The sequence below is a fragment of the Nicotiana sylvestris genome, chromosome 2 (genome assembly GCF_000393655.2).
Source record: "Nicotiana sylvestris chromosome 2, ASM39365v2, whole genome shotgun sequence".
NCBI classification, from domain to species: domain Eukaryota; kingdom Viridiplantae; phylum Streptophyta; class Magnoliopsida; order Solanales; family Solanaceae; genus Nicotiana; species Nicotiana sylvestris.
The window spans coordinates 215,526,858-215,598,041 of NC_091058.1; the positions used below are offsets into that span (position 1 = coordinate 215,526,858).

Here is a 71,184-nt window from a genome sequence, read left to right on the forward strand (position 1 = left end):
TTATTGGGACAAAGGTATTGCCCATTGGCACTTTTTGTTTGTGTTGATGCCATCAATAGATATTATGTATGATTTCTTTATCTTCAATTGCATGTTTGTACTTGACATTTTTAAAGTTTGGTATGACGAATGCATTTTATTCTGCTACCTAAACACTTTCATCTTTTGCTACCCCTTTTGAGCCCTAATTTATTTTATTTCAAATCCCTCTTTTGGAATTAGAGATAGAGTCAGGAATTAGAAAAAAGAGGAAAAGAAGAAAAAAGAAAGGAAAAGAGAAAACAAAAAAAAAAGAAAGAAAAAAAAGGAAAAAAGAAGACAAGAAAGAAGAAAAAAAATACAACAACAACTTTGTTTGAACTACGTTCGGCCTGATTCTTGTCACCTCAAGATACGTAGGCAGCCTTACGGTTCGGTCACACCAAATAAAATATTTCATAATCCCTCTAAGTCAAGAGTGAGGCAGTCTTTCTTAGAAATTCCCATCAAAGCAAAAATCCAAAAAAAAAGTAGTTCCTCAGACCCCAGGAAACTGGGGTAGAAGTTTTAATTTTGCCAAAAGGCCTAATTCCAAAAGTTATAATTTTGAACTATTTCATCTTAAATTATTTTGAGCGTTCATGCCACTCTTTCTTTCCAACCCTGTCCAAAAGCCTACATTATGGTCCAAAGAAAGACCTTCCGACCAATATTTGAGGATGTCAAATCAAATGTGTGGTGAAAGTATGATATTCTTGCATCATGGTTAATACTTTGTTCTTCAGCACAAAGAGAGAAAATGGTAAAATGAGAGAGTCTTATCGGTGAAAACCCTAATGGGCACCGTAAGGCAACGTGAGTTGAGAAAAGAACAAAATGAGAGAGGCTTGATGGTGAAAACCTTCAGGGCACTATAAGTCGATTGAGAATTATGGATCAGATGAGACAATTGAAGCGTTGAAACCCAGTTTCACAGCGAAGAGGTACAACAAGAGTTGAATATTAGACTTGATTGAGAGATTAGGCCACTTAATCCAAATGTGCATGTCATGGTCATTAGAGTTGGTATCCACATTTGATAAGTTTCTACTTTGTAATTTTCTTGTTAGGTATCATCTCTTTTTATTGTCCCTTATTTTGTTCCTCTTGTTTTGTTTGAGTCCCTTCTTGAACCTATTTGGTCAGAACAAGTGAGAAATGACTTCAAAATTTGCTACCAGCTTTCCAATTGCACAAAATGGATTTGGCTAGCACATCAAAGTGGCATAAGTCAGGGAAAAGTCGTATGCACACTGAGTTGGTAACAATCAATATGCTTTGGGATTCATGTGAAATGCAAAGGTTCGGTAAATGTCAATTCATGAGCAAATGCAACAGATAGAGGATATTGTGATCGAATGGAGCCGAGGTGTTTTTTGTGATAAGGGTTGAAACAAAAAGGGTAGTCGATAACAGACAGGGTCTTCCAAGTTGAAATCAAAGTTATCTTGGCAAGTGCAGAAGCAACCGCCTTCAAGGTCAAGGCCACAAACTAACCACCACATTTAAACTCACAAGTTTTCTTTGTTTGAAATAGGAACAAAGCAGTGCAAGCAAGTTGGTTCAAAAATAAGAAAAAAAAGAAAGAAAAGAAAAGAAAAGAAAGAAAAAGGAAAATAAGAAGAAGAGAAGAGTCGACAAAGGGAAATTTCTCAAATCTTTTCCCTTACCTATCTTGCTAGTGTGCATAAAATGTTGTCATTGCTCTTCACATTTTTCCTCTTAGGATAAAAGTCCTAGTCTGATGGATATTCCTCCTAATCAAATCTTAGTCTGATGAACTCCTAAGATAGAAAACCTAGTCCGATGAATTTTCTCCTAGGATCAACGTCTTAGTCTGATAAATTTTTCTCCTAAGATAGAAGACCTAGTCTAATGAACTTTTTCCTAGGATCAAAATCTTAGTAAGATGAATCTTTCTTCTAAGATAGAAGACCTAGTCCGATGAACTCTCTCCTAGGATCAAAATCTTAGTCTGACGAATCTTTCTCCTAAGATAAGAGACCTAGTCTGATGAACTTTCTTCTAGGATCAAAATCTTAGTCTGATGAATTTTTCTCCTAAAATAGAAGACCTAGTTTGATGAACTTTCTCCTAGGATCAAAATCTTAGTCTGATGAATCTTTCTCCTAAGATAGAAGACCTAGTCTGATGAACTTTCTCCTAGGATCAAAATCTTAGTCTGATGAATTTTTCTCCTAAGATAGAAGACCTAGTCTGATGAACTTTCTCCTAGGATAGAAATCTTAGTTGGATGAATCTTTCTCCTAAGATAACAAAAGGGACCTAGTCGATGAACTTTCTCCTAGGATCAATCTTTAGTTTTCTTAAGTTATTAATCTTTAGTTTTCTTGAAATTAGGGGTCCCGCCTGAAGAATAGGGTCAGTTTTTACTTTAGTCAAGCTTAGTTTATAGTTTTCCTCAAGCTCAATCTTAAATCTAGGAGACGCACTTCCTAGTCTGGGTCATTCAGGTTTTATTCTTAGCAGACACACTTGCTAGTCAAATATTCTTGATTTTATTCACAGGAGACGCACATTCCAGTCAAGTCTTTAGTGTTACTCTCATCATTGCATCAATAACATAGGTGATTTATAGTTTTGCGAGCAACTCACAAATTTTTCTAGTGCAAACTGGGGCAGAAAATTTTATTTGTTTTGTTGTTTTGATTGCAGGCACCCACCTGGAGAATGAGGGAATTCGTTTTGGAATTATTTCGAGTTTTGGCAATCAGGCACCCACCTGGAGAAAAAGGGAATACAGTTCAAGTTTTAGCAATCAGGCGCCCACTTGGAGAACAAGGGAATACAATTCAAGTTTTGGCAATCAGGCGCCCACCTGGAGAACAAGGGAACACAGTTCAAGTTTTTGCAATCAGGCGTCCACCTGGAGAACAAGGGAATACAGTTCAAGTTTTAGAAATCAGGCGCCCACCTGGAGAACAAAGGAAGTCATTTCAGAATCCAATTCAAGTTAGAAGTAGTAGAAGCTCACATCAAGAATGCGAGTCAACAGTCTGAGATGATCAACAGAAGTAATCTCAATCCAGAATAAAAAAACAAAAAGAAAAGAAAAAAAGGGAAGTGAATCCAAAATGCAGAAGCTGAGACAAGAGGTGGATTGCTTAAGACATGACTAAAGTCACAAGCATGGTGTGTCCCGTTTTGATCCGAAAAGCTGAAGAAGAACAAACTTGCACCTGCAACTAGCAAGCGTCAAGGTTCAAATCTAAAGTCTGCATGAATAACCATTCAAGACTCAAGATCAAGCTTCAGAAGACTTATAGATAGGAACCTTGTAACTCATAGTTGACAGGCTTAGGTAGTCTTTTTTATTTTTTGATTTTGATGTAATAACAGGATCGCGGACCGGAACCTCGATAGAACGGCACCTCGACTGTCTCTCCACCTCAGTATACTTCATCACATCATTCACTTCTAAACTACACGTGGCTTGATTCCTTTATTGTCAAGGATATGTAGGCAGCTCAGATACCAGGGCTCAGTCACATTCTCTTCCTTTCTTTTAGTTTTTGGTCTCTTTAAATAACGGTCGGGTCAAAAAACCTGTCTTGTCGTTCTTTGTCTGAAAACTCTACGTGTTTTCAGTCAAAGAGGGGCAGCTGTAGACATGTAATTTTTGACCCTCCCCAAGATTTTACATATTTTAACATTTAAATACTTAGTTTAGGTCTAATATACTTATTTCAACTAATTTTGACTCTCTTACTTTATTTTTATCACAAAAATAAAAATTACAAAAGAAACATAGTTTCATTAATATTTTGTAGTCATACTATTTTACTAGAATTTTTATTTTTACATAATCTTGAAAAATACCAAAATAGTTTCATAATATAATATTGTTTGTTTTAATTAATTAGGATTAGTTTTATATTTTTATTTTATAAATTTTAATTTTTAGAAGGAAGAGTGAGTTTTTGGGTTAGTTTATCACATTTTTAATGAAAGAGGTCCATTTTTAGTCATTTGGCCTAATTTTTAAGCCCAATAAGACCTAACTCATTATCCCTTCTTCTTTAACCTTTCTTCTTAACCAAGCCCTAAACCAAGAAAACCCTAGACTTAAGGGCACCTTCCAGCCGTCACCCAAAACAACACCCATGAGATCCTTTTCTTCTTCAACCTAGAACACAAGAGACCTTCAGCCGCCCACCACACCAGCAGGCCCCATCGCTAGACACCCTTCTTCTTCTTCCTAATCTCAAAACACCTAGCTGAACCCTAATTGAAAGACACCCAAAAAGACTCATAGTCGTCCCCTTCTTCTTCACATCTAACCGAGCCGCCCACCCCATCTTTGGACTTCCAACGCCACCAACAAGAGCAACTACACCATCCTCCACACCTCTAGTAACCACTACTCCGCCTCTCACCCTCGTTCTCTCTCTCCCCCTCGTTTCTCTCACTCTTTTTCTTAGTTGCTGTTGTGCGCCATACCAACCACAATAACCCGCCAAAAACCTCCCTTCACCTGTCCCTCCACCACCACCCTAAACACCTCACCACACACACATACAAGAGTAGAAAAACGGTCAGAAAGAAAACAAAAAATAAAAGCTGAAAACAGTAAAGAATCCAAAGCTCGTTTAGGATCTTTTTCCGGTGAGTTTCGAGTTTTCCAATTGAATTTCGATGACTGTTTCTATTGGTTCCTTGTTGAAATCTGTTCGAGGTTTCATTTGAGGTGGCTTGAATCCATCGTCGCTGGCTGTCCGAGGTTCTGTTCTAGTTCTAGCCAGTCCGTCGCTTATCAAGGTCCTATCCGTTTGATTCGAATTCACGAAATTGAGGTCAAACTTTCCCAGTTTTGTTCCTTTAAAGCTTATGTGTGGTTATATGATTCTGCAAATTCATTGATGTTTGACTATTGAATAGAACATTTGCCTTAATGTGAAACTGATTTTAGTTATGTAAGTTGAATGGCTAATCTGTTGTTTGACCTCAATTTCGTGGAGAAGAAATTGATATTGAATAGAAATAGAAATAGAAACATTTGCTATTATATAGAAATTGAACAGGGAGAAAAAATTGGACCTTAAACATCTAACTACTTTATTTAATCATTTTTTTTAAGATCGCTAGTATCATGTTTAGGCCGGCCACACTTGGGTAGGCAAGCCTTAAGATTTTCGTTAGTTTCGAGGCGAGAGGTTGTTCCATTAGTTAAATTTATTCGGGGAATACCCTGAAGGATTTGTAGATATTTTATTCCGGGGAATGCCCCCGAAGAACTTTGTAAATATTTTGGAGGTCTTGATGAGCATTGTGGAGAAATCATAGAATAGGCTAGTTTAGGATTTTTCTTTTCTTTTTTCGTTATACTTTCTTTTATTAGGTGGGGATGACCTCGAGCCTCTTTGATTGTTTATTTTCTTTTTTGTGTATTTTTACCTCAATTTGAATGTTTTAAAATCCAAATAGTTCGAGTACGCAACCGTGACCTTCACGGAACTTGGGGAGTGACTAACACCTTCTCCCCGGGTCAAATGAACCCCCTTACTCGAGTTTCTGGTGCAGACTTAGTTTTGAAGTCCATGTGTTTTGAAAGGACAAAATTGCTTTTGAACGGTGTCCTGGCACACCGGAACCTAATGTTAGGTGGCGACTCTAGAAAATCCTTTTTAACACAATCATTTTGTCACTTTCTAATTGGAAAACCCTTTTGAGCTTCAAAAATCACTTTTATTATTTTAAGAGGGGTTAATGAGGTTTAAAAAAAGGGCGTGATAGTGATTGCTTTAGGGAAGCGTATTCCTAAATGACCTTTAAAGGTTATTCTTCTATTGTCCATTCTATTATTGCCGGAATGTGATATCTAAAATTCTCACGATGTCGACTATTATCAAATCTTCCGATCCCTAATTCATGTTTAGTGTATCTTGTTCACTAGCCTATACCGATTTCTATTACTCCGGGGTCTACCTTTTCCTTCTGGTAATCACGTTGGAGTTGCCAACTTATTTCTTGAAATGAAGATATGACTTTATGGCTTATATCTTTTATTGTTTCAACGCATGTCTCCTCTTGTCTTTCCCTTCACTTGACTGTAGACTCTGTCGTCCTGCCATAATTTGATTTACCATTATCACCCTTTTATCGCATTTTACTCCTAATGCTTCATTTATACTCTTTTTATTCTCCGGCTAATATTTCTGTCTATCACGTTATTATGAAAGCTTCAACAAAACATTCTTTCATTTTTTAGCTCCCATTGCTTCATATCACTGGCTCTTCGGGATGCCTAACTTTTTCTCTTTACTAGGAACGGGAGCCATACAAAAGTAAATATTTATCTCTTCTAGCATTCCAGTGCCAATCTTCTAAATTTTTCTTATCTAAATGCACTATTCTAGATTACACCATCGGGATGTCTCGCAAGGAGAACTATTACCACATTTGCAATATCCTTCGAAAATTTCATCTAATGCTAACAATCATTCCACCATTTTGGGTTACTCTAACCCCATCTTGATCCTGATATCCTATATTCCCTTAAACTATATTTGTTAGCTCCCATAGGGCATAACTGAGATGGGTGTGGCTAGTTGGATATATCTCTATTACTATTGAAAGTTATTTAGAATGCTTATATTTCTCTGCCTGAATGGTAAATACCGATAATATTCACTAGTTGGGTACCTCGTATCCATCTTACCTTGCTTCTTTTACTTGTTAAAACTTGTATCTACCTTCTGATTCTCTCCTTGCTTTTTACCATATGGGTAGATTGATATTCATTCCTTAGGGCTCCTTATCAAGAAGCTTATACGTCTTAGTACATACATGATCTACTGAAGACTTTACATTTACTCATCGTAAGCATGATGCAAAATCGAGTTCCTCTGACTCAACTCTTCCATAGTCACATTCAATCTCTTATAAATCGTCTTTCTGGATGTAGATATCATTTTATTACGAATAAAATACAATTTAGGAGTTTGAATTCTTATAACTGAGCTTTACAACACGGTCTAAAGTAAGAAGAAAGAATGACAGTCCTAAATGCCCTGTAGCCTCCTACTTATAAGTATGGTGCATAACACACCCATAAACAAGACTCTACTAGACACGGCTTGTAGACTCCCTTAGATAGAACTGCTCTGATACCACTTCTGTCACGACCCAAATTGGAGGGCCACAACGGGCACCCATTGCCTTACCTAACCGAGTACCAACGTAATGTATCTTTCTTATCATACCATCATGGGTAAATGGGCTGGAAGGGCCGTCATGATATAAGCAGAATAAAACATAAGGGCATACTTGACATAGGACAACCCAACATGTAATACAAACTTATACATGTGACATACGGCCCTATAAGACCAAAATGAACACTCGTACACTGAACATTGGCCGACAAGGCCATACAATCTTTCATATATATGACATCTGTCTACAAGTCTCTAAGAGTACATACACATCATAAAGGTTGGGACAGGGCCCCACCATACCAATCAATACATGTCCAAATCATACTGACCAAATAGGCAACTCCGGAGCAAGTGGAGTGCACCAACACCTTCCGCTGAGCTGATAGCCTACTAGGAGGAATGTCAACCTATCTATCGGGACCTGCGGACATGAAATGCATTGTCCCCAGGCAAAAGGGACGTCAGTACGAATATAGTATCGAGTATGTAAGGCAGGAAAACATAAACAAGAATAGTAATGTAAAAAGAGATAGGGGAGATATAACCTGTAACATCTGAGTGCCTCTGGAGGCTACTGACATGAAATGCATAATACATATATATACATAAACCTTTTTTTAAAAACATACGCCTTTGTGGGCATCATCATCATTATATAGTACGCGGCCTCAAAGAAGACTCGGTAAAAATGTACCCGGCCATCATAAGGCTCAGTAGAATCGTACCCGACCACGTGGAGCTCGGTAAAACCCAACTGATCAATGGTTGCACAATAGGTTTCGTACCCGGCCGACTATAGCGCGGCTCGGTAGAGTAAAATAGATACTATATATAATGCATGCTAGACTCATGGAATCACATTCTAAACCTTTCGGAGTGACTTAAGGTCGTTGCACCTTCGATTAACATTATGGACATCCATACCCTCAATATGAACCTCAGTAGGATTCAAGGATCATACACACTTGCTTAAAATAATTTTATAAGGAAAGAACAACATGGACAACCTTAGTTTCTAGGAGTAGATCCGTTATGAAATAGCATATTCATTTCACTTTAGATCATGCCAAAAGAAAGAAGGAAGTGCCTTAACATACCTTAACTCCTTTGAGTCCTTAATACATTCCAAGCTATTCTTCAAACAACTCAACTCAATCTACCATACCATACGGAGATTCAAAATCATTTTTGAGTAAAGTCTAAGTCTACAACTTAAACTAGTAGTTTGTTGATGTAAATCTGGACAGCATCTCCCCTGTAACAAGGGCCTCCTCCAATACAACAACCAGAGAAATCCAGCAACATATAAATATCAATAACAAGACACCATATAGCAACAACAAGTCACAACTACTTCACGACGAGCGGCAAGCTCCGATTGGAGTCCGTATACCCTATATCACCCCTTATAGACTTCTTAATTTTCCTTAACAGTATCATTAACATGATAATAAAGTCATTAATCAATGATTTCAGCCTTATACCATATATTTATAACAATGAAATTAATCCACAACCTCAACTATCCTCAATTAGCAACTTTATTCACTAGTTCATGTCTAGTCCATACATTTAACTTAATCAACATCAAGATAACCTTAGGCACATGCAAGAACACAATATATATACCTCCTACAGTAGCTTCAAGTTAAAATCCAAGTTTAATTTAGCTCACAACAACCCTCAATGGCAATACAACACCATAAAAGTGACTTAAGCTAATCCAAGTATTATCTTATAGTATCTTGCTCAAATAATGAAACCAACATACAAACAACTTCAAGATCATGTAGTAGAGTATTATACATGCCTAAACCAACATCAACCACGTGAAAATACAGCCAAACACCTCCCACAGCTATCCTCAAGGACAACACAGTCTCAAAGAGGTGTTGTTCTTCACTAGAACTAACTTTTGATGTTGAAATATGGTGTAATCCATTTGCAAGACTTGAAATAACCTAGGGTTGATATAAAAACCATGGGGGAGTATTTTAAAGAATTTAAACCACTTAAAACAACCTCCCACATGAGCTGGAACCACCCAAAAATCAGCAACAATAAGAAGAACAAGAAACTTACTAGCGCGACAGGATTCCCGATACTTGATTTGTGTTGTTTGCCCTTTGTTTGGGTCTTGGATGTGAGAGAACCTTGAGAGAGTGTTTTTAGGTGTCTAGGGTCTGAATATACTGTAAAAGAATGAGTTAAAATGGGGTTGAGGCTTCTTATATATATCCATATATCTAAACTGCCTATGTGGGTCCCATAGGGAGCTGCTTGGCGCAGTCTCACAAAAACGCGAATATATCTCTACTCCGATGTCGTATTGACAAACGGTTTAATGCGTTAGAAGCTAGACTCGTAGATATTCAATTTGGTAGGTAGATCACCCCATAATTTCAAGTATATTTGGAGAAAAACTCGACTACATTTGGCCTAATTTTCAGCACATTTATGAATGTAACTTGTGATGACCTTTGCTAACTTTTGTTCCACGGCTTGCTTGCCTTCAAAAAGTAGAAAATGACTATCATACGACTAAAATAACTCATAGTATAACCTACTTATCATGTTAATAACCCTAGTCTCACCCCAAAATACATGTTATAACATTCCAAACTTGTCGACTTTCGACGAAACTTATTTTCTTCAATTGGTTTAGCTTCTAAGTTTTTCAATCATCCTGGTACTCGCTATTTATGATCTTAAATATTTGTTACCTCCAAGGTAACATGATTAACTTAATTTATTTGCTTCCAAATATAATCTTATTTCTGAGCTTACATCAATTGACTTATGACGTACTCTCACGTACGAATACATGGGGTGTAATAGGAGGGTCGAACCACAAGGCAATTTTATTTTTTAAGACATTTGATTATAGATTAAGCTCCCGTTTGGACATAGATTTTGGCTACTTTTTTTCAAAAAAAAATAATTGAAACATTATTTGTTCATGAAAATTGATTAGTTTTTGAAACAAAATTGATTTCTTTTTTCAAGTTTCAAAAATTCTTTTACTCATAAAACTTTAATATCTTTTCAAGGAAAATTCATGTCCGAATACAACTTTAAACTTTTAAAAATTATTTTTCAACATAACCGTTAGGATTCTCTTTCCCCTAATTTCAACCAAATCTATATACTCTATAAATCTTCCAAGAATAACATTTCAATGTTACGTCACTTTATAAGGTTACCCATCATTGTAAAAAAACATAGTATCTTTTACACGGTACATTGAACTTAAACATAGATAAATGATGCTTGCTCAATTGGTAAAAGTACAACCACTCATGACCGTTAAATCTTATATTTGAGTCACATCGGAGGGAAAGTGTGAAAACACGATATATCTTTTGGAGAGGTTTAAAAAAAAGGATAATGCATAAAATCCTCCCCGACCTATGACCATATTACAAACTACACATTTTTTCTTTTCGGGGGTCCTATTACCCCTGAACTATTTTAAAGTGTAATAAACACCAACCTAAGTGCTGACGTGGCATAGAGAGTGTGCACACTCTCTTAAAGGCAAATGGAAGCTACAAAAATAATATTAAAATTGGGTAACAGGTACAAATGTCATCTTTTGAATGAACATTACATAATTAATTACATCTAATTAATTAGTCTCCTTCGTCTTCTAAACCTCTTCTTGCACGAACAAAGGGGACATCGTTTCAACGGCGAAATGCCGGAGCAAAAATCCAATACAACGCAAAATCAACACAGAAATCAAAAGCTGTTATGTTTAATAACAGAAACAGATCTACAACTAGAGGGAGCAACGATCATGACTTAGTAAGAACCTACGAACAGCCAAAACGGTCAACAACAATGGAGTTTCGCCGGAGCAAGAGTCTTTGTCGGAGTATCGTTCTCTAGCCAAATCTGACAATATCAAACAAGTATTATATAAAATCCATTAAAAACTCAGTTCACCGGAGAATAAAGATCTCGTCGTATACGGCAAGTCGTGATAAAAACAGAGATCGGTAGGGACATCTAGTGTCTAACAAGTTCTGTCCATTGAAATGAAAAATGATTGAGAAATTAGAAAAGAGAAAAAAGAATGCTTTAAGAAGTTTAATAGTGGAGCTCAGATGAGGCTTTTGCCTTTTTGTCGGATATGGTAATGAAAGTGTGCAAATAGAAAAATAAGGAAGAAGGAGAAAACGGTGAAAACAAGTTTTTAAGTAAGAAATACACATTTTAAGTGCGTGTATTTCATCACTTTGCACGCATCTGGCTGTAGTTTTTTAAGGGTTAAATAATTTTACTTTAAAATAGTTCAGGGGAGCAATAGGACCCCGAAAAGAAAAGGTGTGTAGTCGGTGGCGGATTCAGAATTTTAAAGTGACGAGTGCTCGCCGATAAAAAATCCGAAAGAAGAGGAAAAATAAGTTTAGTTATAGGTGCTCACTCTATATTTATCTAACTATTTTTATAATTGTCTATGCAAATTTACTAAATCCGATTAAAAATAATGGGTGCTTAAGCACCCATAAGTATCCATGTACATCTGTAGTTCGTAATATGGTTATATGTCAAGGAGGATTTTATGTATTATCCCAAAAAAAAAATAAAGTAGTCCATTTCTCATTTGCTGGGAGCTCAATAGTCAAAAGCCTTCTCTTTTGTTCTTCAATTCTAGCAATAACAAAAAAAAAAAAAAAAAAAAAAACACACACACACACACACCAAACATGGAGAAAATACAGCACAAGAATCTCAGTGTAAACGGCATAAATATGCACATAGCTGAAATTGGTGAAGGTCCAACAGCAATATTATTCCTCCATGGATTCCCTGAGCTCTGGTACACGTGGCGCCACCAATTGATTTCTCTCTCTTCCAGAGGTTACCGTGCAATAGCTCCTGACCTACGTGGCTATGGCGACACAGATGCGCCTCCTTCTCCTTCTAGTTATACGGTTTTCCATATCGTTGGTGACCTTATTGCCCTTCTTGATACTTTGGGTCTCGATCAGGTCAGAGCCGAATCTAGAATTTAAAGTATGGAGCCATTTAATATTGAGTTCAGCTTATATATGCTGACAGTATAAATAATTTTGCACTATCAGAGTATCAGCTAATTTATTTGCTATATTAAATTAGGATTATTATAGACAATTATATGTTCTTATAAGTCATCTTAACCTGATAGTGTAAAAAACTACTCATTGTTAGTGTGCAAAAGTTGAATTCTTTATTGTTACACATATAAAAATTGTTTGAATTTTCTTTATAAATATATATAGTTCATATTAACCTGTGTTAGAGGCGAATGTATAATTTAATGTATGCACCACTTAATATGTAGACAGTTATGCACTATTTAATACTCCATTGGATTTAACTTATATATATTGTCGGTATAAATAACTTTTGTACTATCAGTATTTAAATCGATATAACATTTGTTGCAGGTCGTCTTAACCTGATAGTTTAAAAAAATATTGTGCGTTGTCAGCGTACAAAAGTTAAATATTACATGTAAACATTTTGTTTAAATTTTCTGTATACATATAGATAGTTCAACTGGTGGCCAATCTAGAATCTGAAGATAGTGGTGCACAACTTATAATATATAGATTGGGGATGCATCAGTTAATGGTTCGAGTTTCAAGCAGTGAATGCAAGTGCATCATTGCATCTGCTACTTAAATGTTGAATTTACCTGTATGAATTTGTCCTTCTTCATAATTGTTGCCCTTTTTGGTACTTGGGTCTCGATCAGGCTAGCGACGTATCTAGAATTTAATATGGAGCACTTAATATCATACAAATAGAGCCTTCTTAGACTTTCTATGTACCTAATAGTAGTTCGAGTAATCAGACGCTAATCTAGGATCCAGAGATGATGGTGTCCAGCTAATATATAGACAGTGGATGCGCCACTTAATATATATACAGATTTACAAAGCTTTTTGTTTAGAATTTTGAATATACATATATATATTTCGAGTTAAAATACTGGAAGCACATTATTACTTACATGCTGGATTTGCTTATGATTATTCAGGTGTTCCTTGTTGGACATGACTGGGGTGCTATTATAGCTTGGTACTTATGCCTTCTTCGACCTGATAGGATCAAGGCACTGGTTAACATGAGCGTCGTCTTCCACCCTAGGCATCCGAAGAGAAAGCCTATTGAATCTATGCGTGCTGTTCTCGGGGATGATTACTATATTTGCAGATTTCAGGTTCACCTTCCTCTCCTATTTTGTTTTCTTTTAACTGTTATATGATCCTCCAATAGGTACAAATAATGTGGAAATGGATTGAGGTTTAGTTATTGTTCAATGATATTTTTAACTCTTCCCATGTGATGCTTCACAAAGTATATCTGGTTCCAAATTTGGATAGAAGAGGATGGTTTCCATAGATTGACAGCGAGCTTAAGAATAGTCCAACTTTAACGAATTCTCTGTATAGAATACAAATGATCTATATGGCTAACTCCAATTATTTTGGGATTTTGAGAAGTTGATTAATGTTGATTGTTGTATAATCTTCCTTGCTGCACTAGGGATAAAGTCAGGATTTTTGTGATACAATCACTTTCAATTTCTCTGTTTGAATGATTTTGCTGGACTTGGGTGTTCATATTGCATTGGTTGTGATCGAAATGAGTTTTGGGATTCAAGTCCCTGTATTTGGCGTTCGCTATCCAAGCTGGTGTATCATTTCTCTATTTAAATCGACTTACATTCCTTGGATTTTGTGACTGCTGTACTATTGCTTGGTTATTAGTCCAAAAGCAGTAAACTTTTGGGTGGATAGACCATGAGTAAGAAAATTTGTTAGAATGCACTCTGCGCAAAACTTAGTACGGTACTTGCCATGGCGTAAGCGAAGCTAGTGAATGTCATTATTTTATTCTGTTAAAAGAATTTGTTGGCAAATCACAGATCCTACTGGTTATTGGCAGAGTCTAATGTTGGTATGATGTCCGCAGACTCCCAGTTTTCACCATCCGGCTTTCTTATAAACATTTCTTATAGAGTTTCTTACTTACTAAATATTGTGACGGATGGTATTGTATTCATTGACATGTCGATTGCTTACTCCATATTCATTGTATTCCTATGTCGTGCACTTATGTTTGATATCAAAATAGAAAAACGGAAAAGATACATCTTGACCATGTCATTTTGTGGTTTGCATGCTAGAGCATTATCCGCTCTTACACTGGTTAGCATGTGCTTGGGTTCTTCCAATGTGAATTTATATCGCCGGGATTGCTCTTAGCCCTTCTTTTTTTTTTACACCATTAATATAGTTGTATTGCTCTTAGCCCTTCTGTTTTTTAATACCATTGATATAGTTGTATTGCTGTTGGCCCTTCTGTTTTTTTACACCATTGATATAGTTGTATTGCTCTTAGCGCTTCTGTTTTTTTTACACCATTGATATAGTTGTTCTTAGTTGTGATGATATTCGGCTTCTGGTTTTGTGAATACTGATGTTCATTTTGGTTACTTATTTTTTAGGATCCGCTTCATTATCTTTTTTATGGTTGGTTTGTTCTTTTGTTTTGTGATGCCCAACATCAGTGAAATCTGATGTTTCTCTTTTATTCTATTTATTATCTAACATCTCTTATTTCCCTTAAAGCCTGTTGGATAACAAATGAGATTGCTTCCCCTAGGAAAGAAATGATCTTAATATTTCTTTAGGCTGTTTCAGAATATTACTTAGTTACCCTCATCTCATTGACATGACAATTCTGATTTTTCAACATTGTAGCTACAGAGTTGTAGTTGGCTTTTATTGTGAATAGGGTTCTTATGCTAGAATTTAGTATTAGGCAAAAGATAGGCAAATTTGATGAAATTGCAGTGTTTATGAGGTGCTAATGTGAATCCTTTCTTCATGCTGAAGACGTCATTTAATCATTATTGGCTTATCAAAGAAGAAAAAATACATCATTTTATAATCGTTGCTGAAGACATAATTTTGAATTTTTTTGTTTTCTTAGGAATATGGACAGGTGGAAGAGGAGTTTGCTCGTGTTGATACTGCGAGACTAATCGCAAAGTTCTTAATATCTCGTAATCCAGCCCCCCTTCGTGTATCTAAAGAGAAAGGATTTGGGGGTTCAAGTCATACTCCAATCAAATTGCCATCTTGGTTGTCAGAAGAGGATATCGACTACTACGCAAATAAGTTCAGCCAGAAAGGTTTTACTGGTGGATTAAACTATTATCGCGCTATGGACCTGTGAGTTGCCTTGTCACTTTCTTCACCAAATGAGCTATTTCTCCATGAACACTTAGGTTATTTTGTTCTTATATATTGTGTAGAATTGGTGCTTACATGAACCAAGAATTGTGCTGCATATGTGATGCTGGTTCTTAACAGAGAGATGTTTAGAGATGGCACAAAAAAATGACATCCTTAATTAGTTGATTTATTGATCTGCTATCATTGATCAACTTAATTGTTATATGTCTGACACCAGTTCATAAGCAATGTTGCTTTAAGAGGCAGATGCAGCCTAATATAGTGACTTCAACTGAACCCAGTATTTTCAACAGACAACATAGAGATATATGCGTAGAACCACAAAATTTTCAAAAAATATTAATTTTGAACCCGCAATTTCAAAAGTACGTTGTGTTTGGTGCTGAGTACATTATAGGTTGAATATTCTGGATCCTCCTCTAGTTGCTTTGACTCTGAAACTCTTAAGTTTGCTGCAGATACGATTATATATGGTGTTAGCTGTTTGTGTGGCCATTTTATTAATGTTTTGCTTTTAATTGTTGCAGAAACTGGGAGCTGACCGCGCCATGGACAGGGATGCAAATAAAGGTCCCGGTTAAGTTTATCGTAGGGGATCTTGACCTAACTTACAATACACCTGGTGTAAAGGAATATATCCACAAAGGTGGCTTCCAAAAGATGGTGCCATTTTTGCAGGAAGTAGTTATCATGGAAGGAGTTGGACACTTCATCAATGAAGAAAGACCAGAAGAAATTAATGACCACATTTATGACTTTATCCAGAAGTTCTGATGTGCTTGTTTTATCACGGGTACCCTCGCAATCTTACTAAGTGTTTTTTAAGTTTGGAAATCAGAATAAAAGGCTACTCCTGGGGTTTGAAGATCATTTGCCTACTAGTAGCAAATATTATGTATCTTTAACTTCAAAGCTTATTCTAAAGAAATTCAGTTTTCTGGACTTTTCGTGACTACTGTTAATTGTCCGCTATGGAAGAATCAAATGGACTGAAATGGAGCACTTCTAAGAAATAAAAAGAACGGGAAGCCTGAATGAGATGATTATTCAATCAGTCAATCAACTATGTTTCAACCAGATACTAGTTGAGGTCTATTATATGAATCTTTCGTCTCTATTCTGCTCTAGTCAAGAGCGCGTGTTTAAGTGGTAACAAAATAGAGTACCCTGTTCTGGTCTACTTTGTGGTTCTTAGAAGGTGACAAACGACAATAGTATGTAGTTGAGCGTTTCCCTTTGTCTTCCTTAGTTCAATAGCATTAGTGTTAGTTTGGTATCCCCGTTACCCTTAGTTTGCTATTTCCGCATATCTTGTATTGTTAGTACTTGCCATCAATATCTCTTTAGTTTGATATCACTATATATCTTGCACTATTATTACTTGTGATCAGTACTTCTTTCATCTTCTCATTTGCTATCTTGGTTTTAGTTTTATAAATATCGTGTATTATTACTACTTGCTATCAGAGCATCTTCCATCTTTTCTTTAGCCGAGGGTCTTCCGGAAACAGTGACTTTGCCCTTCCAGGGTAAGGGTAAGGCTGCGTACATCCTACCTTCTTTAAATAGATCAGCAAAGGAAAAGAAAAAAGAATTCACATTTAACTATAAATTTTTAAGTTGTTCATTGAGAATTCTGTTTACAGTGCAGCTTATTAATTCAAATAATATCAATTAACTTCGCCTCGATACCAAATTAGTCAGAATCTAGGTAATTCTTACAAATATAAAGTAAAGAAAAAGACTAGGGGTTGAGGGAGGAATAAATTGATGCTGATCATGTTCATATAACGATCCCAATTTTTTTGGGACTGAGACATTGTTGTTGATCATGCTTCTAATAAACTATCAAAGTATGGCACTCCAGTCCGTGGCAACCAATCCTCTCCAAGTAGAAATTCAGAAACTGTGAAATTAGCGGCATCAGTAGCATCGATAACATGAAAACCAGGCCAAGTGACTCTATCACTAGTGTTAGAACCTGGTCCTGTGTTATTAAACTCTGCATAATAACTTGTATTAAGTGCAAAATCCCCTGACCATTCTTTCCAACCTAATGGATTAATAAATCCATCGATAAAATTTTGCGCATAAATAGTCCTCGAGTACTCCTTCCAAGGCCTACCAAGATATGTTTGTGTACTACTGTTGCTAAATCTCAAGTCATCTGCTGGATTTATGGTGCAATTTTGAATTGATATTCCTGTGTTTTGGTTTGGATCTGTTCTGCCTTGTGCTGTTATTGCATTGAACTGATTTTCTAAAGGGAGTTTTGGATATAAGTTACAGTTTTGAAAAACAGCAGCAGCGTTACCAAATATGAAATCTACTGTGCCATAAATGTCGCACTCTCTGTAAAATTGTCTGAGGGAGTGCACATATAGTGTGTCTTGGTACCCCTCGAAGCTGCAGCTGTAGAAAGCGGATAAATCTGCACTATTTCGGACTGCAACTGCTTGGTGGTTGATTGCTCCTGCTGTGTTTTGGAATGTAATGTTAACTGCTACAAATCCTTGGCCGTGCGCTGCTGCAGAAAAAAGGTTAGACATTGTAAGATAACCGTTTCTTTCTCGGGACTAGGTTCAGTCAAATAAATAGATGGATCTCCATTTCCTGTTCTGAAAGTTGATCTTGTTGCCCAAGTTGATATATCAATTTAAATTATGTGCACTGACAACATCAAGATATTTGCACGATCAGTAATTTAACATGTGATCGTAAGTTAGTCACGATTTTAATTGTCAGGTTTTATTTTAGTCGGGATTTTAATTATCAGGTTATGTCGGCTAATGCTTATCATAGGAACTTGACCATAGTTACCTTATGAGTGAACTAACTGTATAAATTTTTATACTATCATTGCACAAAACGTAAACATAAGATTTAGGTTATATACGCTGCTAGTGTAAAGAATTTTTTCACCATCAGTTTAAATTATCCTGATATAACAAGTTATTACTCTATCTTTTAACTTAATTAAATCCACTGATATTGTGGAGAATATTTACTATCAATGTATTTTGACATGTTGCAGCACATAATCTTCTCATTTTAAAGGTTACTAATCTCACTTTTTATGGATGGTTACATGAAATTATCCTTTAGGGGACCTGAAGTGTATAAATTCTTATACAGTGTTAGCATATAGAAGTTAAACTCATCACCTGCTATAACCGGTTCAATTGCACAACTACTATAAAGATTCTTTGCACTATCTGTGTATATTAATTAAGCTCAAAGTTTCTTATTGTTTCTAAAACAAGATAGGAGTAAAGGAGGTACTGACCAAATGTAGAAGAATTATATGTTGTGAAGTTATCAACACCATAGCTATGATTTCCTGTGATAATTGTTTGGTTGATACCATCACCAATCATCATCAAATACTTCTTGTTCTTGGAAATGTGAACATACTCCTCATACACACCAGCACCGATATATACGAGAAAGTAGCCTGTAGTACTATCAGTTTTGTTTGGAGCAACAGCCACAGCTTCATTTATGGTGCTAAAATTCCCACTTCCATCTTGGTTTACAATCACAATGTCACTCACCAAAACCTGGTCATCATCTTCCTGCTCCAAGTTCAAATAGAGAATTAGCTTCAGTGGCTACAACATTTTGTGTCAATTTGTAACTTTTACTATTGTTAAAGTAAATATATGGAAAGAACTTATGATTAGCTAGGAATTTTATTCATAAGCAATAATTTTTTTGCTATTTAGGAAATTATTTGACTATAGCATGAACGAGGAATCAGCTTCGCCAATTTATAATAGCCATGAAATCATTTGATTTACTATTGTTAGGTACTAACCACAATCTTCATATTTGTAGCTAAAGATTTGTAGATGTATATGCATAATGTTGTAGGATAGCTCTCCTTATCTAGTCTAGTATTGTGACGTGGAAAATAGATGTATAACCTACAATAACCGAACATATACTGATGGTATACAAAAAATTTATACTGTCATATATATATATATATAACTCACCAAAGCCTGATCATCATCTTGCTGCTGGAGCAGCTTTCTCCTGCTGATGCTCTCAAATATCTCCCTGTTTCTTGCAGACATTTTCAAAGGCAAATGGCCATTTCTGAAAGCTGACTGCTTTTGGCTAATTGGGTGAGATTTGGATCTTTTTTTCTTGTTGGGAACCCACCCTTTTATGAACAAAGCTAAAGAAACACTATAAAGCTTTTTGTCATCTATGAGAGGGGTTAAAATGCCATTTCTCAAACTCCAAGGAAAATCAGTTTCTTGGAGACCATCTAAACAAGTTTGTGTATTTGTCAAAATAGCACTTAGCAAAGTTTGCACATCCTCTGCTTCCAAGATTGGTAAAATCTTGCAAGTTTCATTAACAGTCTTGAAAGTGCTTGATAGATAGTCAATGTTTAGCTCAGCCAAAACTTGACAATCTTCTAAAGCGCGAGTGGCGGTAAGTGTTAAACTTTTGGATTTTCTAAGGTATTTGTGAATCAGGGAAAGGAACTTATGAGCTGAAGATAAGGATTTATGAACAGAAAATCGACCGTAGTCATAGACATTAGTATTGGATGTGACATTCTCAGTTGTTGGGAGCATGGATTTACAGAAATTAGGAAAGGGAGTGAACTTGCAAATGGTGTAAGGAGAGACAGGGTTGATAATTGGAAGAATATCAGCAGCAGAAGATTGAGAAAATGAAAACAGAACAAGTAGTATTAGAGTGAAAGAAAGGCTGTAATAAGCCATGAAAAGCTTAGAAATATTGTTATCCATGAGTTAGATCTCTAAACTAAATGGTGAATGTGAAATGTACTACTTGATACTAGTACTATATATAACAAAGTATTCAGAGGCAGCTTAAGTAATAGAGAAGAATAGCACTTAGTAAAATAATTGTTTATGGTACATTAATGGAGAGTCAACCAATTAATTTGCATGGTCATTTTCTGCAAAGTGCATTGATCTTGATTAGGATTTAACTTATATCGACTGATAATATAATTGATTTTTACACTATCAGTTCACTTTAGCTAGTTATAGCAGGTTTTTGCTTTTCGTCAGCCTTATTGTCGAGAGCTACATATTGATGTAGGTCATCTTAACTTGACGACGTAAAACTTTATACACTGTCAGTGCACAGAAGCTAAACGAAAATGACTATAGCACATTGATTATGAAGGCATTCATTAGACTCAAACAAGCTATAGCACATTATTATAGTATTTGTATGTGAAGTATACGCAACTTGCTGATCAGTTTGTTTGTGCATAGATTGTGAATACAGTAAGCACATGCAAACTGTGATTCTCACGTACCATGTGTATGAGATACGATAACCTTCCCTATTTGAGCTTGCTTACATTGTCAGTCTTAAGCCTAGATGAAGAAGTTGTAGGCAGATAGCCAATGTAAAACTAGTCAATTTCATGATGAATCCTCAGAGTATAATACGATCCCAACATTTTTGGAACTTGGTAGTTTTGTTGTTGTAATAACCTTCTAATATGAGAAAGGAGGAGGAGCACCATTAGGGCTATTCAAAACCGAACCGAAATCCTTAAGCGAACAAAATTGATGACTTATTGGCTTATTGGTATCGTTTATTGGGGTAATGAATAGTGAACGGATTGAGATTTTATAATTACCGGTTTAACGATTTTCTTATCAGGTAAACCGTTAACTCGTTAAGAATATTTATATTTATACTTTTATCCCTAAGTATATAAACTTGTTACTACATTGTTGCATAAGTAATTGTACATAGAATGATAGAATTGTCTATTGCTAATGGCAGTCGTCTCTGGCTTCTCATGAATTATGAGTGGACGTGAATTGAATTCCTCTCAGGCCATTTTACTTAAGTGAGATTTGTTTCATTACTTCACTTACAATAAGCATCTGAAGTTTGTCTATACGCGGGGTTTTCTATTTGTTTCGTGGATAACAATGCTAATGGTATTGATTGTTCAAAAACTAACAGAAATAGTTTGAACTATGCATTTGCCCATTTGGTAAAAAAATCTATTTGCTTTAACCGATAGACCGCCCGATAACCGCCTGATAATCGTTAATCCGATACCAATCTGCCGGTTATCTTATTGGATGGCTAGCGGATTATTACATTGATAATCCGATAATCGATAAGCCGAACCATTGAGCGTAATTATTCGCTCGATCCGCTCGATAAGCACCCCTAAGCACCATATAAGCGTTTGTTTTTATTTTGCTTAAACTGAAGAAACAAAACAGTGGCCACAAGCCAAAATAATATCATAAACAAACCGAAATTCTGGTTTGAATAACAAGCTGCCAAGTGTCACACAGGGGCGGCACGACGAATTTTGTGGCTAAAGCCAAACTTTACGAGGGCTTTAATTTTTTTAATTAATTATTTATTTAAATTCTATTTTTCTATTCTTAGATACAAAGCTATTAAAATTTTTCTTATAATCAATAACTCCTAGTAATAAGTATGGCTCAATTGACAATATAGTTAATCAATTTAACCTTTCTTAAGACATTGTTGGTTTTATTTTATCAATTAATTTTGAAAAGAACTCTTTGAATTCTGATGCCTAACGTCCCCTGATAACCTAGGATTAGTGGTGATAGGGCTAATGTGGTATCTCGGAACAGAGAGATGTTGTTCCCAAAATAAATAAATAAAATGAACCAATTAGATAAAACAGGAGGAAAACGCGAGAGTTGCCAAGATTTTTTACTTCTTTCCACTTAAGCAACGGTAACAAGAGTTATTTAACATTATTCCATAAGCAATATAGGCATTTGAAAAAGAATCAAATCTTTTTATTTGATTGAGTGTATCAATTAAACGGCTACCTTCTAATTGTACTATTTTCTTTAATACTTTCTATTCAGAAAATTAATCTAAACCATCAATATCAAATTGATTATTATGCTTTAAGGAACATTCAATATTAAGGCAATATTTTTTCAAATTTTCATCATCTAGTGATCTTGGTTTTTACTGCTAAATAGAAAACCAAAAATATTTTCATATACTTTGAATTGTTCAAATCTATTTTGAAGTGAAAAAATAGCCTTGTCTACTATGTATTAAAGTAATCAACATAGGAGACATCTCTATTTTTCCCCCGGGGAATCTTTAGAATTCCTACTTCTTAGCTTTCAATTTGCCTCTGACCATCAAATGAAATGTGAATAACTTGTCCTCTAAAGGACTCTTCGAAAGATTTTGAGATTTCATTATTAATATTCTCATCAAATTGTTACTTCCTATATATCACACGTTTCTTACGAAATTCGAGTTCGATATTCATTTGAAGTGCAATTTCCTTGGTAGAAATTATAGCAGTTGCAAATCCTTCTTCTCTATAGTTGTTAAACAAAGAAAATCAAATATTTTCACTTCAAATAACTTTTTTTTAAACTTATACACAACCTATTAGGTATAACAAAAAATGGCACCCGAAAAAATGTGGGGTCTAAAACAGTTACTTTATTTGCTTATGGAAGGGACACCAAACTGTCAAGAGGGTCATAACTCATATATACGTCTGAAATAAGTTATATATGCAGACAAGTGATGTTTTTCATGAGTTGAAGTTCATAGGAAACGAAACTCAATTTTTGTATATGATATTATAATAAGTGTGTGATCATGCCCAACTATGCCTTATAAAAAGGACTAAGCGGTCGTTGTAAATATAATCCGGTTTACAAGTCCAGAATCGAATCCCACAGGGAATTAATGTACTAATCGTAACTGCTAGTCTCGCAAGAAATCAAGTAATCAACTTCCAAAAATATTGAATAATGAGTTGAGTGTTTACTAAGTTACAACTGGGTAATTAAAAAGTTGTAATTTTACTACTAACAAAGCAAATGTTGTAGACAAGATTGGAAAGGTCTAGGGTTACGATTTTCCCTCTTATCGGAACCCTCCCTGTTACGTCTTCTATAAATTTGCCTAGATATTCTCTACCGTTCGTGAGCACTTTAGGTGTCGTAATTCTCTTCCGAGCAAATACAACAATTTACTGAACGTATTCTTCCGAACTATGCTAGCTTGCACTAGTTTACCGCTCACTAAGATCACACCAATATTTTGTTATTCCTAATCCCGCATTAAACCCTCCGTATTGATCCCTCATATACGTTAGGAGTGATGTTGTTCAACAACTACCAAAATATGTACTCTTTTCCAAGTAATACACACTAAATAGGCATAGCCGATTGAGGTCCCTTCAATCAACTACAATAATCACGTAGTTGAACAAGTAGAGAAAATCCAATGGCAAGTTTATATTAAACGCAACAAAAATTCATCCTCCAAGAGGTTCATCAAACCCTAGAATAAAGAGTTTAGCTACTCATAATTGTTTTCACAATTACAATATAAAAATTCATCACCAATAATAGAAAAAGGGAAGAAGAAGAAAGATAAAAACTTGTTTTCGAATCTTCCGTCTTGCTCTTTGCTTGTTCTTGCCTTCAAAATTCTCCTAAAATCCAAGATACCCTCTTTTTTGACGAGCTGGGCTTCATATAGGTCAATGGAAGTCGCCTCCGTAATTAAAATTTTAGCCCTAGAATATTATTTTCTCGAAGGGATGTGTGCGGCCGCGTACCTGGACAGGTGACCATGCATCTGGCCGCGCACTTTGGCCAGTTTCTGCTTGGCTTGCGCGGCCCAGTGCGCTGCCGCACACATGGGCAATCTTATGCACTATTCTTCATTCTTCTTTTTGAGTGTGCTAACTTCCTTTGATCATCGAACGAACTCTCAATTTACTCTATAAGCTTTTACTTGGCCTTCAACTCTCCATATTAGTTCAAAAATGCTCCCTAACCTCATTGTAGCCCGAAATTGCTCCTTCAAAGCATAAAGTACTCAGTCATAGCAATTTACTACCATTTTATACTCAAACATCAGTAAAGTGCAGCAAATTAGAGTGCAAATAGTGGCCAAAATACATAGTTATAGCCTACCATCAACACCATACACTTAAACCATTGTCGTCCTCGAGCAATCAAACCACACTTTACATAGCTCAACCTCTCTAAGCGACTTTCCTAACTCATCACACTAAGAATATTTAAAATAGACTAAGCACAATAGTGTAACATCTTCACCTCAAGAATTGACTCACAAGTACCATGCATTTTTCACAACCTACTCACTTACTCTAACACGGAGGTCAAAAATTACCTTTCCTTCATAAATCAAGTTCCCTCCCAAAACAAAAGAGAATAGTTCCACATTCAATAAAATTCAAGAATAATTAGAAAATCAAGATAGAAAGAATTCACTCACTCTCAGAAACGACATTCATGTGCCACAAAAGATGCACCATAGGCTTTCCCGTAGTGTACTACTCTACTAATTGAGCTCATTCAGTCAATGATCAAGTAGGACTTTTAACTGATTGTAATGTAGGCTGCGAGATGGGTAGGATATATTTGGATGTAAGATTGACTATACCTCTCTAAGCACTTTAATACATACATTTAGCAATTGAAACCCCACTTATGTCAAACCATAACTCCACCTTCACATCAATATACATTAACTCCCAACTATTTAAGCACCTTTACATCAAGAGTCATCACTATTTTCACAACAATACAACTCTCTTTATTCCAGTACAGGTGACTCTTACTTTTTTCAAAACATTGCACCCTTCTCTTTATTTCACTAGTTCCACTCAAAACCCAAACCAACCACCTCATACTTCAACTTTTACAAAGTTCATAATAATTTTAAGTGCTCATAGGAGGTAAATGATTCAAATAGATGGTTAAAGGCTTGTAATGTGGTTGCCAACAAAATAGGATTACAGGCTCAAAGAGGGTTTACTAAGATACATAATAATTAGGTAGTAAAAGCATATCACTGGCTCAATAAAAAAATGCCTATGTCATTTCCTAAATTGAACAAAATTACTAATTCGCTTTTCAAACACACGGGGCAAGTTCTAGACATCAAATGCAATGCACAGAATACAACAAACCTCACACGCACATGGTACATGACTCACTCAAGATTGGATCATCAAGACACTCTAGTCAAAACAGTTAAGCAAGTTAAGAACATACAATTTAAAGCACATATACAAGAGTCAAAAACTGAGCCTAAGCGTCATATTAAAGCACTCACTATTCTAAAGGCGTAACGAAGTCAAGAGAACTTGTTTTCATTTTAACCCATAACACAAGGTTTCCAACTTTCTCTAAAAAAATAAAACTAACTAAACCTGGTTCAAACGAAATGTTTGAAAAAGAACCGCGATCCAAAGAAAAACCAAGGGGGAATTGATACACTACCAACAAAAAAAAATATTTTTATCGTTTTCTTTCGACTTTAATCCCACAAGAAACCCATCGAATGATATCCATCGTCGAGAAAAGTCAAAATTTTTAAGTTTTCACATTTTTTATCTCTATTACTCAAACTAACAAAAGAAACTAAAACTAATATACATCACTACATATATACAACATAAATACAACATATCCCCCACCCCACACTTTAAGTGGTGGCATGTCTCTATGTCACACAAAGAAAAATGTAAGGTAAATGAAACTTCTCTGATAGAGTCAGTCCGGGTAGAAGACAGTGCCAGGGTATAGATGGCAAGCGCTGCCAAGCGCACGCAGCCATGCCATGGCCTTTCTCTCAGACTTGGCATTTTGGTTAGCAAGGGCATCCACTCGAGCTCCCAAGTCTGTGACAGAAGTACGCATCCCCGCCATTTGCTGCTCTAAGGCGCTCATTCTTGTGTCCCATCTGACAACTGAGGTTCCCTCAACAAAAAGCTTGTGTGGGATGAAGCAGCCACATCCTCAGCTTGCACTTCATTACCCTCTTCTAGTGCATCAGGCTCATCGCTATTTGCCTCAACAGGTCCAACAGGGTCCTTCCGAATTACCACTTTATCAGCCTCAAACTTTCGTTCCCTTTTTACTTTCCCATCCAAGTCCCTGTATTTCGGTACACGTGCCATACGGCATAACCGAGTGATTAAGGATGGAAAGAAGAACCCATACCTTTGCACAGGACAACAAATGAACATCTCGTCGTGAATAACCTTAGCCACATCAAAATCATGGCCATTGATAAAACACTAGATCAGTGCAGCCTGGGGACCATTCAGCTCAGTGGTATTGGAGGAAGGAAGCAGGCGGCTATTTATGACGTAGAGCCAACACTTCCCTTTAAAGGTAAGCGATGCTGAATGAAACTTCATCCACAGTGTAACCCACACTACCTCTTTGTTGGGCACACATTGTTCTAAAGAACAATTGCCACGAGGCTGGTTCTCTACTATATGTGTCATAGTAGTCCTCGTTTTAGGATCTTTCCCAAATACTGGAAAATGGTAGGCCCTCTGATAGGTTGCATGTACTTTGGTTATAAGTACTTTACTTTATGTTTTGATGATCTAACAGACTTACTATCCAGAACCAAATAAGGAACCTGTTACACATTTATAAAACCTTAAGTTCACAAGATTCCAGGTTGGGATTCAGCGTGGAATATGATTCAACTCCTCAGAGTGGAAGGAACAACTGAGGGACCAGGTCCCTACCAATTCCCGAGGAGGCTGTACGAAGTCAACTCTGCAGCTGGAAAGTTGCTGCATGCACACGCTGCTGTGCAGAACAGTGCTGCAGTCAACTTTCCAGGGAAGACTTTTTACTTACCTTGCTCGCATCATTGTAAGTGATGTCACACATGTATATATGCATTCAAGGGAGGTAAAACAAACTTACTTGAACACTTAGAGATCTTACACAAGTTCACTCATGTGACATTCAGCTAGCAAGTTTTAAGTGCCTCAAGAACAAAGCAACTATGGACCAGTTCCCACGTCGAGTTATTGCGTGTCCTTAGTTGAGTTGTAACTTGGTAATAGTTCTTCAAATTGTAATTTCTATCCAGCTTATTTAGAATCACTTTATAGGAACATCTTTGTAAACCTTAAACCTGCGTGTTTAAGTCTTGGCTAGAGTTAGTCAAGTTTTAAAGTGTTTGAAATATAGTTATTGCAAAGTGGCTTGTAATAGGTGTATTACAAGTTAGTGAGGGATTAAGAGTTTAATTCCTAGGTTGCATAGGTTGTAATCTGAAAGTTGCTCAGTAGTGAAGTTGAAATCCTACAAGGGTAGGTCATGGTTTTAATCCCGTTGAGCTGGGAATTTTCCACGTAAAATTCCTCTTGTCATTTAACTTTTGTTCTATGTGTGTATAACTGTCGAACCTGATAGAGAACCTGGTTCTTTATAGAAGTTGGTGGACCCATATATTCTATCACCCTCCGAATGGCCTCTATGGATGCGTCCACACTCTTCTTTCAAACCGTGCAGACACGGTTAACATGTTCCGAGCAATTCGCATAAAAATCCTGAACAACCATTAAATTGGCTTCGTCAGGTTCTTCAAAAAATATCCCCAGCCCTCGCCGGACCAATTCACGATTTATATTGGGGCAGTCATTTTGGAGGGACCCCATATCAATTCCCCTCTCCGGTATGGGTTACTTGGGTGCTTTATTACTGAAGCGTTCCTGGGATGCACTGGATACGAACTTGTTATTATCAAACTGATAAGCAATGGTAGAAAATCGCGGCCGGGACGATCCAGCGTGACCACTGGAGGAGGCACCTATGGTTATTCGTTTCTTTGATGGTATCATAATACCTGAGGGAACTTGTGAGGATTTGGGTTGGGGAGAAAAGAAAGGAAAGCAGAAAAGAAGAGATGAGAGAAGGGGGAGCTATGAAAGAGAAGAGATGAGAGAAGGGGGTAGGGCTGGATTTTGAAATTGGGGGTGTTTAGGAAGCGGGGTTCGAATTTAGGTTAAGTAGAAAGGGAAGGTTATCGGTATTTCTTAAAGAGAAAAAGAAGAAAGAAAAACAAAATACATAAATAAATAAATAACCTACAAAACAGGTGCCCAGTGCGCGGTCGGTGTGCGGCCGTGCATATGTGGCAGTGAGGGGCTGAAAAACGCGACCTTGTGCGCGACCACGCACGTTTTTTTTTCTTCTCAGCTTTTCAAATTTAGCCATTTTTGTCCTTTTTCATGATTTCTTCACCCCGAATCATTCCAATCCGCACAATTTCTTCCCTGCAACATTGATAAACATGTCAATACTTCCATAATTCAAAATCAAACACGAAAAATAAAAAAAAACATAAAAAATTAGGTTGCCTCCCAAGAAGCGCTTGATTTAACGTCGTGGCACGACAAATTACAACAAAACTATGGGTTGTCTCCCAAGAAGCGCCTGATTTAATGTCGCGGTACGAATCGAGCTATCCCTTATCAAGGATCTTTCAAGTACAAGGTTGAGATCACTTTATCTTCCTCAACCATGCCATGATAATGTTATAGTCTTTGCCCATTAACTTTGAACTTGCAGGGGCCATCTTCCGATGTAATCTCGACGGCTCCTGTTGAATGCATCTCTACCCCACGAAATGGTCCTGACCATCTTGACTTGCCCGGAAACAACCTCAATCTTGAATTGTATAGCAATATCATATCTCCAGGTTTAAAGCTCCGCTCATGAATATTTTTGTCATGCATCATCTTCATTCTCTCCTTGTATAGTCTTGTGCTCTCAAAAGCATCATAGAAAAACTCATCAAGCTCGTGTAACTCTGTGACTCTACTTGTACCCGCCCTTTCTATATCGAGATTCAACTGCCGAAATGCCCACAAAGCGCTATGCTCCAACTCTACTGGTAAGTGATACGGCTTCCCAAATACCAATTTACATGGTAACATGCCAATCAGAGTTTTGAAAGCGGTACGATTGGCCCAGAGTGCATCATCTAACTTTCTTGCCCAATCCATTCTTGTAGCATTCACGGTCTTTTTCAAAATGCTATTTATTTCTCTGTTCGAAACTTCCAGTTGTCCACTCGTTTGTGGGTGATATGGGGTGGAAACTTTTTGTGCACACCATATTTTTCTAACAACTTTGCGAAGGCTCGGTTGTAGAAGTGAGTGCCTCAAACACTGATTATTGCCCTTGGAGTGCCAAAGGGTGAATATATTCTTTCTAAAAAAATCCAATGACCCTCTTTGCATCATTTGTAGGAAGCGTTGCAGCCTCCACCCATTTTGACACATAGTCCATAGCTATGAGTATGTACTTGTTGCCATATGAGCTGACAAAAGGCCCTATGAAATTGATTCCAAATACATCAAGCACTTCTACCTCCTGAATTGGGTTCATAGGAATCTCATATCGGCGGGAAATATTCACGGTTCATTGGCATTCATCACAACTCTTCACCTAGAAATGTGCATCTTTGAACAATGTCGTCCAGTAAAAGCCTGACTCTAACACTTTAGCAGCTATCCTTACACCCCCGAAATGGTCACCATATGGGGATGAGTGACAAGCCTGCAAAATAGAAGATTGGTCAATCTCAGGGATACATCTCCGGATCATGTTATCAACACAAATCCTGAACAGATAAGGCTCATCCCAATAATACATACGATAGTCACGAAAGAACTTTTTCTTTTGGACAGAGAAAAGGTCATAGGGGACAATACCGCTTGCCAGGTAGTTTGCAATGTCTGTATACCATGGCGCTACCTCAAGGCTCGTGGCCAACAGTTGTTTATCCGGAAAAATCTCCACAATCTTTTCCACCTCAACCTTCTTCTCTATTCCTTCCAGCCTAGACAAGTGACCAGCCACTTGGTTCTCCGTTCTCTTTCAGTCACGGATTTCTAAGTCAAATTCTTGCAGCAGTAGCACCCATCGAATCAGGAGCGGCTTTGACTCCTTCTCAATTAGGTACCTAATAGCAACATGGTCAGTATAAACAATTACCTTAGAGCCTATCAGGTATGACCTGAATTTGTCAAATGCGAACACCACTGCTAGCATCTCCTTCTCGGTCACTGTGTAATTTAGTCGGGCACCACTCAAGGTTCTACTTGCATAGTAGATTGGATGCATGACTTTATCTTTTCGCTGCCCAAGAACTGCTCTCACAGCATAGTCGCTTGCATCACACATCAGCTCAAATGGTTGCTCACAATCGGGTGCAACTATGATAGGTGCAAACACCAGCCTCTTCTTTAATTCCTCAAAAGCTACCCTGCAGTCATTAGAAAACACAAAAGAGTGATCTTTTTCAAGCAATTTATACAAAGGGTTAGCATTTTTGAAAAAATCTTTTATAAACCGCCTGTAAAAACCGGCGTGGCCAAGGAAACTTCTTATGCTTTGACGGAAGTGGGTTGTGGCAACTTTTCTATTACATCAACCTTTGCGTGATCCACTTCAATGCCCTTACTCGACACTAGTTCCCCAAGATATACCTTCATGTACCATGAAATGACATTTTTCTCAGTATAATACCATATTAGTCTCCATATACCTCTTCAATACTCTTTTCAAGTTCATAAGGCAATCATCGAATGAGTTCCCCACCACTGAGAAGTCATCCATGAAAACCTCCATATTTTGCTCTACCATATCTGTAAAGATGGCCATCATGCACCTTTAGAATGTGGCGGGTGCATTGCATAGTCCAAACGGCATTCATCGAAAGGCATAGATACCATATGGACAGGTGAACGACGTTTTCTCTTTATCTTCTGAGGTAATAGAGATCTGATTATACCCCGAGTATCTATCCAAAAAGCAAAAGTGGGACCTCCATGCCAATCTATCTAGCATCTGATCAATGAATGGCAGTGGGAAATGGTCTTTCCGGGTGGCCTTATTCAACCTTCTGTAATCCATACAGATTCCCCTTCCTGTGACTGTTCTTGTTGAGATCAACTCGTTATTCTCATTTTGCACTATAGTCATTCCACCCTTCTTTGGCACACACTGAACTGGGCTAAGCCAATTATTGTCAGAGATGGGGAAGATGATTCCTACATCTAACCGCTTGATTACTTCTTTCTTCACCACTTCTTTCATGTTGGGGTTCAACCTTCTTTGATGTTCTCTGGAAGGTTTATGCTCATCTTCCACTAGAATCTTATGCATACAAAATGCCATGCTGATACCCTTAACATCTGCAATGGTCCAACCAATTGCAGTCTTGCACTCCATCAACATCTGCAAAAGCTGTTCTGCCTGCACATCTAACAAACTAGATGGAATAATAACATATAAGGTTGAGTTAGGTCCCAAGAAAGCATACCTGAGGTGAGACGCTAATGGTTTTAGCTCCAACTGTGGTGGCTCTTCAATTGATGGCTTAGCTGGAAGGGTCTTTCTTTTTTCTAAGTGTAAAGGCTCGAATTTGAGCTCTCTTTTCTAGTACCCTTGGCCTTCAAGGGCCAAAACCCACTCCGCCAAGTCCTTACCATATACCTCTTCTAAGTTTATGAGGCAGGCTGCTAGAGGGTCTTTTGCATTCAGTGCCTCATCTTCCTCCTCCAAAATCACATCCACAGCTTCTATTAGAGAGCAGTTAACAAACTCATTGGGTCGCTGCATAGACTTTTACACATTGAACGTTATCTCTTCATCGTTCATTCTCATCTTTAGATCCCCAGTTTCATAATCAATTAGAGTTCTCCCAGTGGCCAAGAAAGTCTTTCCCAAAATTATGGGAATCTCCTCGTCAACCCGGCAGTCCAGAATGACAAAATCTACCGAAAATACAAACTTTCCAACCTGCACCAATACATCATCAAGTATACCTGATAGCCTCTTCACCGTTTAGTTGGCTAGCTGTAGTAACATGGATGTGGGTCTTGCTCTTCTAATGCCTAAACTTTTATAGATAGCCGAGGACATCAAGTTTATGCTCGTCCCCAAATCACACAATGTTTTAGCAAAAACATGGTTGCCTATTGTGCGTGGGATTGTGAAACTCCCTGGGTCGGACAACTTCTCAACTATGGGTCTCGTCACGATAGCACTACATGTCTGAGTGTGTAACAGTGGCCAAGTCTTGAAAGTCAAACTTACAAGACATTAAGTCCTTCATCATTTTCTCATAACCACGCATCTCCTTCAAGGCGTCAATCAATGGAATGTTCACTTGGATTTGTTTCAACATCTCCATGAATTTATTATACTGCTTATCTTTTTTATATTTGGCCAATCTCTATGGGAAGGGTGCTGGAGATCGCTTCTTTCATGTGATTTGAGTTTGATCCCGCTCGGGCACTGTTTCTAATGCCTTCTCTTGCACTAACTCAGTCTCCTTAGCAACCTCTTTTTCTTTGCTTGTTTTTGCTGGTCCATGTTGTACTGTCACCTCCGTTAACCCTGCTGAATCATCTACCTTTATTGGTACTGGCACAAGTATCTCAGTTGGTCAGCTTTCGCGAGCAATTTCTTGCTCTAGATCAAGATCTCTACCATTGCTTAGACTCACCGCCATAAGCTACTTCGGGCCCTGCTCTTTTGGATTGACATACGTGTCTGCAGGTAACATCCTTTAGGGACGATTATTCAGAGTCATGGATAACTGACCTAATTGAATCTTAATACCTTTTATCGCTGAGTCATGTGCTTCGACTTTCTCTTGTATTTTTCCATTAGACCCAATCAGTTGTTGCAGCATTCCTTTAATTTCAGACAACCCATCCTCTTATCTCACTATCTGTTGTTGTTGAGGCTGTTGATAAGCTAGCTGCTGATTTTGTCTCACTATCTGGTTGTCACTTTCACCACTCCACGAGCATATATATGGTTAGTTAATACATGGCGTACATAAGCCTCCATTAGTCGTGTCAACTATGTGTACCTGCTTCTGGCCTGGTTCGCCAATCTTTTTGGTGAGGATACTCATTCGAGTCATCAGAGTGCCTATATTCTCGACTATGGAGTTGTTTGGGTCCAAATCCATTGAGTGAACTACAGGAGTGATTGTAGAGTCTCTTGTCATCCATCCTGAATTTTGAGCAATTTTATCAAGTAAGACCTTGCATTCCCTGAATGATTTGCTCAAAAATGTTCCACCCGTTGAAGCATCAATATTGGCCTACAAACTGTTTGCCAATCCCATGTAGAACCTTTGCCCCAATATCTGATCTAAAATGCCATGGTGTAAACACTTAACCAGCATACTTTTTAATCTCTCCCCCATTTCTTGCATTGTTTTAGCTGGTTTCTGCCTGAAGCTCAATATCTCATCAACTTGTTTGCAGTCTTATTGGGTGGGTAGAACTTGTTCAAAAATAGCTTGACTAATTCCTCTCAAGTGGTAATGGAGTTTATGGGGAGCGAATTAAGCCAAGTCTGAGCCTCTCCAGTCACTGAGAATGGAAACAACAACAACTTTATTGCTTCCGGTGTCACATTTGGTTGCCTTTGCGTGACACATATCGACAGAAAATTTTTCAGATGCTTCTGAGGATCTTCAATGTAAGACCCCAAGAACAGTCCCTTGTTCTGCAACAAATATAACATGTTGTTTGTGATTTGAAATGATTTCGCTTGTATGAGGGACTGCAATTGCGGTTGCCAGATTTTCAACGGTGGGTTTTGCCCAATCATACAAGGCTGCTTCTGGAACAAGAGATGCCACACCATGGTTGTTTAGGTCATTCCCATTGTTTCTGTTGTTTGGGTTGTCTATCACGTCACCCATGTCTAGTTCGATTCGTTCTATTAAGTTTTGTTGTTGTTTGTCCTTCTTGTTTACTCGATTTAGTGCCTTGAAAGCTTTTTCAGGGTCCAGTAATGCTTCGTACAAGTGGCCAGTTCTTGAGGAGTTTCTAGGCATGTACCTGGTACACACAAGACTACAAACGTTAGAGTTTCAATATAATGAAATTCAAGTCGAGAAAGTTGAATAAAATACGAATTCTAACAATTCTTTTAGTTGTAATTAGTAACACCATTGATTCCCGGCAACGGCACCAAAAGTTGATCACGCCCAATTATGCCTTATAAAAAGGACTAAGCGGTCGTTACAAATATAATCCGGTTTACAAGTCCGGAGTCGAATCTCATAGGAAATTAACGTACTAATCACAACTGCTACTCTTGCAAGAATTCAAGTAATCAACTTCCAAAAATATTGAATAATGAGTTGAGTGTTTACTAACTAACAATGAGGTAATTAAAAAGTTGTAATTTTACTACCAACAAAGCAAATATTGTAGACAAGAATGGAAAGGTTTAGGGTTACGGTTTTTCCTTTTATTGGAACCCTTTCTGTTACGTCTCCTATAAATTAGCCTAGATACTCTCGACCAATCGTGAGTACTTTAGGTGTCGTAATTATCTTCCGAGCAAAAAAAATAATTTACTAAACGTATTCTTCCAAACTACGCTAGCTAGCACTAGTTTACCACTCACTAAGATTGCACTAAGGTTTCGTTATTCCTAATCCCACCTTTAAACCCTCTGTATTGATCCTTCATATATATTAGGAGTGATGTTATTCAACAACTGCCTTAATATGTACTCTTTTCCAAGTAACACACACTAAATAGGCATAGACGATTAAGGGCTCTTCAATCAATCACAATAATCACATAGTTGAACAAGTAGAGAAAATTCAATGGCAAATTTATATTAAACACAACAAAAATTCATCCTCCAAGAGGTTCCATCAAACCCTAGAATAAAGAGTTTATCTACTCATAACTGTTTTCACAACTACAATATAAGAATTCATCACCAATAACAGAAAAAGAGAAGAAGAAAGATAAAAATTTATTTGGAATCTTCCGTCTTGCTCCTTGCGTGTTCTTGCCTTCAAAGTTCTCCTAAAATCCAAGATACCCTCTTTTTAGATGAGCTGGGCTTCATATAGGTCAAGGGAAGTCGCCTTCGGAATTGCAATTTTAGCCCTGGAATATTTTTTTCTTGAAGGGACGTGCACGGCCGTGCACCTGGGCAGGTGACCGCGCACGTTGGCTAGTTTTTGCTTGACTTGCGCGGCCCGGTGCGCCGCCGCACCTGGGCAATTTTTTGCACTCTTCTTCATTCTTCTTTTTAAGTGTGCTAACCTCCTTTGATCCTCAAACAAACTCCCAATTTACTCCATAAGCTTTTACTTGGCCTTCAACGCTCTATATTAGCTCAAAAACGCTCCCTAACCTCATTATAGCCCGGAATTGCTCCTGCAAAGCATAAAGTACTTAGTCAGAGCAATTTACTATCATTTAACGTTCAAACATTAGTAAAGTGCAGCAATTTAGAGTGCAAATAAAGGCCAAAATACATAGTTATAGCCTACCATCAGTATGTAATAAAAAATGTATGTATAATAAGTGTAATATTCTATAATATTATATACTGAATGTATAAACACTATTGCGCAAAAAATAATGGACTATATGGCTATAAATTTAAAAACATGGCTACTTAGTGCAATGTAGTGTGTTGAACTGTACTTTGTGCAATTCTCTCGAATTTTTAAACCAACAAATTATATTTATCTATTATAGCAGATAACCTATCTTATTTTAAAGATTCCATGCAAATATCTTTTATTAACTTGATAGTATAAAAAAAATTATCCACACTAATAATGTATAACTTAAAACTCATTTTAAAATTATGCGTCTACAATCGATTTAGCCAAGTCTAACGGAGCTTAGGCCTCATTTGTTTGCACTTAATGGAGGTCTGAATCTTAATCATTCAAATCTCAATAAAGCCCGGATCTTAATTATTCAGATCTTAATCATTAAGTGTGTTTATTTTTGTTTTACTTTACAACCACTTAATGGAGCTGAATAGGTCTGTATGATTAAGATCTATAATAGAGACTTAATTTCATTAAGATGTTATCACATATTCATTATTAACTGCCGCCACCGCATATCATTATCAACACCACCATGTCGCCGCCACCAACATACTCAACAACCACCACCACCACCACCTCCTCCACCACCACGCCACCATCATCCTCAATCATAGTCGCCACTATTATCGACCATCACCACCCACTATTCCCACCACTTCGATCATTATTATTCTCCCCCACAATCAACACTCATCCACCTCAACTACCACAACTGATCACCATCAATAACTACAACCGACACTGCCCATCATTATAACCTACCACCACCAACACACCATCTTCCCCAATCACAACTACTATCACCACCCGCCATTATTAACTATCATCAATCACCACCACCATCCTCAATCATAATCACCACCACTACCAATCACTACTAGCTACTAGCATGAACCACTATCATCAACCAAAATTACCACCAGCCACCACCTCTACTCAGCATTCATCCGTTAGCCATCACCACCACCAACTATCATTTTTTTAAAAACTATATATTTTATTGATAAAATATTAGACTAGTTATTTCATTTGAATTTTAAGTATATTAATTTTCAAATAAAGATAAATTTTATGCATTCAGATGTTAAAAATCAAACAGTTTTAATTATTTCTATTCAGATCTTAATACACATCTTAATATATTCAAATGTGTATTCAAATATGTATTTAGATTCAGACGTCTTAATCTTAAAAAAAAAAAATAAGGCCTTACTCCCTTCTGTATTATTAACACAGCCTTTTTTTTTTTCGGGGTGGGAGGAGGGGGCTGTAAGAAGTCTAAATATTATATGACCACCGACGATTGTGGAAGTCTTTAATATGTCTCATTCATCTCTTACCTCATTGATTATATCTTAATTAATTTCCTATGTTTATCACTGTATCACACGTAGTTTGTGCTACGTAAGTCTTCGGCAACAAAAAAAAAATATCAGTCTATCAGATATATAAATACTTATAAAAAAATATTTTATTTATATATGTTTCGTGAGTATTATCATTGAAGCGATGTACCTAAAGTTATAGTCTGGTTTTGTCCAGTTTGAGTCTTAAAGTAAACAGTGGAGCCGGAATTTTCATTCAGGGGAATTAAAATATAAAAAAATAAACTCACGAAAAAGTCAAGGGGTGTCAATATATATATATATATATATATATATATATATTACCGAGCTATACAGTGTAATTTTTCGGTGAAGGGATAGCGGTTGACACCCCTTTGGTGCACGTGGCTCCTATACCTTATGAAAATAAAAAAATTATTTCCGATAGACCCTTGTCATTTTATTATTAAAAAAAATCGTAATAGAAAAGATGATGCATTTGGATTTAAAAAGAATTTTTCATGATAGAAAGAGTGCTTTTAGCTGAAATAAATATCCTAACAACTAAATCATGCTAATAAATGTTTTAGAAGATAATAAAAGTACATACTTTAATTAGTTGATCAATAAAAACTATTCATCATTGACCTGAGAAGGATGATAATGACCCCATTGTGACCATTACCTGAACATGGATAGAGTTTAACTTTTGCACACAAAAAATTTACGCCATTTTGTTCATAATAATGGAATAGTTATCACAAAATAAATATGATATATTAAGTAAACTTATACTGATAATGTCAAACTTTTTATAGTATGAGCGTATAACATTTTTCACATGTAATTGTCTCGCCTTTTTCCATCTCATGCCACCATATTATGTTAAATTCTCTTTTGCCATATTTTTTGAAATGTATACTTTATGAATTTGAGTATGAATGTATATTCAGCTCCATTCGGTTCGATTCGATCCTTTTTGAGTTAGTTCGATTCGATTTAATCGGTTTTTTTATCCACAAATATAACAACCACATAAGGCTATTGGAAATAAGAGACTAAAACCAGTGCACCATTTCATTTCTTTTGACCATGGGTTCCATCAAATGTATATATATCTATTTTTGCTAAATTATGCACATCATATTTATACTTTAACTCGAGGACCACGGGTTCACGTGATTCATTTTTTAGACGGTAGATCCGCCTCTGCTAGGAGGTCACGGGTTCGAGCTGTGAAAACAGAGCATTTTTCAGAAATACAAGGTAAGGCTGCATACAATAGACCCTTATAGTCCGGCCCTTTTCCGAACCCTGGGCATAGCGAGAGCTTAGTGCACCCCATTGCTCATAGATATAAGTTCACATCAGCTTTCTTCAAGTCTCAACAAATTTAAGCAGCTTTTCTCCTCTTCAAAAGTAATTTAGAAAGGAAGGTAAAATAGGTTGGCCCAGGAAAAAAAATTAGTTCAAATTTTCAGGATATAAAATAAGTACTGACTAATTCTAATAGCAGCTAGGAATGTATATAGATCGGGTGTAACAAACCAATTCACAACAGACACACTGAGACTTGTATTTTATAATTACTGAACGAAATTACACTGTAAAAGAAAATACTAGTGGATTGAAGAACAACAATTAACTAGGAATTAAAGGAACAAGGAAAGGATAGCCAGAAGGGGATGAGGAGTTTCAGACACTAGAAAGATAGAGATGAGAAGAACAGCCTCAGCCGAAGCCTCAACATAATTCGCATGCTCTCCTCCTCTCACAAACTGATAATTATAACAACTATATTTCTTCTTGCCCAGTAACTCTTCGACACGTGTACCTCAACCCGAGTCCCAATGGTAGTCCAGTAACCTTGTGTTGGGCTGTTTAATCACTTGACCCCGGCGTAAACCATTCCCAGGCCCAAGTGCATCATTTTGGTCTGCCCCACTCACAACACCGGGTTGGTTCGGATTTTTCAACTACCAAACCAAACTACTTGTGTCGGGTTATTAAATCTAAAGACCAAACCAATAAAATTCGAATTTTTTTATCTCGGTTTTACTCGAATTTTAGGGTTTTTAGATTTTTTCTATTTTTTTCCTCATAAAGTCTTCATAGCCCAAAACATAGAATTTGTACTCCAAATATTTCTTTAATCCTAGTAAGACATAACTATATAAGGTAATTTCAAGAAAATAACATAAAATATAAGATGAGTCATGACATTATACTAAAATATTCAACAATAAAGATAATAAAATCGCATAAAATAAATATTATTAATAAGCCATAATAAAAATAAACATAATCTAAAATTACTAAATAGCTAAAATAAGTATGGCTAATAAGTACTACTATTATTTACAAGACTAAACACTAAAAAAAAAATAAGTTGTGCATTTGATCTAAACCATGGAAAGCCTAAAAAAATAGATATCTAACTCTATTGTCATTCCCAGTATAATTGAATTGAATGTCTTTTGTTAGCATTATTATTGATTTGATTTTAGTTTGGGATTAATTTGAGTTACTAATATTTATGGACTATAAAATTTATTGGAGCATTCAAAAATTATAAGTCCAAGCTTGAAATAATACGTTAAAAGATAAAATTATGAAAATTTTTAAGAAATATTTAAAATACACTGCAATAAATATTTTATGTATTAAATATATTTAAAACTTCTATACATGTAATGTCGGGTTGGTTTGGCGTCGGTTTTGACTTTTTTTAGTTAAAGCCTAACCAAACTAATTATGGTTGGTTTTTTCTCCAATACCAAACCAAATCAAACCAAACTATACTCGAATTTTTTTTCTCGATTTAACTCGAATTATTGATTTAATGTAATTTATCGATTTCCTTTGTACATCCCTAATAGCAGCTATAAACTGGCTATTTGTGTAATCTCCCCTCAAAATATGCTGGTCCCTCTTTTAATGTTTGGCCATTTTATTTTAGATATACTCTTGAAAGTCCATTAAAAATTGGACCAATAAATGACACATGCTTTTGTCAAAAAGGTACCCGCATGAGCCTGTGCCGGGGCTCACTTTAATTCTTTATCCTAATGCTTATGGACCACCTTCCTTGCGAGTTCAAGTATTTAGGAATTTTTATAGAAACTCGTCGTAGAGTACGCGCTTTGCGCGTGTAACATGCCTCTATGAATTATATGCTTTTTATACTGAAAATTTTGTTTAAGTTACAAAAATAAAAGTTTACTCAATAAAGAAAGAAGCTCTACCGCATGGAAGTCCTTAAAATCTTAAATGTTAGTTCTACTAAAAATAAATTATTAATTATAATTACGATTTCTATTCAACATGAACGTCACTTATGAAAGATAAAAGTTGATCAACATTTCATGTTAATATTTTATATTGATATGATATATTGTGTCAATAGATAGATAGATTAGACTCGTCTATCGAAAAAATAGTGCGAACATCGATACTTAAATTATATTCCATCAAAATTATGGAGAAAATATTTAATTGGTTGGATTCAAAATTTTAAATATTACATAAAAATTTAAATGTTAATATAATTTATTAACATAGAATTATTTGTGGAAGGAACAGTTTAGTTTTTTAAAGCTATAAAAGTGAAGATGTTGACCAACTTCAACTTTGTGACAACTATATTTTTAGATTGTTAGGTACCTTAAATATTTTATTTTTAGTTAGGTTTATTTTCAGAACTTTATATTTATCATATACTTTCAAATTATTTAACTTTCAAAATTAACATTTTTAAAAAATAACTATGTAGGTAACTTTCAAAATTAATTCTTCGAAAACTACACTAATTAATACTTTCAAATCTAAAATGCTCGTTTCCAATCAATAATTAATTTTGGCTTTGTTCGTTCTTTTAAACTTTATAAATGTTTAGGTGTTTATACTCATAATTATAATAAAAATAAATTATAAGTCTACCTAGCGTGAGAGGGTTCATATTTTTGGAGTTAAAGATTAGTTATTTTACCCAATTCAAATAAGGAATGTATTAGGCATAAAGATTTTTTATAATTTAATCATACTTTAATTGTAAAATTTATATACGGTAAAATTTTAATGATTTTAAAGTCCTAATTATAAGGACTTATTACTTGATTCAAATAAGGAAATATTTAATAAGTAATAAATTTGGTTTAATTTAAACTCCTAAATATTAGCTAGCAGAATAATCAAATGACTATTTTGTCTAGTGTGAACACTATTTTAAAAGGGTAAAAAAGGCGAACAATATTTCGCTAAGGGCCTTCGTGCTTTTAATATAGTTTAGATAGCTGCCGTTTTCACTATTTATTTTTTAGCCAATATGTATAATTATATACTTTTTTTTGGTAATTAAATGCTTTTATTATCAAGTAAATATTTACAGCATATACCAAGAGACTAAACTTCTGTACCCTCCTTTGTTGGAATATATAATTATATACTTATTGTATAACATTATGCATATTATATATTTACCGATTATTTTTAGTTTAAGCGGTTAAAAGGATAGCTATTTAGATTAATTCTTCAGGTATGTATTTTTATTTTTATTTTACATATAAGAGAAATTTATAGCCAATACAAGTCGGGCTTCTAGTTTATAATATCTGGCCCAACTCCTTTATTCTTATCAGTTTTAGCCTAATTTTTTTGTGTGTATATTAGTGTTTTAAAAGATTTTCTTGGGCGCCAGGGCGGATTACTATCAAAACGCCTTGAGCCTTATGTGTGAGGCTAGTTTTATGTGGCTTACATGCCAAGCGTCCGATTGTTCGCCCGAAGCACGCCTAATGCTCAACGTGTGAGGCTTGCCTAACAGTTCCTTACGCAAATCATACGTCAAACTTCCTGATTAGCACTATTAACCCTTAAAATTCTTTAAAAACTAAATTTTTAAAGTTCTACTTCATCTATAAAAATATGAAGATTGAGAATAACCCAGAAGAATGAGTTATATTAGTGCATATTTATTAATTGAGAATATTTCTTATGAATAGATAGCCAGAATTTACATTTTCACTTATTATAGTCTTCAGATCTTAGTTCTATGTCTCTCAAGATTATTAAGTTTTTATTATTTTGTTATTTGAAAGCAATTTTATAATAAGGAATAATATTTTAAAGTCTGGTAAAGTTTATTACCCCGTTATTATTAACTTTTAGAGAGATAAAAATCCGATAATACTTTTAACAAAATTATAAATTTTTAATTGTTTGATACATAAGAAGTTATAGTTGATTTTTATCTCATATTAACTTTTACATTATTCCATTATTTATATTTATAAAAAAGATGTTAGATAGTATTTTATTTTCTATGAGTTTTTGAAATGTTTTAAAATTTTCTTAAACTTTTAATGTACTTTATAGTATATTTTTATGGTTATTATGCTATTTTGTTAATTTATAAATTTAAAAAAATTTAAAGATTCATGGAGCTTACGCACCATGTCTCGCAATTTATCCCTCGCCCCACGTTAAGTAAAATACCCCGACTCACACCCCCGCCTTTTAAAGCACTGGTGTATATTTTCTCTCTTTGCTTCGCCTCTCTCTTTCTTCGATGTGGTAAGGTTCAGATTAAAATAGTCAAATTAAGAAATTTTAGTGTAAATTTACACATAGAATCTTCAATTTTTATGAAATAAAATTTATTATTTAAATATTAAGTCAAGTCATAATAAATACTATTACTAATAATTTCAAATAACTGAAAAAATCTTGCTCGCAGAGAAATTTCTTAATTGTTGTGATAGTAATAGTTCTACAAAATGAAGCAAAGGAAGTAGTATAGAGAAAATACACAGATTTTTTCATGTTTTTTTGCTTCTAAGTGAAAGATGGACTTTGAAAAATCAATATAAAAAAAAGACATATAGGCCTAGTGGAATTATTTATAGATGAACTTTTAACGAATAGATCAGATCTAATACTATTGTACATTTGTACATAATAACAACAACAACAACAACCCAGTATAATCTCACTTAGTGGGGTCTGGGGAGGGTAGTGTGTACGCAGACCTTACCCCTACCCTAGGGTAGAGAGGCTGTTTCCAAATAGAAACCCGGCATCCTTCCCTCCAAGAACTTCCCACCTTACTTTTGGAGAGACTCAAACTCACAACCTCTCGATTGGAAGTGGGGGTTGCTTCGATGGTAAGCAACCCCTCTTGTCTTACATTTGTACAGAGCGCCCATATTATACTGAAAAGGAAAATGTTACAATGCAGACAAATATATCCTTGGTTAAGGTTGCAGTGTCGGCAGTAGCAGACACATGTGATTTCAATTAGATTCATGCACAGGATTGTGCTATCTATGTTCGAGTCGGAGTTATGATTTAAAGTTTATGAGTTTTAAAAATATATTACGGAAAAGTTAAAAAAGCTACTTGAATGTGTTAATGGTGTCCATAATTATAAATATTTGTCCATAATTAGCGAGACTAGCAACCTAAAAAATAAGGCAGACACCATATAACAATTGCATGTTAAATATATTAATGGTGTAAAATAATTTGTACTATTAGTGCATATAAGTTAAATTTCTTTTTATGAGTTATTGATAACATAAAAAAATTTAACTATCAAATTAAGTTAACCTACAATGACAAGTAATTAACTCTATAGATCGAGCCTGATATAGTAACCTAAAAAATAGATTATTAACCGACTATAACTAGTTAAGTTTCACTGATAGCGTAAAAATCCGTTATAATATCACGCATATAATTTAAGCTCTTCTTTTTTTAACCTCAATTCACTCATTGATTCTTCTAAACACCGGTCTAGTGAACCTCACAATCCTTTTTACAGCATTAGTATATTTAATATGTTATTTTTGTATGGTGTCTGTCTTATTTTTTAGGTTACTAATCTCGCTAATTATGGATAAATATCTATAATTATCTTTTAGATGACCCGATTAAAAAAAAAATATATACTGTCAATACATAAACACTAACTTTTAACACATTTCAAGTAGCTTTTTTAATAAAGGTAACTTTTTCATAATATATTTTAAAACCTTATAAACTTAAAATCATAACTCCACCTACGATGATTTACCCAAAAACTTCACTCTGGTCATGAATAGATTACTCAGGTTCATGGGCGTATCTAGGCCTAGGGGTATGAGTTTACGTGAACCCATACTCCTCTCCCTAAACCATATATAATAATGTTATATTTTTTTTAAATTATTTAAATATATGTGCAAAGCACCTATGCTTAAAGACTCCTATAGTGCAATAATTATTGGATGCACCTCTACGAGTAAAATTGGCAGTTCAAATTTCACTTCGGACGATCTTATTTTTTGGTACGGAGCATTAATATATACGTGATAATCACTATAGCTTCTAGCTTCACCTCTGCACAATAGTGCACTCATCCTCTTGAAATCCTGGATCCGCCTCTGCTCAGGTTCGGGTCCATAAAGGCATAGACCTTAAACATTACTCCTATAAATTTAAGCAGCATAACACTTATTTCTCTCACAAATTTTGAACTTCCTCTTTCTCCTCAAGTCCCTAGTGTTTCCACAATGTATAACCAAAGAAGAAAATCTTCATTTCTTCTTACTCTCTTAGCCATTATCTTTCTCATATTCTTCTATCTCCCAAAATCATTACAAACTCAAAATATTCAATTGGAAATAGCCCATTCTCATTGCCAAGACACACTTTACCCTCAACTTTGCATTTCCACTCTCTCATTAATCCCAAATCTTCACCAAAAAACAATCCCAGAAATTATTTCTTCTACTGTAAATGCTACAATAGATGAAGTCAAAGGCTCTACTGAAAATTGCACTAAAATACTTCACAAAATGTCCAAATTGGACCCTATTGAGAAAAGAGCTTTAGATGATTGTATTGAACTTTTGGGTGATAGTACTATTTCTGAGCTTAATACTACTCTTTATGATCTTTCTACCAAAAATCATAATTCCCCTTATAAACATTACAATGATTTACAAACATTACTTAGTGCTGCAATGACAAATCAAGATACTTGTCTTAGTGGATTTGATGATAGTAAACACAATTTGAGACATTATGTTGAGCATAATTTGCATACTATAGAACAACATGTGAGTAACTCTCTTGCCATGCTCAAGAAGTTGAAGCCAGAGTCGGCTCCAGGGTAAGGCCATTAAAGCTATTTTTTCATGCCTCGAATTAAACGCCCCAAAAAAAATTCTTTCTGTTTCATTTTATATGGTACTTTTTCTATTTTAAGTAACTCTTTAACTTTAAACATCTCGATTTGCTTTTTATTACATGCTATAGCCATAGAAATGTCGTTCAGGGCCACAAGACTCAAGAGAGTATTATTATATAAAATATCGGCATATAAAGAATATTGTGTTATATAAATTACTCCATAGTTATGAGAAATATAATTTTTCAAATTAAGTAAGTAGGTTTTTATTTTAGGCGTTGGTTGAAGTTATTCGGATGAGTGAGTAAATTACCTCCCTTTTAATAAATTTAAATCTCTATCATTAACTAGCAGATTTATCTCCCTTTTCAACAATACCAACGATAAACCCAGTGAAATCCTACAAATTGGGTTTGAAGAGGGTAATGTATACGTAGACTTTACCCCTACCTTATGAAGATAGAAGAGACTGTTTCCGATAGACACTCGGCTCAAGAACAGTGAAAAGGATTTATCTCCCTTTTCAATTATGATTTTTCTTCCTCATGCATACATTTTTTAAATTTCAATTTTCAGTCTCAACTCAATTTTCTTGAACTTGTTATATTTCTCTTTGTCTATTTTTGACCCATATATCAGAAAGTAAATTCTTTAATTTTGTCTTATCAGTATATAAATTTTACAAAATTAATTTTAAACTCTCTTACTATAATTTGGCTTTAGGTCATCAATTTCGTCATCATCAAATTCGAAGGAAGTGTTTCCCGAATATGGAGCTATGAAAAATGGATATCCAAAATGGTTGAAAAAAAAGGATAGGACACTTTTACAAGCTCCAATAAACCAAATTAAATTCGATTTGGTTGTGGCTAAAGATGGTAGTGGAAATTTTCGTACAATTAACGAAGCGTTAAGTGCAGCTCCAACTTCAAGTAGTACAAGATTTGTGATTTATATTAAGGCTGGAACTTATTCTGAGTACATTGATGTTGAAAGGAAGAAAAGTATGATAATGTTCGTCGGAGATGGGATCGGAAAAACGCAGATAAAGGGTAATCGGAACGTCGTCGACGGGTGGACTACTTTCCGATCAGCCACCGTTGGTAAGTTATTCAGAATTTTCATTTTTCATGTCTATGTTAATACTAGCTACTCGTAGAATATCGTATTAAGTCTAACTTTTATACACCGATAATATAAATTATCTTTAAATTAAAATGTAAAGACGAGTACTTGGTAAAGATAGGTAATAATTCAAATTAAGTGTGATTATTAACTCGAAAAATAATATAAAAATAAAACAGATTAAATCATACTAATAATATAAAAAATATGTGATGTCAAGTATATAAGTTAAATACTCCTTAATGTAATCATTCCTATAACGGGAAAAAGCTGAAAAGGCAAAATTGTTATATTCACATAATTTTATCTTATATTGTATATACTGATTATGTTAAAAAAATCATAATTATCTTTTTAATTATCAAGGCAAAATTGTTATATTCACAATTTAAACTACTCCCTTCGTTTTTAAACTACTCCCTTCGTTTCCATCCGCTTGTCATATTTTGCTTCTCGAGAGTTAATTTGTTAATCTTTAAAGTTAAATTATTTTGCTTCGACATTTTAGATGGATTCTGTCGGTGGGAAAACGCAAATTGCTAGAAATTGTAGATTGATTGATAAAGTTTAATGCATTTTTAAAATTAATATAGGAAAAATTAACTGAAAAGCAAGAGTGTTGTCAAACAATTAAGAAATTGTCGTTGGTATGTGGACCCTTTATTCATTCGTTCCCATCAAACCATAATGTATTTGTGGGGTTTGACATATCTATAAAACTAGGGTTTATTTGGAAACAGCCTCTCTATCTCAGGGTAAGGTCTGCGTACACACTACCCTCCCCATACCCCACTAAGTGGAATTATACTGGGTTGTTATTGTTGTTATTGTTGTTGACATATCTATAAAACTCCGGGGCTTAGATTGATTAATAAAACGAGTAACGAGATTTTCTCCTTAGCGTAAGCGGATCGTCTGTAGAAATCACGACTTGAATTACTAATTGTCAGAAATCCTCACGAGGTGGATGAATTCCTTGTTTCCACAGCCTAAACCTCTCTTGTTTGATGCAGATGACTACTAACTCTAGTAACCCCATTTCTTGATTATTCGTCGGTCTCCAAACACCCATAATGGTGTATAGATAGACTGCACATAAAGTATAAAAAGACCATCAAGGTTGGTCGTGATGGATAATATACCTTACTTTTAAAAAATTAACTCAAATAGTCGTTCATCTAAAAGCTTAAATTAAAAATAATAGGTGGATATATAATATATATAAATATAATTCATGTATCATATACATGTTGGATATGAAATGACGCATTAGTCAATTATTTAATTTTCATGGTCCCTTGCTCCAACTATATCCAGAAAAAGGCCCCAGAACAACCACCTCGACATTAATTTGGTGCTATCACTAATTAAGAGGATTTTTAAATAGCCATCACTTTTCCATACAAGTCAATTTCAATTAGATTAATTTATTATACAAAAGTATATGTTAGGACCCATGACTGATGTCTGGTGAGGTTGATTTCTCCATTATTGCTAAAGGAAAACCCCAATTTATTCCTAGAAAATTCTACAGAATTTTAAACCTGTCTCTACGAAATCCAAAAGAAAATTTCCATACAAGTCAATTTCAGTTAGATTAATTATTATACAAAATTATTTGAATTGGTTATACTGGTATTAGTTATGCTGAGATTAATTCTCCTGTTATTATTTCTTATTGACCGATTGTTATGTTGCATTAATCTGAAATTATCAATTTTCACTACTTTACTGTTCCACCATCTGACAAATATAAGTTATTTCGATATATTTTTAATCTAGGGATAACTTGTCCCAAAATTAATAATCAAACAAAGGATAAGACAATATTAAATTCTTATCCTAAAATTATGTTTGTTTATCCATCGTACCAAACAACCCCTTAAGTATTAAATATTTTGAATAGTCAATGTCGCCGTATCAAATCAAAGAAGTATATGTTGTACAAGTCAAACTCAAAAAGTAATAGGTACTGAAGATCATATTCCAATTTCCATCGATCTATGCAGCAATTATATCTTTGATTTTCTTGTTTAAAAATGATTACTTATAATTATTTTTTAAATGATCTAATATTATTTAAAAAAAAATTACGCTATCTATGCTAAAATTTAATTGTATCTTAAAAAGGAATGTCCATCTAATATATTATATTTTACAATTACTTACTATTATTTCGTAAATTATATAATTTTATATTTATTAGAGTCAAACTAACCATTAGCCAAACATTGAAGCACGTCACTATGTATAGAGTATTTTGGTAAACTCAAAATTATATAGATCTTCTAACTCTCTTACTATTTTCTCCTCCTCTTCAAGCAGAGTTTTCTCTTGAAATCTGTTGTTTCTATTCCTAATTTATCCGATAAGAACTTGTTGAATCTTGGACAATATACTTCTACTTATGAAATATTATTAATTACAGTGTTTTTGAGACACCTCAAGCTACGAATATTTTCAAAAATTATCAATGTTTGTTTTAATCTGTTATAGAAGACAAATTAGGGGGAAATTTAAAAATAGCCAGATTTACAACTGGTCGTTCAAAAATAGCCCAGTTTCAAAAGTAATCGAAATTTAGCCACTTTTCATGTAAAGATAAATATGAGCGAAAACATTGTTCAAAACCTGGAAAATACGCCAGTATAATATGATGGAGTTCCAGTATAAGTACACTAGAACTCCAGCATAATATACTGGAGTTCCAGCAAGTATAATTGTCAAGTATAATATACTGGAGTTTGGAGCACCGGTGCTCCAGTCTCCAGTATATTATACTGGAGTCAGCAAAGTATACCGGTCCAGCATAATATGTTGGAGTTCATACACAGGTGCACCGAACTCCAGTATATTATGCTGGACCGATCTCTGTTACAGCAAAATAGTAGCTATTTTTCATTGACTTCGTAAACGCTGGCTATTTTTGAATGACCAGTCCGAAAACTGGCTATACTGTGCTATTTTTACGACTAATTATTTTATTCTCTAGGTTATTGATCTCGATTTCTTACGAACGATTTTTGTAGTTATCATTTATTTTACCTGACAAATTTTACACCGATTATTCGAAAATTTAACTTTTTTTTTTTTTTTTTTTACTGCAGCGGTGGTGGGAAATGGATTCATAGCAAGGGGCATAACATTTGAAAATTTTGCGGGACCAAGCAAGCACCAAGCAGTGGCGCTAAGGAGTGGCTCTGATCTTTCGGCATTTTACCAATGCAGCTTTGTTGCATATCAAGACACTCTCTACGTCCATTCCCTTCGCCAATTCTATCGCGAATGCGACGTCTATGGAACTGTGGACTTCATTTTTGGTAATGTTAAATTATTTGCTCATCTCGTCTAAAAGTTAAAAACATTTAAAGCAGAGACGAATTCAGAATTTGAATTTGAAAGTTTATGGGTTTCTATCATAACTTCACACTACTACAATAATAAATGCACTCATAGTAAATACTTATACATAAAAAATTGGATTTCTTATATATAAAAAAGTGAATTTCCCTATATATATATATATATATATATATATATATATATATATATATATATATATATATGTAAGATATTCAGCTCTCGTAAACCTATATATAACGCACAAATGACACTAGGTAGCCACTCTAAAAGACTGATATTTAAGAGTTAGTCAGTGTATCCTGAATAAGTACCGTTGTACCGATTAATCTCTGAGAATGGCTATCTGTGCACTTGCCCCATATATAACATGTGAGTTTAAGAGACAACGCACTTTTATTTAGAGTGTATTTAGATAAATTTTCTAAGTTGATCGAACAAGCTTTAGTGTTTTTTTGGTTTATTTATACATTTGACAAATACTTCAAGTGTTTACAAGTCAAGATCAGCCAAAAATTATAAGTTGGTCACCTCGTACTCATTTATAGTTGTTTTAACATAAAAGGCCTATATTAAATTTTTTTATCAAATACATCAATGACTTATTATTAATTAGTTTCAGTACTTCTGTCCAAATATGTGACTACTTATTACGTGTCGGCTAGTTTTAATCAGCTAACTCGAACGAACTCTTACTTAATTATGTCTTCAACAGGTAATGCGGCTGTTGTTTTTCAGAACTGCAACTTATATGCTCGTAAACCAAACCCCAACCAAAAGAACATTTTCACAGCACAAGGAAGAGAGGATCCAAATCAAAATACTGGAATTTCAATCTTGAATTGTAAAGTGGAAGCTGCTTCAGATTTAGTTCCTGTACTATCATCCTTCAAAAATTACCTTGGACGTCCCTGGAAACAATATTCAAGAACAGTTTTTCTACTATCAAATATTGGCAGTTTAATTGATCCTGCTGGTTGGTTAGAATGGGATGGTAATTTTGCATTGAATACACTTTATTATGGAGAGTATTTGAACAAAGGACCAGGTTCAAATACTAATGCTAGAGTAAAATGGCCTGGTTATAGAGTTATTAATAGCTCAGCTGAAGCAAGTCAATTCAATGTTGGGAATTTCCTACAGGGAAGTCAATGGTTACCGGCTACCGGTTTCCCGTTTTTCCTCGGTTTAACTTCCTCGTCCTGAATACAGAGGCGAATCTAGGACGAGTTTTTAAGCCAGCAAAGTGGTAATATAAGTTCGGTTGTGGCATAAATAAATAAAATTTAAAATTTGTAATTTAGAACGAAGGACTGTGGTGGACGTACGACTGTTGTCAACATGTGGGGTGTCACGTATCTTGTAAACAACAATCGCAGCAGTCACCAGCCTGGTCGATTGCTTGTATCTCTTCATGTCCTATGATTTTTTTAAGTATCTTAAGGATGCTATTAGTTTGTTTTAATGTTGAAAAAATTAAGTTCCTTTTGTAAGAAATTTGATGTATTGTCTTCATTTCTTGAGGAATTAAGTTAATGTTACTTGTATTACTTATTATTCACAAGAATAAGGGTTGAAATACATTGCAATATAACAGAGGTTATTAATTAATTAATGCTAATCTGTTTGTGTGTTATATACTGCTAAATGTTGAAGCTTTGGCGTTTGTTCAAATGACTCCAACATCTTTAAATTAAACATTTTGAATTGTTTTCATCTTTATTTACCTTGAATATGTGATATATCACTGTGATGAGATATTAAAGAGTAGTCTGGTGCACTAAGCTCCCGCTATGCGCGGTGTCGGGGGAAAGGCTGGATCACAAGGGTCTATTGTATGCAATCTTACCCCGTATTTCTGCAAAAGACTATTTCCACGACTCGAACTCGTGACCTTTTGATTACATAGCAGCAACTTTACCAATCACGTCAAAACTTTCCTTCAAATTATTGTCTTCTCAAGTTCTCATGAAGATTGAGGAGATCATTTAATATTTCCTTATTTGCCAAGAAATAAAAGATATCTGTAACAGCATTATCCCACTTAGGTCTCAAGAAATCCACGGAATAAATTACATTTGATAACATTAAAATGAGGGATTGGTTTTTTTTTTTTTTTTTTTTGGGGGGGGGGGGGGTGGTGAATGAATTTTGACAGAAATCAAAAGCTTTATTTAAGGGATAACGGGGGAGTGGATTGAGTTGAAAAAACCTAATTTAAGGGATATTATCCCTTTAATTTCGGGAGTAAAAATGGAAAGAGTGAATTTTGATATAATTATTATACAATGTAATTCACTTTCTGGAACCATATGTAATATCATTAATTGACATACATCATGTAAAGAACTCTTATACACAGTATAATAATTCTGGGGAAAAAAAAAACTATTTTCCAAAGTCCAAATGGCATACGAATTATTTTCTGTTCTTTATTTATGGTGAATTTCTTAACTGTAATTCTTAGTATACTGTAAAATTCCATTTAAATGAAACATCAAAAAATCCATTGACTAAACGGATGAAAGTACATAACGATCTCTCAGTTTGAAGTTTCCTACAATTGAGGAAAAAACAATAAATAGAAAAAACAAACTAATACGAGCCAATAATTTTTGAATGGTAAAAGCGAATTGATATAAATGGCATATAGGGATGATTATTACCATTCACAGGGAATTTTTTCCTTATTTAATTTGCCCACTTTTCTAAAATATTTTTTCATTTTCTTTAGGCCACCACAATGGCTATTCCAAAAGAATTATTGGTTTTACTTTTGGGTATAGCCATTTTGTCAAAAGTTGCTGAATGTGCATCTTTTGGTTCACGTCGTGGCCTTGTAGAGACAGTTTTTGATGTTACAAGGTTTGGAGCTAGACCAAATACCCCTGCAGATAGCACTAGGGTAAGTTTAGAATCAAATAATAATAATTAGTATTTTCTTCGTTTCAGTTTATATGATACTATTCTTTTATTATCTGATGACCGGGATAAAAGAGGGATGAAGAAAGTTCGCCAAAACCATTCTTTTCTAATTGGAAGCAATTTAACTCAGGCTTTCCATTTTATCTTCACGAGAAGCTTTTAAGTTTCTTAATAGATAGGTCCTAATGACCACATCTCGTAATGAGAATGCATATAACCCTATTCTGCCCTGATCCAATATGGAATGAACTTGGTCGTAAATATTTTAACTGGTTGAATTTGATGTTCAAGAATTCTTGTTTAGACCATTTATACCATCTATACATAGCGTTCGATTTAAGATTTCAATTTTTCCATATTTCAGCAGTAACACATTCTTCCATATATAGAGCATTCAAAAAATATGCAAGAATGTTATACGAGGAGCTTGAACCTACAACATAGAACAAGTTTTGAGTTATGTCAAGAGAATCTAACAACTTATATATGTATGTACGAAAAATTATTTTACGCTTTTCGTAAAACATAATTTTCTGAAGAACTATCTTATTCAACCGAACCCCCTTCGAACCATATAATTCCGCTCCTGAAACCCCCTGTAATTAACTCTGATGGTCAAATTCCATGTTTATATATCTCTAGGACTTATATGCTAAGCTGAAACATTTTATTAGATAATTAACTGCTTATTTGGGTTGAAGATATTAGAGACAAATGTATGATTTATAAGGCTAGAACTATTGCATCCACCTTAGTTAACGGGTTGTTAATTGACACATTTTCATTGAAAAATTACATTGTGTAGTGATCAAAAGTATTTCTATGCAGGAATATATGATACGAGTTCGGCAGAACCCAATAGCTTTAGCCCAAACTCTATATATGTGTTAAGAAATTCATTAAATATATATATGTATAGTTACCTGTGAATCCAGTAGCATAAATGATTTGTGGATTCGATGGGTTGTTAAAACTCATAAACTTCAAAACCTAGGTCACCTATGTTTCTCTGTATATATATTACATGTTCAATTTTTTTCACTTCTTTGTGTGTATTTCCTTATATTTTGATATCCGTTAACGAAATTTCTGATTCCGCCACTGCATGCAGGGACTTATGATGGCATGGAGATCAGCTTGCCAATCACCAGGACCAGCCAAAGTTGTTATTCCTCCAGGAACATTTACTACAGGAGAAATTATATTTCAAGGACCATGCACAAGTCCTAGGCCAATAACTATTGAAATTCAAGGAACTTTGTTGTCAAATACTGACATGAGTTTGTACACAAGATCAGCTTGGATTTCTATCGAACATGTTGATGGTATTGTTATTACTGGTGGAGGAACTCTCAATGGACAAGGAAAATCCTGTTGGCAATTTGCTGATAAATCTGGAAGTACTCCTCCTCTCCCCTCAGTAAGTGAAAATGTTTAACTCGATGGGTAATTTTACAGATGGTCGTTCAACTTTTAATATTTTTTTTACCCAAGTCATGAAAATTTTTTAACAAAAAATAAAAATAAAAATAACTCAATTGTATATTAGATAATATAAAAAAAAAGTTGAAAAATACATAAATTTGATCCCGAAACACATTAGATTGCCACATGCATGAAATTGTCATATCCACCGCGGATTGTGGTGGTGATGGTAGGATGAAATCTCTCTACCCCTAATTAAGGGTCTCGAGTTCGAGCATTAAAAATTAAGAAACTCTTGGTGTGAAGCGGTTCTCCTTAACTGGACTCAATGCAGAGCCAGTCAGGATCTCAGTCGAGTCACTAAACTTCAGATACTAAATAGTTAAAAAAAATATATAAGTGTAGTTGCTTTAGCAACTCACATTACACGTATAATATCAACGTGACGCCGACCACTTAAAAAAATAAAAAAATAATTTTTTGATCCCAACCTAAAATCCTATATCTTTCACCATGTGACACATCATGAGCATTTTTCTTAAATGGTTCAAAAAATGAGTTATTTATCCTTTTTAAGTGGTGTCACGAAGATATTATGTAAGGTAAATTGTTGAAGTATCAGCAACCTAGCAACTTCCGTTTTAAGGACCGAATTTATGATTTTTCAGTGTTTGTTTTTTCTTTTTAAAAAAAAATTCTTTTGTGTAGTCGAGTTACATTTTTATTTTTATTTTTTAAAAAAAACTAGTTTTATGACTTGATGCAATATAAAGTAATAATTAATTTGTGTTTTGTTTTGGTTTTGTAGTCTCTTGTATTTCAGACAGTGCGAAGTTCTTCGATCAAGAACCTAAATTTTGTAGATGCTAAAGGTGTCCACTTGAAAATCACTGATAGCAGTGATATATCAGTTTCAAATGTCAAAATTACAGCTCCAGGAGATAGTCCAAACACTGATGGTCTTCATATTAGTGAAACAATTAATGTCAATGTCACTGATAGCACCATTAGAACAGGTCAGTCGTCGTCGTAGCCACATACATTGAAGGGTGTTCAATTATACTTATATATATAGGTTAAATATTACTTTTTATACATATATATAAAAAAAATCTTGAATACTCTCATTAAAATTCCTGGTTTTGCTACTGAAACAGGTGACGATTGCATTAGTATTGGAGATGGCAATTCTAATGTTTATATCTCTAACATAAATTGTGGCCCAGGACATGGTATAAGGTTAGTTTCAATATATTTTATGATTATGCGCTTCGATTTATTTTTTTCAATGGCTTGAACTTGTGATATTACAATCTGAGTTGTGGTCTCTTGACCCAAATATTGTGGTGGGGTAGTAAATACCCTTACTTTAAAAAAATGATAAATATGCATCCATCTTTAACCAAAGATTTCGGCTTCGAACCCTTGGAATTGAGTCGCTTTTGATATGAAACGTTTTACTCTTTAATGTGGAATTTCTCGGTGCGAATCCATATTAATCGGGTTTGTCTTTGGTAGGTAGCATTTTATTCTCCTCCCCCTTCCAATTTAAAATTTTTCAGTGTGAATCTGGATTAGTCGGGTCACAATAAAGATACGGGACGCCAAATGGGGAAACAAAAAAAAACGCAACTTGTGCATTTCTTTTACTATAGTCTTAATATCATGAATTTAGACGTTTAAAATATTTATGAAGTTTTTTTTGTTTTAATATTTGTTGTGCAGTATTGGCAGCCTTGGGAAAAGATTAGATGAAACAGATGTTAAAGGAGTTACAGTAAGAAATTGTACATTCCGTGGTACAACAAATGGTGCAAGAATCAAAACTTATATGGGTTCACCTTCACTACAAGTTTCTGGTGTTATTTATGAAGATATAATCCTGGATAATGTTAAAAATCCAATCGTTATTGATCAACACTATCATTCCAAGAACAGGAATGAGGTAATTACTATATCATAATTACTATTTTTCTTGTGTGGGATAACAGTAATGAGGAGGTCATGAGCATCTAAACATTACTCCATTCGTCCCATTTTAAAAAGAACTACTACTTCTTTAATATTAAGGGTATAATTGGAAACAATTGACGAATATAGTCTTAAAATCCTAAAATGATAAATTATTTTGGGACAAATTTTTGAGCTAAAGTAACTGTTAATTTGGGATGGAAGGAGTAATACAAATCATTCAAGTGGTGATTTTTTCCTCCGCAGAAAAAATTATATTATTTATGTCACCGCCAAAATCATTATAGGCAAGACTCTTTTCTTGCTTTACTTTTGCCTTTAATAATATTTGATTCTGACCTCTTAATTATTGGACCGTCTCTTGGAAAGTATATTATTGTATATTGTTGTACAATAAGTACTTGCCATGTGGGGAGCTAGAGTATACCTGTCTAATAGTTTTAATCTAAACCTTATATTTATTTTAAGAAATTATTTACTTACATGGACGGAATCAATGAGTGATCAAAAAGGCCCTACAGACTAGGTGACTGACCTCCACTGCACTTTGGAAGGGTTGTCTGCCTAAGGTCGGCCCAAGTGCCGAGCCTACCTCATAATTTGTGGCAGTGGAGGCTTGCATTCGCGCGACCCCGTTTGTCTATTCGGCTCTTTCCCTTAATAAGAACAATCTAAATGTGACACTTTAACGACGAAATACCAGGAATTTTTGAAATTTATTATGCAATCCTGGCTTCGCCTCTAGAACTTGATATTCAGATGGATTTGAGTGTGTGTGTGTATATATATATATATATATATATATATATATAAAAGATCAATGTCACTAACACAAATTTTTTTATTTGGTATAGCCATCTAGAGTGAAACTGGTGGATATTCACTTCAAGAACATAAGGGGAACAACAACTTCAAAAATTCCAGTGGCACTCAATTGCAGTGAAGCACTTCCATGTGAAGGAATTGAATTGGTTGACATTGATCTAGTTCCAGTTGGTTCAATTGGACCTCTTTTGCCTGCAACTTGTCAAAATGCCAAAACAATATTGAATGGGAAAAATAACCCACCAGCATGCTAATTAATTATTAGTACATCTTTTCTACCTCAAATTATGTCTATGAAAAATGTATATATATCCTGATTTAATCACATAATTTGCTTAAAGTGTATAACAATATTTCTTTTTTCCAGTCTTCTTGAACTAGAAAAAGAATTTTTTTAGTTTGGCGCATATTTGAAAGGTAGCTAGGGTTAATTTCTTAGCTAAAACAGCGATAATTAGGGATATGGTCCCTAGTTAAATGCACTATAGTAATTAAAAGTGTCTCTTTCTACTAGCAAAGCTATTTCTATGTCTTCACATCCTATTGACTAACTTTTCCTTGTTAAGCATTTGGTTTAAAGTTTTATTGACGATGTAATATTAAGGCCTCATTTGTTTATACTTAATGGAGGTCTGAATCTTAATTATTCTGTTTTTAATTATTAAGTGCGTTTGTTTCTTTTACTTTACAACCACTTAATGGGTCTGAATAGGTCTGTATGATTAAGATCTATAACAGAGACTTAATTTCATTAAGATACTATCACATATTCATTATTAACTGCCGTCACCGCCTACTATTATCAACTACCACCATGTCGTCGCCACCACCATCATCCTCAATCATATTCGTCACAATTATCGACTATCACCATCCACTACGCCCACCACTCCGATCACCAGCGTTCTCACCCACAATCAACACTCATCCACATCAACTACCACAACTGACCACTCCATCACCATCAACAACCACAGCCGGCGTTGTCCATCATTATAACCTACCACCACCCACCCACCACCTTCCTCAGTCAAAAGTACTACCACCACCCGCCAATTAACTATCACCACCACTATCATCAATCATAATCGCCACCACTACCGATCACTACTAGCTACTAGCATGAACCACCATCATCAACCAAAACTACCACCAACCACCGCCTCTAGTCGGCATTCACCTGTTATCCATCATCACCAACAACTATCATATTTTTAAAAACTATATATTTTATTGATAGAATATTAGATTAGTTAGTATTTCATTTGAATTTTATATTTATTAATTTTCAAATAAAAATAAATTTTATATATTCAGATGTTAAAAATCAAACAGTCTTAATTATATAATATTCAGATGTGTATTCAGATTCAGATGTCTTAATCTTAATACACATCTGACGACCTAAGAAGTATTGGGGAGAGGTGATCAGACAGGACATGGCGCGACTTAGGATTACTGAGGACATGGCCCTTGACAGGGAATTATGGAGGTCGAGCATTAAGGTTGTAGGTTAGGGGAAAGTTGTGAATATTTCTACAGCACAATAGAGTGAGACTAGCCAGTTAGGAGTTAGACTAAGAATGTCATTGGTCGTCTATTGATGCAGGGCTTTACCTGCTAGTTTTTACTATACCAGCCATCTATTTCGTATTTCGTATTCTGTATTTCATATCTCTTATATTGCTGTTATTTTATTATGCATTTTTATGGTACTAATATATCGGCTCCTGTTGCTTTTTTGAGCCGAGAGTCTCCTCCAAAAGAAATCAAAAAATAATAGCAAATGGTCCTGCTTTACAATTTTTGGATTTTACGTGGCATTTTGTTAACTATCTGTGATTTTGCCCATTTTTACTTTTTTTATTTATTAAAACAAAATACAAAAATGTGTCGTGTGTAGTTTGAACCGTAATTCGGTTAGTAAAAGAAAAAAGAAAAATCGCAAAAAATGCATCTTTCATTTTTTGTCATTAAGTGATGTCATTTTAATTGTGTGTTAATTATTGTTTAATGTTTTATAGCATTATTTGGCATTTTAAATAAGAGATTAAAAAATAAAAAATAAAAAAAAAATAAAAAGGGAAAAGAAGAAGGTTTTTCGGATTGGGCCAGTCCAAACCAAAACAAACAGGCCCAAGACGAAATGACCCAGCCCAAAAAACCTGTGTTTTGCCCGGTCCAAACCAGCTGACCCCAGGAGCGTCCAAACGACGTAGTTTCAATCTTGCTTAATCTGAGCCGTTGATCTCAGAGTGATCAACGGCCAATATCACATACACCTACTCGTGGTTTGGACCCGACCCATTCCACCCAGACCGACCCAACCCCCTTTAAGTTGAAACGACACCGTTCCTTACCAGCCGAAAGATCCTGACCCTTCATCTCACTCCATTCGACGGCCAGGAATCGATCACTCACTTACTATATAAGCCCATTCCTTTACCCCACGCCCCCTAGCCAGACCCCCCTACCCTTAGGTCGTCTCCTCCCCAGACCCAAAACCTTAGGAACCCTAGACGCCCCCTTTTTCCTCACCATTAATCCCGGCGGCATGGACGCCGGTGACCCCCGCCTTAACACCATAGATACACCTCACCACTCTGAACCCAAATCCACCAACCGCTTAGTTCGAATCAGCCCCCAGGTTCTCGAATCTTCATTTGAAGATTCGAGCTGAACTCTGATCTACACCGATCTACACCATATTCATACCAGACACTCCCCTGACCTCCTCGTGACCAAACCATGCTTGGTTTGGTCCGAATCTAACCAGGGAAACCCAAATCCCAAATCTGCCATCTAGGAACCCTAGAAACCCCGGGCCCGGTCTGTGTCCGTTTGAGCCAAGTGATTAGGGTCTAATGGACCTTAATCGAAGTGTTCTCAGTTGAGAACACTTCGATTAAAGTCCGTTCAACCCCAAGAAAGGTCTATTCAAATCCGAGCTAAGGCTTTCTGATTTTTCAAGGCTTTAAGGTAAGTTTGTTTTTCTTTTTCTTTATTCAGTTCATGTGTTTGTTAAAGGTCTGTTAGTATGGCCAAACGTTTTGTTTAATTTGTGTTTTTGAATTTTTATCAACTGTTGTTGTCCACCTTGCCCGGACCTCTGTATTTAGTCAAGTTTTTCTTCATTCACTGATAATGTGTGTGTATGTAAACTGCATAATCGACTGAATTGAAATTGGTTGAGTAATCAATTCCCAAGGTCATCTTTGTTTTGACAGTGCAATCTGAACCCTTTGTGCAATACTGTTTGATTCCAATCCTTGGCTGTTGATTGTATATGTTATAATCAGTATAGTCGATTCGATACGTGTCGTCGAATAGTTTCAGCTATTTGAATGATAACAATTTGATTTGTTTTCCTGCTAAACTTTGTTTGAATCAAATTAAGAATCGAGTATAGCTACTTATAGTTGTTGTATTTGAGTCAGAAATGTAAGGATTTGGTTTGTTTAGTTGCAGTCTGAATTGATGGCATGTGCACTTGTGCACAACATGTGCATTAAGGCTGTTTTTAAAGATTAAAATAGTTTGACAGCATATGCTGTCAGGTTATATTCTTGCTGCCCATGTCTGCTTTTAGTTTAATAAAATGATAAAGGGGACTGTCAGGGAATGTCATGGGAGGGGTTTTATTTTAAGTAGTTGAGTGGAAAGAAAACAGACCACATGGGAGGGGTTTCTGATTGCTTAACAGGCTGTTAAATGGCTGATGCTAGGCATATAAAACAGGAGAACTTCCATTAGTGAAGGGGACTGATTTTGGAGACTGACTTTTGAGACAGACATATTCAAAAAAAGAGATACATAGAGAGAAATAGAGAGACATACACACATTGAGAGAAAAACACAGATAGATAGAGAGGTTAAGAGATAGAAAACATACAGACAACAATCAGGAACTGTTTCTTCCTACTGTTGTTTGGGTTTCATTTGTTCAACCTGTTCAATCAATTCTGATTTCTTCCAAGTCTCAACTAAGTTTACTGGTTGTGGTTTGCATTGGTTTGTTTTCCTGGTCTTGGTCTGTCTTGGAGCTCTGTTTCTACTGCACTGCTTGCTGCTGTTATTTTTGTTACTGCTTTTTCCATCGGTTATAGTTGCATCTTGCACCGGGATTTGTCCTGTTGTTATCTGTTGTTACTGCTGCTGTTTGGTGTATGCTATTATTGCTCTACTGACTCTCCTGCTTCTTCATTGTAAGCATTTCCCAGGTACATATTTCGACCCCCACACTGGTGTAACTGATTGTAACAATGAAAAGCATGAATTGAAAGATCTGAAGGAATTATAATCATCTGTTGTTTTACTTACAGTCTTTTGTAAATGTTGTTAAGTTGTGTAGATTTTAGTTTGTAGTTCAATAGAGAATACATTAGCAAGTTTGTATTTAATTGAAGCTTATGCTGATCTAAACCCCGATATGTGATTCGTTTAATGGTATACAGGATGTAACTATAATTCATGGCATATGCAACCATTAGTATGATTGTTAATTCAAACTCGTTCTTCAGCATGTTTTGAATATGTAGGGTGGACGGTTCGCTTCAATTTCGCAAAAATACAATACAGTTTTAGATTCTCGGGTTTCAACTTCATTAGGCAGTTTATAGGATGAGTTTCAAATATCATTAGTCGCATCCTCTAATAAGTGGTTTTAATTAATCATGTTTAAATGAGTTAAATTTGATTCAAGGAGCACTTGTAGTAGTTGTAGCGTTTCATCAATCTTGTATGTAATTTTCATCAAGTTAAAAACATGTTCCATGAGGTCTAACATCCTTCATTTTGTAAATAATCAATCAGATAACTAATAAGAGGCCGAGATTAGCCAAGCATGCAATTCAATCAGCATACATTTTCTTTCTTCTATTTTTAGAGACGAACGTAATAGAAACGTAGTCACTTTAGGATATCCCTTCTAAAATAATGAGATGAGCCTCGACAAATAAGAATGCACACTGCGGGGCCCTCAAAAACTGATCATAATAAATATTTTAGAATTCAGGCTAGGCCGTTTAGCGAATCTCACGGTCCTCCACTAAATAATAACGCGCTAGACTCTTCAGGCACGGTTTAAGTAAATTATATTCTTAAATTCGGGTGCACATTGATGTGACCCAAATTCAAATCTCAACGAAGTCGAAATGTGTTAACAACTACGGGTGCATTGATTGTGACGTGGTTCGAGATGCATTTTCACGACGTTGCAATTCTATAAAAATAAATGATAATGATAAAAGCGGTTTTAAACTTAATAAAAGCACATAAGTCACAACATGTATTTAAATCAGATATTTAGCCATTATAACAATTTAAGCGACCGTGCTAGAACCACGGGATTCGAGGGTGCCTAACACCTTCCCTCGGGTCAACAGAATTCCTTACTTAGAATTTCTGGTTCGCAGACTTCATTTGGAAAAGTCGAAAATTTCCTCGATTTGGGATTCAAGATAAACCGGTGACTTGGGACACCAAAAGCCAAACCTTTCCCAAGTGGCGACTCTGAATTAAATAAATAATCCCATTTTGAATATTGTCACTTAAATTGGAAAAACTCCCTCGCGCATTTACCCTTCTGGGCGGGCGCGCAAAAAGGAGGTGTGACAGCTCTGGCGACTCTGCTGGGGATCTTTCAGAACCCAGAACCTCCGGTTCAGGGTTTAAGAATTCGAGCTTAGAATAATTGTTATATTTGGCTTTATTATCTGATATTTATTACATGTTTTGACATAACGTGCTAAATGTTGTCTTTTACCGCTTTGATATTATCTGAAATGTATATAAACTGTGCCGAACCCTTCTCTTCTTACCTCCGGGGAGAAGCTCGCTGGTCGAGACTCCCTATTCTGTTAGTGTCAATACCTTAAATAAGAATGAGGCCGGACAAGTTACAAAGACGAACGATCTCGCGGGTCCCCGGTACGTAGCCCCCTCCTCGACTCGAGTTGTCCGCTCGGGTACACAGTCTAGAACATATACCCAGGTTATAAACCTAGTATAACAAAACCTCATGCCGGATCCCTAGTAGGAACGCTTATTTGCATCATGTTGCATTTGACATAGGGGACTCAACACAGGGGTTGGGTCCGTCTAGGACAGGCAACCTGAAATGAAAAGACCATCCTGCTGCATCCCGTTTGTTTTGCGCATTTATTTGCTTCGGATCTGCATGTTGACCGGTTCCTAAAAAAAGGGGAAAACTTAAAAAGGGAAGAAAAATAGCAGTGTAGGGAGATAAGTACTTATTTTGGAAAAATAAAACCAATGTCCAAGTAATGTCATAACCTCACCGGTATTTTCTAAAAAAAATATATATAAAATTTGTCTTTTAGTTTGATTTATTAGAAATCCAAAAACATGCTATTTAGCAGTCCTTAAGAATATTTTCTTTATCTCTTTTTGAAAGAAAAATAAAAAATAATAATAATATATAAAAATCAAAAAAAATATTCTTGCTTTTTCTTTTAAAAATTGTATTCCAAAAGAAGGGGGTTTATTTGATTTACTCTATTCACGAGGTACCGAACTACGCCGGTTTGATTCTCACCGGATGTGAGATACGTAGGCAACCCCCATCGGGTTCAACCCCGCTTTTTGCTAAGATAGCCAAAACCAATAAAACAAAAATGTGTCAAAATAAGTCAGGTAATGCTGTTTATCATAAATAGCCGAATGTTCCCAAAAGGGACGCCGGAAGGTTGACTTTGCATAAACAGCCACCTTTTGGGCCATGTTTAGGACTTTTGTCCAATTGACCCCCACAGCCTTAAAATCTTCATCACTGAAGTGCTGAAAGGCCGTGTTCGAAAATCCGGTTTTCTTTTGAAAAATAGCCAAAATATTATTATTTTTTTAAGAAGGGTCACCTTAATAAATGTGCAGGATGAGCACGATGCAAAATGAACATTTTTCAATAATGACTAAAGTCCCTGTCAAGTTACGGCTATGGTGGAATGATCTAGGTGCTGAAGGACAAGATGAGGTCAAGAAACATCTGAAAGGTCTCGTGGGTTTGTTGGAAATCCAGCCTCGGGGGGACATCATAAGAGCTTTGGTTACCTACTGGGACCCGGCGCACAATGTTTTCCATTTCTCCGATTTTGAACTCACCCCGACTCTGGAAGAAATGGCTGGGTACATCGGAAATGCTGAACTTCCGTTAAGGCAAAAATACCTGGTCGCCCCAAGAGCTGTCACAGTACATCGATTCTTGGACTCGCTAAAAATACCAAGGACGGTCCGCAATCCAGATTTGGCCGCCGGTTTTTATAATCCATGCTTCATATACGACAGGTATGGTCATGTAGGAGGATTCAACAATCCGATTAACAAGCTATGCAGCAAAGGTAGTCGTCAGAAGTGGGATAAGCACAGACGAGTGGCTTTCATGATAACATTTTTGGGCCTTTTAGTATTCCCAAGGAAAGATGGGAATATTGATCTAAAGATATCCGGGGTAGTCAGTACTTTGCTCACTCAAAACGATAGCACACTCACGCCTATGGTGGTATCTGATATTTTTCGAGCTCTCACAGCTTGCAAAGCCGGGGGGAATTTCTTCGAAGGTTGTAACTTGCTGTTACAAATGTGGATGACTGAACATCTCTGCCATCGTTCCGAGCTCTTGAGCCATGGTTCTTCAGAGAAAACTTGCATAGAAGAATTTTACACGAGAACCAAAGAGATCAGTCTGCCCAAAGGAGTTATGGCATGGACCTCATTCTTTCAAGCTCTTACTGCCAGCCAAATACAGTGGACACTGGGATGGCTGCCTGTTGATGAGGTCATATATATGCCAGCAACTAAAACTCATTTCCTGCTGATGGGACTTAAGAGAATTCAACCTTACGCGCCCTGCCGAGTCTTGAGACAGCTCGGAAGATACCAGATGATACCATATGAGGAGGATCTTAGTGCTCAAACGATTGAGATAAGTCCTGACAGACAATTTCCGGAAGCAAAAATCCGCCAGATCTGGAATGAATGTCAATATTTGAAAGCAGATACTTGTGTGCGAGATCAGACCAAAAGTGAGATGGCACCAGGCTACCTGGTATGGTACAGAAGAGAACTCGAACATGAAAGGTCGGCTAAAAGACCCCACATCCTGAATTTTGCCGAGTCATCGCAAAAGTAGTGGGATTGGTTGGCGAAAGAAAGAGGCTATTGTACTGAAATCAGCAGGTTGAAGCAACAAGTGGAAAGCCTGAAATATGAGCACAACGTGCAAATTGCTACCGATCTGGGAGAGCGGAACAGGTTGACTCAGGAAAACGAAATGCTCAGGGCCCAGATCAAACAGATGAGGATGGATGCTGATAAACAGCCAAGGAGTCGATCAAATGAGCAGTTGATAAAAAGGCTAAAAAGTGAAGTCAGAGAATGGCAAGATGGTTTAGAGAAATCTGAAAACATCATAGCGGAGCTCAGGGCGCAGTGGGATACAAGAGCAGATAAGCATCGCCGATACTTGAATCAATTGAAAGGCGACCACGAGAAAACTATTGCCAAAATAAAGAGAGAGATGGCTACACTTGAGACCAAAGCAGCTAATCAGGCCGAGGATTTCCAAATTGAGAGCAGATACTGTTACGACATGTTAGCCCAGATAAAATTAGAAGTGCGGCAACTAAAGAATCAGCATATACAGGATTCTCAGGTATACAAGACGTGCAGTGATCAGATAAGACACCTACTCATAGAGAAGAAACAAACCAGAGATAGGATCAGGGCCATTGCCCACGCCATCATCAGACGGTGTCTACGGTGTGAGAACATGACCAGCATTACCATTCTCTCAGCAGTGATGGGTTATGTCAAGCAGACCATGCACGAGTTGGAACAACTTGAAAGGGATCTCACACCTAGGACCGCGGCGAGGCCGAACGATGCCCTGCGAGCACCAATTCTCAAAAACATAATGTACTCATAAGTCGAGTCTATATCTTAGCATCTTCTATCTGTCTTTCGCATCTAGGTGTTTAGTCTGATTGAGTCTAGGTTTATTTTCAAAGTTTGCTCTTCCTGTTGCAAAATGTAGTTTGTAATAGACCGTTTCAGTAATAAAAGGTATGTTTCTTTTTACGCTCATTTGTGTTTGAACTACGTAATGATCTGATTCACGTGGCATCGTGATACGTGGGCAATCCTCATCGGATCCGGTCGCGGTTTAACCAAAGAGAAAAATTGAAAAAAAAAGAAGAGGAAAATAATAAATGGGAAGCCTAAAAAGAATGCCGGAATGACACATGCTTTCGTCGCAAACATGTAGGAATCCATTTAACTGTATAGGTGCATCATGCCCCAACGTGAGATTGCCTATCTGTTATTTGATTCGAATTAACCGTTCGTTTGTCGTTGAGTTCCTTCCAGGTTTTTGGAAAAGGCGGTTGGTTTGGTGAAAGTCTGGCCTCGCACTCATACTTCACGAGGTCGAAATGGAGTGTTCAATTACCTGTTATTAAGTCAGGAGGCGGTGCTCACACTTATTTCACAAGGTCCAAAGGAAGCATAGAAATGTCTGCAGAAATTCCTTTACCAACAGTTCCTGTTTCCGAGGAGAGTTCGATCTCGACTGTCCTCACGCCCGAGTCCGCAACTGCAGAGGAAAATAGGATCCTGCGGCTCCGCATGTTGGAAATGCTAGACGACTGGAATAACGAAAAAGAGCCACCAAGCATCGTCCCTGGATTCCCTGAGTTATTCTCCAGGACAATCGGGACTTCTAATGTCCCCATAAGCTATCCTGCTACCCCGTTTGGATACCCAGCCATTTCGGCCTTCTCTGCTGGATTGCCCTCTGAGTCTTATCCCCGAGTGTTAACATCGGATGTAAACACAAACATCTTTACTGCACCACCTTGCCCGATCATGACATAACCTACTGCATACAAGCCGAATTTTGACTCGTCCTCGTTTACATTCCAAGCACCATCTTTCTCAATGGAACCAACTAGGTTCGCCACCAGCACTCATCCTCTACAGCCTCAGTGCGAGCTTGCACCTGGGCAGGATCAGAACCCCAGAATTGCTGAACAAAATGAGATGGCCAAAAGAATGAGAAGCCTTGAACAGAGTTTGAAGAACATGCAAGGTTTGAGCGGACAGAAAAGCGTCTCTTACACCGACCTATGCATGTTCCCTCACGTGCACCTACCAGTGGGTTTCAAGACCCCAAAGTTTGAGAAGTACGACGGGCACGGTGACCCCATTGCTCACCTAAAGAAATATTGCAACCAATTAAGGGGAGCCGGCGGAAAAGAGGAATTGCTAATGGCATATTTCGGGGAAAGTCTGGTAGGAATAGCCTCGGAATGGTACATGGACCAGGACATGTCCCGATGGCATGTCTGGGATGATCTCGCTAGAGATTTTGTGAGACAATTCCAGTATAACATCGACATCGCACCAGACCGAAATTCTCTGTCGAACTTGAAAAAGAAACCTTCAGAAAGCTTCAGAGAGTATGCTATTAAGTGGCGCGAGCAGGCGTCGAGGGTGAAGCCTCCCATGGATGAAGTGGAAATGGTCACTACCTTTCTCCAGGCTCAAGAGTCTGACTATTTCCAAAACATGATGTCAGCCATGGGAAAGCCGTTTGCAGAAGCGATTAAGATTGGAGAGATGGTGGAGAATGGGCTGAAAACGGGTAGGATTTTGAGTCAAGCAGCCATAAGGGCAATCTCCCAAGCCGTCCAAAGCGGGTCCGGAGGAATGGCAAGAGGGAAGAGAAAGGAAGAAACAGCCATGGCAGCATCGGAAGCAAGAGAATACCGTAATCCCAGGCCCCGTTTTCCGGAAAGAACCCCACAACACTACTACCCCCACTCAAGTCTGGCATATGCTCATCAACCCTACATGGTCATGAACACCCAGCCTTATGTCCATCCGCCGCACCAAGCCAACCGAGGCCAAGCTCCACCTCCCAGAAATCAGCCTCCTTACCGCAACCACTATAACCCACAGCCTCCGCAAAATAACTTCCGTCCTCAGGAGCCACCTAGAAGGAGGACTTTCACGCCCATCGGTGAACCATACTCTACTTTGTTCCCGAAGCTACTCCAGTTGGGTTTCCTGCAGCCAGTCCCTCAGACAAGGCACAACCCGGCGTCACCTTCTTACAAAGCCGGTGTCAGATGTGCCTATCATTCAGGGGTGGAGGGACACGATACAAATGACTGCTGGGCATTGAAAAGAGTGGTCGAGAATTTAATAGAGCAAGGGAAAATAGTGCTAAGGGACGAGGAGGTCCCAAATATGACTAACAATCCATTACCTGCTCACAATAATAGGCCGCTGATCGGAATGATTTGCGAAGACAAAGAATTTGACCCTTCTTTGAAAGCTATAATCGCCATCGTCGACGCAGGGAAAAAGCCTGAAACAGCCCAAAAACCAGAAAAAGGGGAAAAGGCCAGTACTGTAAAGTGCGAGCCCGAAAAGAAGGTAGAGAAGAAGGTGGTGCCTGTGAAGAATGGAGTTCTTTACATACCACGAGGTCGAGCTGAGAAGACGCAGAACTTCGGGATCAAAAAGGCAAAACCTATGTACGTGCCAAAAGGGGCCTATGTGGTCCGGGGGACGATTCAACCACCTCGGCTGAATGAGCCAGTGGTTATCGGACGCGTGCCACAAAAGCCAATGACCAACCCGTCCACAGTGCCGTGGAATTATCAAAAGACTTTGGTAACGTATAAAGGTAAGGAGGTCAGGGAAGAACTTCCAGAAAATACTTTCGTTGGAGGGTACTCAAATACCCAAGAACTGAACAACGCCACACAAAGGCGCTTCCCTCCAAAGGAGCCTGTGAGTGTTGAAGAAGCGGAAGTGTTCTTCAAGCAGATGAAGATGCCGGATTACGAAGTGATAGACCAGCTGCGCAAGCACCCTGAGCAAGTGTCCATGCTGTCACTATTAATGAGGTCAACCGAGCATCAAAAGATCCTGTTGAAAACCCTGAATGAAGCATACGTACCGGTCGAAACCTCGGTGGAGCAACTAGAGCGGATGACAGAAAGATTCTTCGCCATCAACCAAATCTCCTTCAGCAAGAACGATCTACCCCCGGAAGGAGCCGCACACAACAAGGCATTGCATTTAACAGTCAAATGTGAGGACTACTATGTCAAGCGGGTGATGCTGGATGGGGGATCAGGTGTTGACATCTGCCCGCTCTCCACGCTGCAAAGAATGGAAATTGAGACCGGAAGAATCCGACCCAACAACGTCTGCGTGAGAGCTTTCGATGGTATCAAGAGAGACACCATGGGAGAAATAGACCTGTTGCTGGTCATAGGACCAGTCGAATCTCGAGTCACTTTCCAAGTGATCGACATGGATATTAGGGTTTGCTTACTGCTTCAGTTAAGCCTTCGCGGTGCTTAGGAGATATCATCAAGAACGAGAAGAAGAAGACGAGAATCGACTGTGACTCTAGGATATCAGTCTGCGAGTCGAGTTACGACCAGTCGACATTCGAGCTCGAGTCTCATCTCATCTTCACCGGTTAACTTCACTACTTTTGTAAGTTTTGTAAGTCTCATCTCATTCTCATGATCTCATCCCAGTACTCGACTACTCTCTGAGGTTTTTTTGAGATTTAATTTCTGATTTTCTGCATCAAACTATTTTAGGGTTATAGGCGGTGATTTCCAGCTCGATTCGATTCCTCACTCCTCAATTTCAGAGGTTTGTTGTTTCGCTTTCTTTTAGTTGTACTGCTGATTGAATGAACTGCTGTTCCGAGCTTTTCCCTTTAGTAGGAAAATATCATCTGTATTCTGTATCACGTTCATGGCTTCATGTTGTTTAATTCATTTGCTTGTATAATAACAGTTGTGAGTACACGACTATGTGTTAGGCTTACCATATGATTACTTTGTTTATGTCTGATTTTTAGTTCTTTACCATATGAGCAGAGCAACTAACAATAGCAGAATGATCTCTTTGGTTGAACACTCTATTCTTTTAGTCGCCCCGGTTGAAATTTGCCTAACAACAGACACTTGGACTCTATTCTTTTGGTTGAAATCATATTTCAGGACATGATTTATATGCTGTAAACCTGCCTTTTTTTTATTATCGTTATGTGCTTATAAAATTAAATATGGAAAAACACACTCAATATGGACATCAATGGCTTAGGATTGGATGCATTGTTGCTGATTGATGTTCTTACACATTGGCTTCAAGAAAAACAAATGCTACAAATTTCATTTGACAAATCTTAGTGTTGTTGTTGTTGTTTCAGGCCATTGAATGATGATGAGCAAAGGATAAATGTTCCAAAGGCCATAACATGTAATGAAAGTAAAAGAGAAGTTTCTGTTTTACAAAATGTAGCTAACAAGCAAGTAGACAAAGTATTCACTTTTGACAAGGTATAATTCTTTGTTTTATAATAGCATTTTGTTCATTAAATGGATGGATTGATGGCATGTTAAGAATGTTAGCATTAAGAGATGTCTTAAAGATATGCTATTTACCAGGTTTTTGGCCCAAAAGCACAACAGAGATCGATATATGATCAAGCCATTTCGCCCATTGTTAAGGAAGTTCTTGACGGATTTAATTGCACTGTATTTGCATATGGGCACACTGGTACAGGTAAAACATACACAATGGAAGGAGAAATGAGTAATAAGGTATTAACTGGTTCACACTATACACCATATCATCTTTCACATTGATCTACTCCTGTCCATAAGACTTGTTCTTTCCTTATGTTATAGGCTGGTGAATTACCAGCTGAAGCAGGTATTATTCCAAGGGCAGTTCGCCAAATTTTCGATACGCTTGAAGGTCAAAATGCAGATTATAGCGTGAAAGTGACTTTTTGGGAACTATACAACAAAGAAATCACTAACTTGCTAGCTTCAGAAGAGCCCTCAAAGTCTTCAGAAGAGAGACAAAAGAAGCATGTATCTCTCATGGAGGATGGAAAAGGTTGTGTTGTAGTGAGGGGTCTTGAGGAAGAAGCTGTGTACAGTGCAACCGACATTTATAACCTCCTGGAGCGAGGAGCAGCCAGGAGGCGCACAACAGACACTCTATTGAACAAACGCAGCAGGTAGGACCTGTTAGCTTTAATCGATTTAAAAAGTAAATGTTAAGCGACAAGTTAATGATACTCTTCTTCTGCAGCCGTTCTCACTCTGTTTTTACCATAACTATTCATGTCAAAGAAATGACTGTTGGAGATGAGGAGCTCATTAAGTGTGGCAAGCTCAATCTTGTTGATTTAGCAGGATCAGAAAATATTTCTCGATCAGGTGCACGAGAGGTATGATATTAGCATCACAGATTTGTGCTTTAAAGAAAAATTGGAAAGCTTTTACATTTCTCTTATA

At 36.3% G+C, this 71,184-nt stretch overlaps 7 protein-coding genes and 1 non-coding gene across 9 annotated transcripts in view; 5 read left to right on the top strand and 3 right to left on the bottom strand.

Moving 5' to 3' along the window:
• The first annotated feature begins 11,770 nt into the window (after positions 1 to 11,770).
• LOC104222313 (epoxide hydrolase 2) lies at positions 11,771 to 16,531 on the top strand. The gene is made up of 4 exons (XM_009773540.2): positions 11,771 to 12,193; positions 13,228 to 13,410; positions 15,189 to 15,430; positions 15,982 to 16,531. The coding sequence occupies exons 1-4, from the start codon at positions 11,909 to 11,911 to the stop codon at positions 16,226 to 16,228; spliced, it is 957 nt and encodes a 318-aa protein (XP_009771842.1). The 5' UTR covers positions 11,771 to 11,908; the 3' UTR covers positions 16,229 to 16,531.
• Positions 16,532 to 16,687: 156 nt separating this feature from the next.
• LOC104222314 (probable pectinesterase/pectinesterase inhibitor 41) lies at positions 16,688 to 20,336 on the bottom strand. 2 transcript variants are annotated; one of them, XM_009773542.2, is made up of 3 exons: positions 19,453 to 20,336; positions 18,741 to 19,029; positions 16,688 to 17,978 (listed from the first exon to the last, which is right to left on the bottom strand). In XM_009773542.2, exons 1-3 carry the CDS (start codon positions 20,221 to 20,223, stop codon positions 17,284 to 17,286), a joined length of 1,755 nt encoding a protein of 584 aa, XP_009771844.1. In that variant the 5' UTR covers positions 20,224 to 20,336; the 3' UTR covers positions 16,688 to 17,283. The 2 variants fall into 2 exon arrangements, with proteins under 2 accessions (XP_009771844.1, XP_009771843.1); XM_009773541.2 differs by having other exon boundaries at positions 16,688 to 17,981.
• Positions 20,337 to 28,826: 8,490 nt separating this feature from the next.
• On the bottom strand, positions 28,827 to 29,297 carry LOC104222318 (uncharacterized). The gene has a single exon (XM_009773545.1). It carries the CDS (start codon positions 29,295 to 29,297, stop codon positions 28,827 to 28,829), a length of 471 nt encoding a protein of 156 aa, XP_009771847.1.
• A 445-nt stretch (positions 29,298 to 29,742) lies between these two features.
• On the bottom strand, positions 29,743 to 30,942 carry LOC138886276 (uncharacterized). The gene is made up of 3 exons (XM_070167343.1): positions 30,845 to 30,942; positions 30,292 to 30,562; positions 29,743 to 30,171 (listed from the first exon to the last, which is right to left on the bottom strand). The coding sequence occupies exons 1-3, from the start codon at positions 30,940 to 30,942 to the stop codon at positions 29,743 to 29,745; spliced, it is 798 nt and encodes a 265-aa protein (XP_070023444.1).
• A 13,579-nt stretch (positions 30,943 to 44,521) lies between these two features.
• On the top strand, positions 44,522 to 51,228 carry LOC104222316 (pectinesterase-like). The gene is made up of 4 exons (XM_009773543.2): positions 44,522 to 45,178; positions 45,920 to 46,299; positions 49,429 to 49,641; positions 50,397 to 51,228. Exons 1-4 carry the CDS (start codon positions 44,577 to 44,579, stop codon positions 50,885 to 50,887), a joined length of 1,686 nt encoding a protein of 561 aa, XP_009771845.1. The 5' UTR covers positions 44,522 to 44,576; the 3' UTR covers positions 50,888 to 51,228.
• Positions 51,229 to 52,372: 1,144 nt separating this feature from the next.
• On the top strand, positions 52,373 to 57,393 carry LOC104222317 (exopolygalacturonase clone GBGE184). Its single transcript, XM_009773544.2, has 6 exons — positions 52,373 to 52,586; positions 53,718 to 54,026; positions 54,840 to 55,047; positions 55,189 to 55,270; positions 55,757 to 55,976; positions 56,857 to 57,393. The coding sequence occupies exons 1-6, from the start codon at positions 52,425 to 52,427 to the stop codon at positions 57,079 to 57,081; spliced, it is 1,206 nt and encodes a 401-aa protein (XP_009771846.1). The 5' UTR covers positions 52,373 to 52,424; the 3' UTR covers positions 57,082 to 57,393.
• LOC138886620 (U1 spliceosomal RNA) lies at positions 56,478 to 56,639 on the top strand. The gene has a single exon (XR_011405670.1). It is a non-coding gene; the product is annotated as a U1 spliceosomal RNA (small nuclear RNA).
• A 7,967-nt stretch (positions 57,394 to 65,360) lies between the features above and the next one.
• The window catches only part of LOC104227547 (kinesin-like protein KIN-5B), a 6,123-nt gene continuing 299 nt past the window's right edge, over positions 65,361 to 71,184 (top strand). The window contains exons 1-6 of the mRNA XM_070167344.1: positions 65,361 to 65,495; positions 65,877 to 65,905; positions 70,086 to 70,215; positions 70,324 to 70,479; positions 70,567 to 70,904; positions 70,979 to 71,117. Coding sequence (XP_070023445.1) covers positions 65,361 to 65,495; positions 65,877 to 65,905; positions 70,086 to 70,215; positions 70,324 to 70,479; positions 70,567 to 70,904; positions 70,979 to 71,117 — 927 coding nt within the window. The remainder of the gene's footprint in view (positions 65,496 to 65,876; positions 65,906 to 70,085; positions 70,216 to 70,323; positions 70,480 to 70,566; positions 70,905 to 70,978; positions 71,118 to 71,184) is intronic.

What these genes read in the sequence shown, in the direction of transcription:
- LOC104222313 (XM_009773540.2), top strand. Translation starts at nt 11,909, where the DNA reads ATGGAGAAAATACAGCACAAGAATCTCAGTGTAAACGGCATAAATATG. An exon ending in ATACTTTGGGTCTCGATCAG is followed by an intron (nt 12,194 to 13,227) that starts GTCAGAGCCGAA and finishes ATGATTATTCAG; the next exon opens with GTGTTCCTTGTTGGACATGA. An exon ending in TATTATCGCGCTATGGACCT is followed by an intron (nt 15,431 to 15,981) that starts GTGAGTTGCCTT and finishes TAATTGTTGCAG; the next exon opens with AAACTGGGAGCTGACCGCGC.
- LOC104222314 (XM_009773541.2), bottom strand. Translation starts at nt 20,223, where the DNA reads ATGGATAACAATATTTCTAAGCTTTTCATGGCTTATTACAGCCTTTCT. An exon ending in AAGATGATGATCAGGCTTTG is followed by an intron (nt 19,030 to 19,452) that starts GTGAGTTATATA and finishes AACTTGGAGCAG; the next exon opens with GAAGATGATGACCAGGTTTT. An exon ending in ATATAATTCTTCTACATTTG is followed by an intron (nt 17,982 to 18,740) that starts GTCAGTACCTCC and finishes TTTTTTCTGCAG; the next exon opens with CAGCGCACGGCCAAGGATTT.
- LOC104222318 (XM_009773545.1), bottom strand. Translation starts at nt 29,297, where the DNA reads ATGGATTGGGCAAGAAAGTTAGATGATGCACTCTGGGCCAATCGTACC.
- LOC138886276 (XM_070167343.1), bottom strand. Translation starts at nt 30,942, where the DNA reads ATGGTAGAGCAAAATATGGAGGTTTTCATGGATGACTTCTCAGTGGTG. An exon ending in TTGAAAAGAGTATTGAAGAG is followed by an intron (nt 30,563 to 30,844) that starts GTATATGGAGAC and finishes TAATGACTGCAG; the next exon opens with GGTAGCTTTTGAGGAATTAA. An exon ending in CATACCTGATAGGCTCTAAG is followed by an intron (nt 30,172 to 30,291) that starts GTAATTGTTTAT and finishes CGTGACTGAAAG; the next exon opens with AGAACGGAGAACCAAGTGGC.
- LOC104222316 (XM_009773543.2), top strand. Translation starts at nt 44,577, where the DNA reads ATGTATAACCAAAGAAGAAAATCTTCATTTCTTCTTACTCTCTTAGCC. An exon ending in AAGCCAGAGTCGGCTCCAGG is followed by an intron (nt 45,179 to 45,919) that starts GTAAGGCCATTA and finishes ATTTGGCTTTAG; the next exon opens with GTCATCAATTTCGTCATCAT. An exon ending in TTTCCGATCAGCCACCGTTG is followed by an intron (nt 46,300 to 49,428) that starts GTAAGTTATTCA and finishes TTTTTACTGCAG; the next exon opens with CGGTGGTGGGAAATGGATTC.
- LOC104222317 (XM_009773544.2), top strand. Translation starts at nt 52,425, where the DNA reads ATGGCTATTCCAAAAGAATTATTGGTTTTACTTTTGGGTATAGCCATT. An exon ending in GTACTCCTCCTCTCCCCTCA is followed by an intron (nt 54,027 to 54,839) that starts GTAAGTGAAAAT and finishes TTGGTTTTGTAG; the next exon opens with TCTCTTGTATTTCAGACAGT. An exon ending in GGCCCAGGACATGGTATAAG is followed by an intron (nt 55,271 to 55,756) that starts GTTAGTTTCAAT and finishes TTTGTTGTGCAG; the next exon opens with TATTGGCAGCCTTGGGAAAA.